The 57,190-nt window shown below is 49.6% G+C and overlaps 1 protein-coding gene across 1 annotated transcript; it reads right to left on the reverse strand.

The window, feature by feature from the left end:
• Positions 1-10,153: 10,153 nt before the first annotated feature.
• On the reverse strand, positions 10,154-30,524 carry LIMK1 (LIM domain kinase 1). Its single transcript, XM_049789585.1, has 16 exons — positions 30,406-30,524; positions 28,955-29,051; positions 23,661-23,799; positions 23,436-23,545; positions 22,563-22,769; positions 20,313-20,418; positions 20,067-20,233; positions 19,374-19,548; positions 18,894-18,980; positions 18,589-18,720; positions 15,598-15,657; positions 15,371-15,436; positions 13,985-14,141; positions 11,503-11,558; positions 11,235-11,392; positions 10,154-11,111 (listed from the first exon to the last, which is right to left on the reverse strand). The coding sequence occupies exons 1-16, from the start codon at positions 30,458-30,460 to the stop codon at positions 10,949-10,951; spliced, it is 1,935 nt and encodes a 644-aa protein (XP_049645542.1). The 5' UTR covers positions 30,461-30,524; the 3' UTR covers positions 10,154-10,948.
• Positions 30,525-57,190: the final 26,666 nt, after the last annotated feature.

Raw genomic sequence — 57,190 nt, forward strand, 5'->3', positions numbered from 1 at the left:
AGCTGGGTGTGGCCTCAAAAATCAAACACAAAAGGTTTCAGTTTTGCGATCCTGTTTATTGTGAGAATGAGCAAAGGTGAATCCTTGTGGCCGGAGAGATAGGATGGAGATAAGGCATTTGCCTTGCATGCAGAAGGTCGGTGGTTTGAATCCCGGCATCCTGTATGGTCCCCCAGCCTGCCAGGAGAGATTTCTGAGCTTAGAGCCAGGAGTAGTAACCTCTGAGTGCTGCTGAGTGTGACCCAAAACAGGTGAATCCTTTATTTCAAGTTCAAAGGGTATTTTGTATTTTATTTTATGGTAATTTGGTTGTTTTAGAACCACACTGGGTGGATCTTGGGGGACCAGGCCTGCTGGGAAATAAACCCTGGCTTCTGCCATGCCAAGCACAAGCTATAGCCCATGGAGTCCGCGCCTGGCCCCTCAAAAGTCTTTTAAGGGGGATGGAGTGATTGTACAGCAGGCCAGGCTCTTGCCTTGCATGGGTCTGACCTGGTCTCCATCCTGGCATCTCAAAATGGTTCTCTGAGCATATCCAGGTGCACTGATTTCTGAGTGCAGAGCCAAGAGTAATCCCTAAATGCTGCTGGATTTGGCCCCAAAACAAAAAGTTTTTTCCTAATATATATTTCTTTCTTTTTGGGGTCACATCTGGAGGTATTCAGGGATAGTTCTTTTTTGTTTTGTTTTTATTTTTGTATTATACCCAGCATTATTATACCCAGTATTATACCCAGTATTATTCCTGGCTTTGTGCTCAGGAATCACTCCTGGTGGTGGTCAGAAGACCATATGGGAAACCAGGGATCGAACCTGGGCTGGCTGCATGCAAGGCAAATACCCTATCCATTGGACTATCACTCCATTGCCTCAGGGGTAGTTCTTGTAGGTACGGGGCCCAAAGCTGGACCTCTTGGTGCTGGAGCGATAGCAGAGCAGGTAAAGCATTTGCATGTGCCCTGCCTGTGGCAGATCCATGGGATATTTGATCCCTGGCATTCCATAGAATTCCTCTAGTTCTGCCAGGAGTAATTCCTGAGTGCAGAGTAAGCCCTGAGCATTGCTGGGTGTGGCCCCCAAACAAAACAAAACAACAAAATTCTGGACCTCTTGCATTCAAAACATGCTCTCCAGCCTGTTGTGCTATCTCCTCAGACCTTTGGGACTATTTTTGGGGGGAGAGGCGGCATAGGGAGCATACACAGGTTTACTCCTCCTTGCCTCTGAGCCAGGAATTAATATCTCTTGGGGATGCCAGGTTAGCGTGTTGCAAGGTAAGAGCCCTGCCCGCTGTGCTGTCTCTTCAGCGCCCCCTTCAGGCTTTCAAAAACCAGACTGTAAACAATCACCTCTAACCCCTCAAACTCTGCATTCTGCTCTCCCACCCAGTCATTTGCTGCCCTTGCTTGAATTGAGTTCTTGCTCAATAGAATTTCCAAAGCTAGACAATGTTTGTTAAACCAGGAAAGGGCCACTGACATTTCCTTCTGCACCCTCCAATCTTCTTTCCTGCAAAAATGTGGCCACACAAATGTATGGGAGCAATAGCACAGCAAGGAGGGTATTTGCTTTGCATGTGGCTGACCTGGATATGGGAGTCCCAGCATCCCACATAGTCCTCCAAGCACCACCAGGAATGATTCTTGAGCACAGAGCCAGGAGTAACCCCTAAGTGTCACCGGGTGTGGCTCAAAACCAAAACAAACAGACAAACAGTAGCCACGATCCAAAATAGATTAGATTTGTTGCCATTCAGAAGATTCTAAAGCTGGAGTTTGCAATAAACTCCCCAAGATGATGGGCCAGAGCCACACCACAGCAGGTAGGGCAGCCGACCCAGGTTTGATCTCCAGCATCCCAGATAGTCCCCTGAGCCTGACAGGAGTGATTTCTGAGTGCAGAGCCAGGAGTAAACGCTGAGCACTGCTGGGTGTGGCCCAAAAATCAAACCAAAACAAAACAAATAACCCTCCCTGGCTGAGAAGCACAAGCAGAGGGGAGCCTTGGATAGGTTCGATGAACCGACCGCATAGACAGAGCTCCAAGGCTTTTAATTATTCCACGAATGGTGGACCTGTTTATTAACAGATGGCAAGAATAAGTTCAATACTCCAGCAACAACAACAACAATAATAATAAAACAGTGATAACAGAGCAAGAATGTGTTCGTTTGCCTTGGACAGGGATTTGATCGACATCCAAATGGTCTCCCCAGCACCACCAGGAGTAATTCCAGAGTGCAGAGCTGGAGTAACCCCCTGAGCACCGCCAGGTCTGCACCCTCAAAAACAAAACAAAACAAATGAAAACAACATCAGTATCAATCAAGGGCCATCAAGGCAGATTTGGTCATTTCCTGGCACTAAGCCAATCGCTCTTTACTGTATCTACCACACAGATGGTGGTCAGAACCCTGAGCAAGCCAGAAAACTGGGTGCCCTTCGGGGTTCCAGGGCAGCCTGGACTTTGTTTGTTACCTATACAGCGGGTTTGTTACCTATACAGTTTTTTTTTGTTTTGTTTTTGTTTTTGATCTTTGGGTCACACCTCGCAGCGCCTAGGGATTACTCCTGGCTCTACGCTCAGAAATTGCTCCTGGCAGGCTCGGGGGACCATATGGGATGCCAGGATTCGAACCACCGTCTTTCTGCATGGTAGGCAAACGCCCTACCTCCATGCTATCTCTCCGGCCCCTATAGCAGATGTTTGCTGTGGCTCGAACACTGCCCAGGAGACTGGAAAGCCATGAATTTCCTGGGCTCATCTGGGAAGCCAGTAGGCTAGGGGATCTGAGCTTCTGAAAGCAGGGGGATGAGAGGGGCTAGGTGTTTGCCTGGTAGGCAGCTGCACATTTCTGGCATGATGTATCCTTGGTTAGTGGATAATTTTATCATCATGCAGTTGCCCTGGAGCCTAATTATCTTCCCAGTTCTGTAGTCGAGAGAGTAACCCAGATCAATGAAATCCTAATAAGACCCGCTGAGTTTTATTAGTTTTTTGTTGTTGTTGTTGTTGTTGTTGTTGTTGGGGACACACCCAGCGGTGCTCAATGATTACTCCAGAAATCGCTCCCATGGCAGGCGTAGAGAACCATATGGGGGCACAGAGAGATAGCACAGCGGTGTTTGCCTTGCAAGCAGCCGATCCAGGACCAAAGGTGGTTGGTTCGAATCCCGATGTCCCATATGGTCCCCCGTGCCTGCCAGGAGCTATTTCTGAGCACACAGCCAGGAGTAACCCCTGAACACCGCCGTGTGTGACCCAAAAACAAAAAACAAAACAAAACAAAAAAAAACAAAACAAACCAAAAAAGAGAACCATATGGGATACCGGAAATTGAACCCGGATCTGCCTTGGGTTGGCAGCATGCAAGGCAAATGCCCTACAGCCATGCTATCTCACCAGCCCCTCCCACCAGCTGAGTTTTAAAGAAAAGTTAGTGGACCAGGATGCAGCTCAGTGGTAGGGCACTTGCTTTACATGTATGAGGCCCTGAGTTCTATATCAGTAACACACACATACCATACATAATTTTAAAATTATTATTTTTATAATTTTTGTTTGTTTTTGGACCACATCAGCGATGCTTAGGGGTTGTTCCTGGTCCTATACTTAGGAATCACTCCTGGCAGTGCTTAGGGTACCATCTGGGACACAGGGGATTGAACCCGGATTGGCCACATGCAAGGCAAACACTCTACTTGCTGTATTATTGCTTCAGCTTCACATAAATACATTTGGGGGGGGGGGTGCATACCCTGTGGAGCTCAGGGATTACTCCCGGCAGGATTTGGGCTGCTGAAGATGGAACCTGGTTTGGCTGTGTGCAAGGCAAGTACCCTACACTATCTCTCCAGCCCCCACTCCCATAAATTAATTTTTTTTAAATTTTGGGACCATACCCAGCTGTTATCAGGGGTTACTCCTGGCTTTGCGCTCAGAAATCACTCCTGGAAGGTTTGGGGACCATATGAGACGCTGTGGATCAAACCTGGTCAGCAGCGTGCAAGGCTAATGCTGTGCTATCACTCTGGCCCCGATAAATTTTTTTTTTTTTTGGTTTTTGGGTCACACCTGACAGATAAGGGGTTACTCCTGGCTCTACGCTCAGAAATTGCTCCTGGCTAGCTCAGGGGACCATATGGGATGCCGGGATTCGAACCACCTTCCTTCTGCATGCAAGGCAAATGCCTTACCTCCATGCTATCTCTTTGGCCCCTGGCCCACATAAATTAAAAAAAATTTTTTTTTGCTTTAGTGCTTTTCTATGATTTTTTTTTTTTGTTTGTTTTTTGGGCCACACCCGGTGGTGCTCAGGGGTTACTCCTGGCTGCCTGCTCAGAAATAGCTCCTGGCAGGCACGGGGGACCATATGGGACACCGGGATTCGAACCAACCACCTTTGGTCCTGGATCGGCTGCTTGCAAGGCAAACGCCGCTGTGCTATCTCTCCGGGCCCATTTTCTATGATTTTTGGAAACTATGTTTTTTTGTTTTGGTTTTGGCTTTGGTTTTTGGGTCATACCCGGCAGTGTTAAGGGATTACTCCTAGCTCTATGCTCAGAAATCTTTCCTGTCAGTTTCAAGGGATGCTTGATTGGGATATGGGATACTGGGATTCGAACCACCGACCTTCTGCATGCAAGGCAAACGCCTTACCTCCATGCTATCTCTCAGGCCCCGAAACTATGCTGTTAGTTTGTTTGTGGGCCACACCTGGCAATACTCAGGATCTATTCCTGGTTTAGTGCTTTGTGTGCTCCAGCTATTTATTTGTTATCTCTCTCGCCCTCTATCCATTTGTGTGTTGCGCGTGTGCGTGTGTGTGCATGCGCGCGCCTGTGTGTAGGGTTGGGGTTATATTTGATGGTGCTCAGGGATTGTCTGGGTGCTGGGAATCAGCCACATGTAAGGCCTTAGTGCCTTAATCTTTGTACTGCTGTCTTCTGCCTCTCTTCTTTGGTTCGTTTTATTTTTGTTTTAGGGCCACACCCAGCTGTGCTCAGAGGTTATTCTTAGCTCTGTACTCAGGGATCACTCCTAGTAGGCTCAGGGGACCTATGGGATACCCGCTTCATGCAAGGCAAGCACCACTACTCACCCATCCCAATCCCCTCCACTCCCCACCACCCCCATCTGATCTCGCAGGGGTCTCAAACTCAATTTACCTGGGGGCCGCAGGAGGCAAAGTCGGGGTGATCCTTGAGTGCAAAGTCAGTAGTAAGCCTTGAACATTGGGTGGTATGACCCAAACAACTAAAACAAAACAAAACAAAAAAAGATTCCTCTAGGGCAGGGCCACAAAATGTACGAAGGGCCACAAACGGCCCGCGGGCCGCGAGTTTGAAACCCCTGGTAGGCCCCAATTATATTTTGCGATTGGGATTTTATTTACATATTTAGGCTGCATGGTTCCCATGCCATTGGGAATAGAAACAAGTTTGCTGAAATTGCCTCTGTATTTTTGTTATTTTTTATTTTGGGGTCATTTCTATCCTTTTAGATGGTTAAAAATTAACAAGAGAAGACAAAGTAACAAGAAGTGTTAAAACCCTTGGAGTCTGAGCGGTGGCGGCACAGCAGCAGGGCATTTGTCTTGCATGCATCTGACCTAGGATGGACCGAGGTTCAATCCCCTGGCGTCCCATATGGTCCCCCAAGCCAGGAGCCATTTCTGAGTGTAAAGCCAGGAGTAACCCCTGAGTGTCACTGGGTATGGTCCAAAAACAAAACAAACAACAACAACAAAATAAATATTAAAGTCCAGTGGTGATGGAGGTTACTTGCAGCTCAGTGCTGGGGGCATTTTTGGTTCCTTGGGGGAACCATTCAATGCCAGATCAAACCAGCCCATCTCCAGTCCTAATGAACAGCCTCTCCGTTGTTTACTTTCATTTCAGGTGTTGCTGGCTTGAGTCCACAGGGACATCACTAAGGCTGATGTCATGGAATGCCTCCCTTGTTTTCTTCCACACACCTACACGTGTGAATGTCACATCTGATTCATTTTGGGGGGATGGAGGGAACAATAAGCAGAGCTCAGGGGCTATTCCTGGCTCTATGCTCAGGAGTGATCCCTGGCAGTGTTCAGGAGAGCAAGTGAATGAAAAAGGTCAAACCTGGCCTCCTTAGGGGCAGTAGCGATAGCATAGCAGGTAGGGTGTACACAACCAACCTGGGATCTTATATGATCCCGAGTCTGCCAGGAGTGATTTCTGACATAGAGCCCGGAGTAGGAAGTAATACTTGAATGCCTCCAGGTGTGACCCCAACCCCCCCAAAAACAAACAAACAATAAAAAAACACCAAAAAACAATAAAAGACTTGGGGGAGGGGGCAGAGCAATAGCACAGTGGTAAGGTGTTTACCTTGCAAACAGAGGACTCTGGTTCTAATCCCGACATCCCATATGGTCCCCCAAGCCTGCCAGGAGTGACTTCTGAGCACAGAGCCAGGAGTAACCCCTGAGTGCCTCTGGGTGTGACTCAAAAACAAAAACATGAAACAAAACAAAACAAAACAAAACATGGCAGTGGGGGCTGGTGAGGTGTCTGCCTTGCAAGCACTAGCCAAGGAAGGACCACGGTTCGATCCCCTGGCATCCCACATGGTCTCCCCAAGCCAGGGGCAATTTCTGAGCGCTTAGCCAGGAGTAACTCCTGACCATCAAACGGGTGTAGCCGGAAAAAAAAAAAAAAACCCAAAAATAAACATGGCAGTGGTAGGGCATTTGCCTCCCATGTAGCCAACCAGGGACAGAACCTGGTTCGATTCCCGGCATCCCATGTGGTCCCAAGCCTCCCAGGAGTGGTTTCTAAGTAAGAGTCAGGAGCCCTGAGCACCTCCAGGTGTGGCCTAAACAAACAAACAAACAAACAAACAAAATAAATGAAAGATTTGGACCTTTTACTTACAGAGCTCATGCCTCTCTCTCATGAACTCATGAATCTCTCATGGTTCAATTTTTTATTATTTATTTATATATATTTCTATATATTTTTGGTTCCATATTTGTTTGGTTGGTTTTGAGACCACATCCGGTATCATTCAGACATTACTCTTGGCTATATGCTCAGAAATTGGTCCTAGCAGGCTCTGGAGACTATCTGGGATACCAGGGATCGACCCCGGGTCGGCTGCATGCAAGGCAAATACCCTACCTGCTGTGCTATTACTCCGGCCCTTGTGCCGTGTTTTTCAAATGTCAAGATGCTATTTCGGGCCCGGAGAGATAGCACAGCGGTGTTTGCCTTGCAAGCAGCTGATCCAGGACCAAAGGTGGTTGGTTCGAATCCCGGTGTCCCATATGGTCCCCCGTGCCTGCCAGGAGCTATTTCTGAGCAGACAGCCAGGAGTAATCCCTGAGCACCGCCGGGTGTGACCCAAAAAACCAAAAAAAAAAAAAAAAAAAAAAAAAAAAGAGTATTCCTTATCTTTGGGGCCGGGCGGTGGCGCTAAAGGTAAGGTGCCTGCCTTACCTGCGCTAGCCTAGGACGGACCGCGGTTCGATCCCCCGGCGTCCCATATGGTCCCCCAAGCCAGGAGCAACTTCTGAGCGCATAGCCAGGAGTAACCCCTGAGCGTCACCGGGTGTGGCCCAAAAACCAAAAAAAAAAAAAAAAAAAAAAAAAAAAAGATGCTATTTCATGCTCTTGTATATGTCAAAAAATTTTTTGGGAAAAAAATTTTGAGGGGGGAGAGGGACCACACACTGCAGTGCTCAGGACTTTCTCCTGGTAGGGCTCAAGGGACCCTATGGGATACTGGTGATCAAAACTGGGTCAGCCATGTGCAAGGCAAGTGCCCTCCTTGCTGAACTCTTTAACCCCATACGTGAATCATTTTGCAAAAGAAAATAAATATTCAGTGGAGCGGAACTATTTTTTTTTTTTTTTTTTTTGGTTTTTGGGTCACACCTGGCAGTGCTCAGGGGTTATTCCTGGCTCCAGGCTCAGAAATTGCTCCTGGCAGGCACAGGGGACCATATGGGGCGCCGGGATTCGAACCGATGACCTCCTGCATGAAAGGCAAACGCCTTACCTCCATGCTATCTCTCCGGCCCCGGAGCGGAACTATTGTAAAATTCAATGTCCATGAATGGGAAAAGGGAACAGTGAACCGCTGATACAAATGCCTTTCAGCAGTTCCTCAAAACAGTCAAGTTACAGTATGAACACAAACACCCAGGAGAGGGACAGAGGAGACCCAGGCCCTGCACCCTGAAAATCACACATGAACGGATGTTCCCATGATACCAGCCTTGCTGCTGGACACTTCAGTGAGCCTGACGAGGGTGGGTAGGTGCCCTTCAAGGTCTGTTGTTCAGTCATAGAAAGGAACAGTGTCTGGGCCCTGAACAAACCTGAAACAGGATGTGAAAGAGCAAGGAGCCCCATAGAAGATCCCAGAATGAATAGCATCAGCATGGGGCTGTGGGGGAAGGCAGTAGGAATGACAGGCCCTGGGGCCCTTGCTTTCCTGTGCGGGTCACCCATCTGTGGACACCAGCAATGAGGGGCCCAAGATGCCGCCATATGGGATTCGATGTCTGTCAACTCATCTACCCCCTTTTTTTGGGGGGGGGGTCACACACAGCAGCACTCGGGTTACTCCTGGCTCTATGCTCAGAAATCGCTCCTGGCAGGCTCAGGGGACCATATGGGTTGCCGGACTCAAACCACTGACCTTCTGCATGGGAGGCAAATGCTTTACCTCCATGCTATCTCTCCGGCCCCATCCATCCCTCTTTGATGTCCGTCTTAAGGTTGGAGCTGAATGTTTGGATATAAGCCGGCTCTGCAAGGGAGTTCACACTGGGGGAGGAATGTGTGATCGTGGTGCCTGTGGCTGCTATGAGGGCGAGATGTATCATCCATCACAAGGAGGAGGAAAATCATGTCCATGTTACCTGCATGCATCAGGGCCAGCGCAGTGCCAATAGGATTCTTTTTTTTTTTTGGTTTTTGGGCCACACCCAGCGGTGCTCAGGGGTTACTCCTGGCTGTCTGCTCAGAAATAGCTCCTGGCAGGCACGGGGGACCATATGGGACACCGGGATTCGAACCAACCACCTTTGGTCCTGGATCGGCTGCTTGCAAGGCAAACTCCGCTGTGCTATCTCTCCGGGCCCGCCAATAGGATTCTTGACTCTTCCCCCAGGCTGGTTGGGGCAGGCGGGGGCCCTGCTCAGGGAAAGGGCTCCTTTCTGCTGGCTGAGCACCCTGGCACTTATTTCTTCAGAGATGGCTGCAACAGCTGCTTCAAATCTGACACCTGGGGCCGGGCGGTGGCGCTGGAGGTAAGGTGCCTGCCTTGCCTGCGCTAGCCTAGGACGGACCGCGGTTCGATCCCCCGGCGTCCCATATGGTCCCCCAAGAAGCCAGGAGCAACTTCTGAGTGCATAGCCAGGAGTAACCCCTGAGCGTCACAGGGTGTGGCCCAAAAACCAAAAAAAAAAAAAAAAAAAATCTGACACCCATGACACCCCCTCTCCCCACAGATACAGACCTTCTACCTTCCCTGAGGATCTCCAGGGGTCCTGCCTAATGTGTTCTGCAGCTGTGTGAACAAACCCCCTTGGTTCTTAGTCCTCAGTTGAGGTCATGTGTGTGGTTCCCCCCTGTTAAGCTTTAGAAAACATTTACTAAAAAGCAACATGGGGGGCAGAGCGGCTGTGCAAGGGGTAAGGTATCTGCCTTGCCCATGCTAGACCGTGGTTCGATCCCTGGCATCCCATATGATCTCCCAAGCCAGGAGTGATTTCTGAGCGCATAGCCAGGAATAACCCTTGAGTGTCACTGGGTGTGGCCCCAAAACAAAACAAAGCAACAGAGGGGGTCAGAGCGACAATACAGCAGGTTGCGTTTTTGCTTTGCCTGTGACTGACTTGGGTTCAATCCCCAATATTCCGTATGGTCCTTTAAGTACCGTCAGGAGATATTCCTGAGGGCAGAGACAGGACTAAGACCTGAATACTGCTGGGAATGACCCAAATATCAAAAAAAAAGGGGGGGGGGGAAAGCTCAACTCAGACCGCAGTACCCAAACTGCCCCCCCACTCGGAAGATGTGGACAAACCTTCACATGGTCTACTGCTCACTACCCCCAACATTGGGCACCCTCCACCCCTACTGCAGACACAAGCTACACTGTGGGGAGGACGGAATCTTTATTGAACCGCATGGGGGGCGGTGCATAGGCACGGGGGTCCTGGTGGGGTGCCCAGCAGCCACGGCTGCCCGGGTGGGCCTGTCTGGTCATGTTCCAGGTCCAAGGGCACCGAGAGGCTTCACAGTTTTAACACTTCCGAGATGCTTGAGTGAGGCAAAGTGACAGAATGGCCCCCCACCCGCCCCCGAGAGAAGACCCCCCCAAGCCCCCGGCTGCTGCAGCCGTATGAAAAAATAATACAAACTCTTCTTAAAAAATAGATTACACAGAAAGAACCCAGAGGCAGGGGGTGGGAGGCCCGGGTGGGCACTGAGATGAACGTGTGGGGGGGTCTACAATGCTGGTGGACCCTCACAGCCTGCTTCCTGGACACCCCCAGAACCCGTCCTTCCCTGAGGCCTGGTACCTGCTTCTCTCTGAAGTGGCTTCAATAAAGAAACTAAATGACCCAGAGCAAGAGGGGGGGGACCCCCACGATGTGGGGGGCTGCTATCTAAGTACCCGGAGTTCCCTGCCACGTGCCCTGTCCTGCAGCCCCCCCCCCAGGGGAATGCAGAGCAGTGGGGGAGGAGGGGGCATGGGGTGTGGCTCACAGGGGCCCCCCAGCTCATGCAAGGAGAAGAGGGAAGGGCAGTTCACCCAGCCCTCAAGGTGAGGCCAGGGATGTGGGGGGACGAGCTGGGGTCTGGCCAGGTAGGGTGGGGACCGTGGCTCCAGGCTTGCCGCACGCTGCAGAGGAATCACGGGGTGGAGGGGTGGCGGTGGGGGGGCATCAGGCTCAGTCGGGGACCTCGGGGTGGGCAGGCAGCGTGCTCTCGCCGCGCCGGTGCGTCTCCCAGAAGGCCCGGTCTAGCTGCTCCAGCTGTGAGCCCAGTGGCAGGCGGGTCGCTAGGTGCAACCGGAGGTTCTCCAGCCACTGTTCCAGCTTCACGAAGGAGGGCCTGGGGGTGCGGGGTGAGGGGAAGCGGTAATGGGTCCCCACCAGCCCCCCACCATACACCTGCATGGAGACCCATGTTGCCCCATGCAAGCACAGCGTGTGCCCAACTGCCACCCCACCTCACCTCTTCTCGGGGTCCAGGTCGCAGCAGCGTACGGTGATGGGGAAGAAGCTTGGGGGGCAGCTGGGGGGGCAGTAGCGGTCCAGGAAGCCCCGCACATTGAGGCCAAAGTCCATGGTGCGGGGCAGGTAGTCGGGGTCAGCGCTCACACGCCCGATGATCTGTCCAGCACCAGAGACAGTGGTCACTAGGGAGTGGGGACCCCTGGAGCTGGGCATGTGGGGCAATGCCAGCAGCCCTCCCCACCGCCCCCCACCTCCATTTCACCTACCTCACATAGGACGATTCCGAAGGAGAAGACGTCCACCTTCTCATCATAGCTCCGGCCTGTGGGGAGAGGACAGAAGGGTCTGTGCAGGGTATGTGCACAAGGGAGGCTGTGGGGGCGTTGGACATGGGGGCTCCGGAACTCTCCAAGCCCAATTTCAGCATCTGAATGCAAGCCCTAATTGGGCCATCACAAGGGTCCATAGGGCACAAAGGGGGAGTGGGGTCCAGCAGGCCAGGAGGTCCCTGAACATGGGCAGTGAGGGCCAGACTTCCCCAGATCAACTTCCAGCATGAGCACAGATGTCAGTGCATTTGGGCGACAGGTCAGGCTTCCTGTTGCTGCATCTGTGCAAGTCACCTCAACACAGACGCTCTGAGCTTGCAGGAGTGGCCTGATGGGGGCACCAAGAGTTTGGAGGCTACAGGCTGTTGGTTCCTCGCCTTGGTGACTCTGCCTGACTGCCAGGGCCTCCCTTCCTCTCCCTTTCCTTCTCCACAACAGAGGACTACTAGCCCCTCCCCGAGGCCACAACTCCCATAATAAGGGATGTCCTAGGCTGGGATGGGGCTTGGGGATGAGTGTGCCAGGAGTGCGTGAGGTGGATCAAAGCCCTGGCACCCCCTTAGGGAGTACCAGGAGGCACCTGGAGCCCAAAAAGACAGAAACATCTGTCTGTGATCACAGGACAGAAAAAATAAGTGCACACATATACTTACATATGTACGCACATGAACACACGTACACAAACACACCTGCAGGCAGGAGGGGTGAAGAAAGGGGGATTGGGCCCGGAGAGATAGCACAGCGGCGTTTGCCTTGCAAGCAGCCGATCCAGGACCAAAGGTGGTTGGTTCGAATCCCGGTGTCCCATATGGTCCCCCGTGCCTGCCAGGAGCTATTTCTGAGCAGACAGCCAGGAGTAACCCCTGAGCAACGCTGGGTGTGGCCCAAAAACGGGGAAAAAAAAAAAAGAAAGGGGGATTGAAACACAAAGCCATGGGCCAGAGTAATAGCACGTGGCCCAACCGAGTGTAATCCCTGGTGTCTCATATGATGCCCCAAGCCTGCCAGGAATAATTTCTTAGCGCATAGCCAGGAGTAATCCCTGAATGCCTGCCAAGTGTGGCCCAAAACCCCAAAAAATAAAATTAAATAAATAAAAGCGAAGCACAAAGCCATGGTAAGGCTCCCCATCACTTGGGCTGGTCTTGCAGCCCAGAATGCATCATGTTCTGATCTGGGGGTCACTGAGAGTGGCCCGGATCCCATGTGCCTGTGTGGGAGGGACCAGTGGTTTTCTGCGCCATAGCTAGCCTCCTCCAAATCAATGCTTTCCCTGCCTCTGGGTCTGCGATCCTGCCCCATGAACAGATGAACAGATGGGCATATTCAGAGGCGTTAGTGTCCATGGGGATGTTTCTAAAACCAGCCCCCTAAGATGCTCACTGCAGTCAGACTTGGGGGAAGTCCAACAGTACAGTGGGATGGATGCCTGTCTTGTACGTGGCTGACCTGGGTTTGATCCCTGGCATCCCATATGGTTCCCAGAGTCCTTCCAGGAATGATCCCTGAGCACAGAGTCAGGAGTTAGCCCTGAGTACCACTGGGTGTGGCCCCAAAACAAACAAACAAAAAGGTATACATGGTTTCCCCTCAAGGGGGGCCCTAATGCTCACTGTATTTGGAGTCCATTGTCTATAAATATTGAATCATCATACCTTGAAGTACCTGGGACAGGACATGTGCTGGGCCAGTCCCACAGTCCCTCAGAAAAAGGGCGGAATAGGTTCTGCCCATGGGCTGGAGTCATGATGCCAGCTGGTCAGGGCAGGGCTAAGGGGAGCCCTGTGTGGCCATCGCCTGACTTGGGGACAAACTTGGGGACAGGCTGACAGAAAAATGGAGCAGGAAAGGGACTGGCACAATAGTATAGTGGGCTGGGAGCTGGTCTTGCATGTAGTAGACCCAGGTTCGATCCCTGGCATCCCATAGGGTCCCTGAGCTTACCAGGAGTGATTCCTTAGTATTACTCAGGAGCAATCCCTGAGAAACTGCTGGGTGTGGCCTCCAAAACTAAAACCAAAGTAGAGCAGGAGAGGCACTAGAATGATCAGCCTAGGCATCCATGCCTTCATGCCAGGACCCAGAAAAAGTATCTCTTGGTGGAAAGAGGCTAGCTTGGTGGGGGCAGAGCCTCCCATATTTCCTGCTTAGGGATCCCAATTTGAACTCGACCTCCAGCACCTCAGGAGGCTCTTTGGCTTGTTGTTTTTGTTTCCCTTGAGATTTTTTTAATCATGCCATATGGAGATCAGGGGCTACTCCAGGCTCAGTGCTCATATTCCCAGCAATGTGGGGGACTAGAAATAGTCCTGTACACAGTCGGGCGAACTTTCTGCCACCCAGTGTGCGTGCTTGAAGCTCAGAGCGAGAAAGCCGTGGCAGGCAGCAGATAGGACCTGAGCAAAGATGCCTCACTCACCATTGATCATCTCGGGGGCCATCCAGTAGGGGTTACCCACCACCGTGTAGCGCTTTTTCCTGTCTGGCTTCTTGAGGCTGCGCAGGTCTTCAGACTGTGTCTTCTCATCTACCATAAGGCGAGCCAGCCCGAAGTCGGCTACTACCACGTTCTTGTTCTGGGTGGGGTGAGTGGGGGGGAGTCCCAGGTCCTGTCAATCAGGCCCTGGCTGGCCTTGTCCTGAAAGTGTCCCCACCCACTCTGGACTAGCCCCGCCCATGAGACACGCCCTCTAGCTCCTGGCTGGCCCCATCCAGACTCCACTCATACCCCACCCAGGAGACCAGCCCCACTCACTCCTGGTATGGCCCTGCCCACCATCCACACCCCCAAACTCCAGGTTGGCCCCGCCCTCCCACAGGTCCACCCCCTCCCTGGACTGCCAACTTCATCCAAGGAGTAGGGAAGGTAGTGAAGCTGCCCGATCCCCATCCCTTGGGTTCATATTTCCCAAGTCCCATTAGGGGCCTACGTGGAACCTGTGTGCAGCTGCTTCCTTCTGGGGGACCCTGGTGAAGCCTCCATGACTCAAGTGTGAGGACAATGTTACCCCATTCCCCCAAACCGGACTAGCCCCTCTCTTCCTTAGAAGGGGGGTGTCTCCAATGCAGTGGGGGAGGTTTTGGCTGTTCTGTTTTTTTTTGTTTTTTGTTTTTTTTTGGTTTTTGGGTCACACCCGGCAGTGCTCAGGGGTTACTCCCGCTCCAAGCTTAGAAATCGCTCCTGGCGGGCCCGGGGGACAATATGGGATGCCAGGATTCCAACCACCATCTTGCATGCAAGGCAAAACGCTTTACCTCCATGCTATCTCTCCGATCCCTGCTCTGCTGTACAGCTGGTGTCCAGACCAGAGAGGAAGGGGGATCCCGAGGACCCAGATAGTGGAACCCTGACTAAGAGTAATACCTGCCATACACGGGGCTTAGGTGGGGTTTAGGATACCTGGGATAGAACCAGGGTTGGCCATGTATCTGCCCACTCTATCAATCTAGCCCCAGAGATCCACTCCTGCCAATACTTTGATTTTGGATTTTGCTTCCTGAAACTGGAGACTAATTTATCTGGCCAACTGGTGTGTGAGCTGCTAGAAGCCTTAAGGAAGCAGCTTGGTGGGCACTTTGGGTCCCCTGTCACTGTCCCTAAGCCTCCCAAGGATGCCTACCACATCCACCCATGTGGCCAGGTGCTCAGGGGCCACACCATGGTGTGTTGGGATGGGGTCTCAGATACCTCCCAGCATGGTAGTGGGCTCTTGGTTTTGGGAAGCTTCCCACCCTCCCACGGGCTGAGACCAGGGGGTGGCAGTGTGGTTCCCACGCCCCTATCCACACCCTGGATGCTGCTCACCTCTCGGACCAGGCAGTTGTGGGAGTTGAGGTCTCTGTGAATGATGTTCATGGAGTGGAGGTAGGCCTGTGGGTGGGGAGTACAAGGGGTCAGAGTCAGCTATAGGGGGGATCCCTGCCCCCAATGGGCATATAGCTATTCTGCATGCACCCTCACTTTCCCTGCTGCGGGGTTAGTGGAGGGTGGGCTTGCAAGTGGGGTTACCTGGGAAAGCAGGGACCACTCACCATTCCGGAAGCGATGTCCTTGGCAAAGCCCACTCTCTGGGTCCAAGGGTATTGACTGTCCTGGGGAATGCAGAGGAACACGGGGTGAATGGGTAGGAGGGGGCGGCCAGTGTCTGGGTCAAAGTGCACCAACCCCTCCGCATACACAACCACATGCGTTCTAAGGGGCGGGAGTGGGTAACCCTAGTTCTTCAATAGAACTTGCCAGCCACCACCTCCTAGGGAAAACCGCTATATTTAGCTTCAACAGAATCCTACACTTTCATGCTTAAACCCTGGTTTCAAAATCAGAACCTGCTTCCGGGCAAGGGTTGGGAGGTCATGTGATGAGTGAAGGGGGCCCCTCCCGAGGAGAGCTATGTCATCCTTGTTTCTATATCCTACTCCCCCAGGATCCTCCTGAAGAGTCACACTGGAGGAGCCTGTGGGGAACACTTCTCTCCTGGGAGGACCCCAGGCAGCAAGTGCTGGAGGAGCCTTGGATCAGGCTCAGGGTGATGTCCAGGAGGGTAAGCACTGGGTCCCCCGTGTGTACTGGCCAGTGGCTCTAGGGACCTAGAGGCACCCTGACAACACTCTTTTTTTGTTTGTTTGGGTTTTTTGGACACACTCAGCGGCACTCAGGGGTTACTTCTGGCTTTGCACAAAGAAATTGCTCCTGGCAGGCTTGGGGGACCATATGGGATGCTGGGAATCGAACCTGGGTCCGTCCCAGGTTGGCCGCATGCAAGGCAAATGCCCTACTATGTTGTCTCTCTGGCCCTGTGACAACACACTCCTATTTATTTGAGCATTGCACCTGGCAGTGCTCAGAGGTTATTCCTGGCTCTATGCTCAGGAAGTACTCCTGGTGGGCTCAAGGGGCCATATGTGATGTTGGGGATTGAACCCAGGTGGGCCATGTGCAAGGCAAGCACCTTCCCTGCTGTACTCTCTCTCTCTGGCTCCAACTATTTATAAAACATTTTTCTGGGGACACAGCTGGTGGTGCTTATTATTCCTGGCTCTGTGCTCAGGGGTCACTTGTGCCTGTGCTTAGGAGACCACAGGCAGTGCTGGGAATAGAACTCGGGTCAGCTGAGTGCAAGGCAAGTGCTTTCTCTGCTGCACTCTTTCTTCAAGCTCTGCCAGCACTTTTGAAATTTCATTTTGGGTTTCAAGCCACACACTGTGGTGGTCAGGGGCTGCTCCGGTCAGTGCTGTCAGGACCCTGAGAGGGGGACCACTCATGGTGCTCCTGAGAAACAGTCTGTGCTGAGCCCCCTGAGTTCTCCCTCTGTATCCTCTACCCGTGTTCCCTCCCTCCCTCCCTCCCTCCCTCCCTCTCTCCCTCATTTCCCTCCCTCCCTCCCTCCCTCCTTTTCCCTCCCTCCCTCCCTTTCCCTCTCTCTCTCTCTCTCTTCTCTCTCTCTCTCTCTCTCTCTCTCTCTCTCTCTCTCTCTCTCTCTCTCTCTCTCTCTTTCTTTCTTTTTTTGTTTTTGGGTCACACCCGGCAGTGCTCAGGGGTTACTCCTGGCTTTATGCTCAGAAGTCGCTCCTGGCAGGTTTGGGAGACCATATGGGATGCCGGGATTCGAACCTCCATCCTTCTGCATGAAAGGCAAACGCCTTACCTCCATGCTATCTCTCCGGCCCCCATATTTTATTTCTAAAGATGAATTTGAATTCAGGTCTTTCTGGATATTCTGAATCTGTCTGAATCTGACTTTGTGTTGGGGCTGAGTTCCAGACCAAGCTCCAATCCACAACCTAAAAAGCTGCGTTTCATTTCCTAGCTCCTCCCAAGGGAAACTTCCCAGGGGTCCAGTGGGTGCCTGACATGCGTGGTAGAATCCAGCTGGGACAGGCAGTGTCAGATGTGAACTATGGTGGCTTTTCTCTGGAGTCCACTGTCTGGAGTATTCTAGAACTGCAGGGACTTGGAGCCCCAGGAAGTGTACCCAGGAATGGCACTCCTGAATTTATAGAAGAAACAGGATACTTTTGTGCCAAGCAAATCAAGAAATTGACCACAGGGGAAATGCCAAGTGTCACCCCTGAACGTAGCCAGGAGGAGACCCAGAGCACTGCCAGGTAGCCCCCCCCCCCAAAAAAAAAACAAAAACAACCAAAGAGACCCATGAAGGAGGAGACAGAAGGAGACCAGTTTCAGGGATCCCACCTGGGGCACTGGAGTGGGTACCCATCTCACTGGGCCCCAATATTGCTTTCTCCCTAAGTGGATTCAGATATCAAATGGGGGAGTGAAGCAATAGTACAGAGGGGAGGACTCTAGCTCTGCACTTTATATGGTCCCTTAAGCCGTTTCAGGAGTGAGCCCTGAGAACTACCAGGTGTGGCCCCAAGCAAGACAAAGAAACCAAAACCACTGCTAGGGGCTGGAGCAATAACACAGTGGTGAGGGTGTGTGCCTTGAATGCAGCTAACCTGGGTTTGATCCCCAGTATCCCATATGGTTCCCTGAGCCTGCTAGGAGCAATTTCTTTTTTTTGGGGGGCGGTTTGGGTCACACCCGGCAGTGCTCAGGGGTTACTCCTGGCTGTCTGCTCAGAAATAGCTCCTGGCAGGCACGGGGGACCATATGGGACACCGGGATTCGAACCAACCACCTTTGGTCCTGGATCGGCTGCTTGCAAGGCAAACGCCGCTGTGCTATCTCTCCGGGCCCGCTAGGAGCAATTTCTGAGCACAGTACCAGGATGAACCCGACACCACTAACCAAAACCAAAAAAACCACTGCTGGTGAGCCAGAGTGGGGGCGCAAGCGGTAAGGTGTTTTGCCTTGCACATGCTAACCTAGGATGGACCACGGTTTGATCCCCCAGTCTCCCATATGGTCCCCCAAGCCAGGAGTGATTTCTGAGCGAATAGCCAGGAGTAACCCCTGAGCATCACAGGGTGTGGCCCCAAAAGAAAAATAAAACAAAACACCACTGCTGGATGAGGATGAAAGCCCCATGGGGACCCCTGTCTGGGCTGCTGGGCACTCACCATGCTCTTGATGATGCCCCGGAGAGTGCCCCCCTTGATGTACTCTGTGATGAAGTTGAGCCTCTTGTCCTTGTAGAGCACCCCGATGAACTTGAGCACATTGGGGTGTTCCAGGCACCGCATGACCTTCACCTGGGGGACACAGGCAGACTGGGTCTTATGTTCACTGCATTTGCCTCATGCCCTGCACCCCATTTCATCTCCCCCAACTCTGCCCATGTCCCTCCCACCATCCCCTCACTCATGCAGTCTCCCAGGGGAAGAGTCAGGCCAGGAGAATGTTCTAGAAGCCAGCCCCAGAGGACCTCCTTGAGGAATGTTCTCTGTGTCTCCTCATCAAAGCGGATCAACTCCTTCATCACCATCACCTCGCCCGTCTCCCGGTGTGTCACCTGTGGGTACAGGAGACAAGGGGGGCCTTTAAGCTTCCCATGATGCTCCTTGCCAGTCCTGGGACTGTACATCTACTTCTAGCTAAGAAAATGGGCTTAGTGCAGGCTCTAAAGGGGCTGTACAGGGGAGGGCAACGGGGCTATACCCGGGGCTCTACCCTGCTGTGGGAACAGTGCCCAGTCTGTGTCTGTTGGACCCTGGGCACAGCCAGTGGTGGCAGAGCTGGACCTTCTCTGGGAAAGAGGACAAGGACAAAGAGGACACTGGGGAGGAGGTTGGCATTCTCAGACCACCCCAATAGTGTTCTCTGCACTAAGTTCGGGGTCTTTCTGTGGCTGCTCACACAGGGAACCCTGGACTGTGCCCTGAGCCCTATGTCCTGTGCCCCGTACCTTGATAGCCTGGCCGAAGCAACCTTTGCCCAGCACTTCTCCGTGGATGAGGTCAGACGGGCGAAAGATGCGATGTGGCCGGCAGACAGAGCGGAGAGATTCGGAGCGGCCTATGTCCTTGCGTGGGGAACCCAGTGGGGCGGCCCCTGGGGATGTGTCAATGCTACAGCTCCTCCTGGAGAGCGGAGGGGAGAGTGAGGGGGCCAGGCATGCCCTCTCTGCCTCTTGGGGTCCACAGGGCCTAGGATGCCTGAATTCTCCCAAATGAAGGAGGACACCCTCATGGGCGTCCACAGGAGGGAAAGGCTGTGCTCCACATGTGACTCTCTCCGTTCCCCTCTCAAAGGGCAGAGTCCTGACCCCACATGTGGGGACCCCTCAACAGTTCACTGGTGTCTCTAGTCTCAGGGACTGTCCCATACAGGGAAAATGTTCCTGCAGCCCCTGGACCCCATCATGGTCTCACAGAAGCTATGCCAGTTTTTTCTGGCTTCAAGCCATGGTACCCCCACCACCCAGAGCCCCAACAGGCCAGGTACATCCATAAGTGTCCCCTAGTCCAGGTCTGGTGGAAGCTGATTGTTTCTGGCTTCTCATGCCCTCTCCCCCTAACCCCGTAGTGGGCTGCCTGTCTGTAGGGGGACTCCCCTCTCATGCCAAGAGCCAGCTCCAAGGAACCTGTGGCCAACTCACAAGACAGACTTCTGCCGGGTGGTACTGCCCGCCTCACTGCCGGACATGGGGGCCGGGGACCCCAGGGGACTGTGCTGGGGGCCTGGGCCGTGGGCCAAAGTATCATGGGGGTCATGCTCGAGTGTCAGCTGCAGCAAGCGACTGGTCTCCTGGATCAGCAAGTCGATCTGGGAAGGCAGGTGAAAGGCTGGGTAAGCCATAGGACGGGGTAGGACAGGAGCGCAGTGGGTGAAGGGGGTCCTGTACCTCATCCAGGGGCACATTGCGAATGGGTGTGCCATTGATCTCCAGCACCCGGTCTCCTACGTGAATGGCATTCTTCACATCTGGGCTCATGCAGCCTGGGTCCACACTGTGGGCAGAGAGCAAACTCAGACCCTATCCAGCTGTGCCTTGCCCCTGCCCTGAGCCCTGGCAGGAAATCAGGGTTGCAAGGACCAGGGCAGGGGGCCTGTCTGTACTTGGGAAATCTAAGGGGGACAAGGTGCTGTCCAGAAACCCACAGCCTCACTTCGGGGGATTCCTACAGCACAATTGATGTTGTCCCTCCTCCCCCATAGAGGCCAGAACATCCCCATCACTGTCAGGATGGGACATCTGGGCTATACCCACATGAGGGGTTCCAGGGGCCTCAGACTCTCTCTCCAAGGAGGAGGCTGGGGCACTCTCTCCAGGGGCACCCACTTTTCCATCCGCTTATCCCAGGGCACTCCAGCACCAGTCTCTGGCTTTCTGTCTCTGTGCTGAGTGTGATGAGCTTTTAGGTGAAAGCTTTTTTTTTTTTGGTTCACACCCGGCGGTGCTCAGGGGTTACTCCTGGCTGTCTGCTCAGAAATCGCTCCTGGCAGGCACGGGGGACCATATGGGACACCGGGATTCGAACCAACCATCTTTGGTCCTGGATCGGCTGCTTGCAAGGCAAACGCTGCTGAGCTATCTCTCTGGGCCCTAGGTGAAAGCTTTTAGTGTTTGTTGAGTTTTGAGCCACACCTAGCAGTGCGTAGGCCCTTATGAGGTGCAGATCAAAACAGGGGTCAGTGGCACACAGACCAGTGCCCTGCCAGCCACACTTTCTCTCCAGCCACTTTTATTTATTTTTATTTTAATTAATTTATTTTTGGTTTTTGGGTAACACCCGGCAGCGCTCAGGGGTTACTCCTGGCTCTATGCTCAGAAATCGCTCCTGGGAGGCTCAGGGGACCATATGGGATGCTGGGATTCGAACCACTGTCCTCTGCATGCAATGCAAACGCCCTAACTCCATGCTATCTCTCTGACCCCTCTCTCCAGCCACTTTTGAGTAAAACCAGGCAGCTGGAGAGCTAGCCCAGCAGGGAGGGTGCTAGACTTGCATGTGGCTGACCTGTTTTTTTTTTTTTTTTTTTTTTTGGTTTTTGGGTCACACCCAGCAATGCTCAGGGGTTACTCCTGGCTCTTCGCTCAGAAATCGCTCCTGGCAGGCTCGGAGGACCATATGGGATGCTGGGATTTGAACCACCGTCCTTCAGCGTCTAAGGCAAACGCCCTGCCGCTTCACTATCTCTCCGGCCCCGCATGTGACTGACCTGGATTTAATCCACAGCACCCTGTAAGATTCCCTAAGCACCTCCAGGAATAAGCCTGGAGAGCTACTCGGTGTGGGCAAAAATCCAAATAAAAACAGTAACAGGGGCAGCCAGAGCAATAGAGCAGTGGGGTGGGCGACTCGGGTTCAATCCCCAGCATCCCATATGGTCCCCTGAATTTGCCAGAAGTAACTTCTGAGTGCAGAGCCAGGAGTAACCCCCTAAGCACTGCCAGGTGTGCCCCCCAAATAAAATCAAATAAACAACAACAACAAAAAAATACCAGGCCAAGCCTAGGAGATGGCAGGGATCAGCTGCACTATGGATCTTGGCCTTGTATCCAACCACTTGAGCCCCATAGGACCCCTCTGTGGCTACGTGTGGGGACCACACGTAGGGGTGCTCAGAACTCGAATTTGACAGTGCTGCAAAACATGTGGTGCTGGGTCCCTAAGTATTTTTTCTTGGGGTCCTGGGACCCCTCCTGGCCAAGTGGCTGAGAGCCCAATGCTTGGGCCCTACAGTGTGGGACACCCCAGAGCTTAAGTGGTGATGCTTGGGGGCATCCTGGCCCACAGCCCAGGCTGCCTGGTGCTACCCGCTGTGCTATTTTCCCTCAGGGGCTGGCAGCCCAGACCCAAAACACTTCAAACTCCCACAAAATTGCCTGCGGGGCCTTTAAAGCCCCTGGTACAACTGGTTTTTCCTCATGCTCAGCCTGGTTGGTGGCACAGCTCTGGAACTTGGGGGTAGTGGTAATGGCAGGTGGGCTTCCAGGTGCCGGTAGTAAGCAGACCTGGTTGGTGCCAAGTTAGCAGAGTTCTGGAGACTTCACCTCTGCCCTCAGGCTGCAGGCACCCTTTCTGGAGGTTCTCCTGTGTCCTTCCTCCCAGTTGGGCTCCCAACTCCAGGGCCCTCTGGCCCCACTCACCCCTGCACTCGGACTGTGTGGGTGTGCTCTGAGCCGCAGCCGGGGGTGCCGTGCGGGGGGTCAATCGACACAGACAGGCCTCGCTTGCCATGCGCCGAGGCGGGGATGGAGACGAGGGTGACGGTATGGGGCAGGTGGGTTCCTGGGGAGGCGGGCAGCACGTGCTCGATGACAGGTGTCACGACGGTCTGGTAGTAGCAGTGCCCGCTGTGCGCCAAGGGGAGAGAGTGGGTTAAGGAGACCCTGCATTCCTCCCTGCTTCCCTCCTGAGCCCCAGGATAGGAGTTGGTGAGGCTCAGAGTTCTGGGTCTATTGCCTTTGAGAGGGCATGTGCCGGGCAGGATCAGACTAGGGTCAGGCTAGTTCTCAGACCTGTAGGACAATACCGGTAGAGGGGGAATATGGAGAGGAGGGAGAGGTGGAAGTGATCTGGCTCTGCATTTTGTACTCCCCCCTTGTACCCCCTTACCCCTGGAGGGGCCTGTGCACAGATATCCTCGGAATGAGGTTGATGCTGACACCTCTGAAAGGGGGATGAATGCAGCCTGAGGGGAGCATAGAGGTCAGCTAGGTCAGCAGAGAAGGGGCCTGGGTCAATGGACAACTGGAATGGAGTTGAGTGATTGTGTGTGTGCGTGTGCGCGTGTGTGTGTATGTGGATGTGTGGATACGCATTGGGGCACCTTAGCCCTGTGGCCCTGTGATCAGCGAGAGGCCTGAGGACCTGAACATGTGGGACATCTGGAGGATGGGCTGACTGGTGTCGAGGAAACCTGCTGGCAAGGCCAAAGCCTAGATCTACTGTAAGAAGCGGCTGTAGGGTGTGCCCAGCCTGATGCCCACTGCCCCATCCCTGCCCAGCTGGGCTCGCACCAGTACAGCTTGGAGTGCTCCACCAGCGTGTATGTGTCCCCGTCTCCGATGAAGGTGCCGCACGTGAGGCAGACGAAGCACTCGGGGTGGTACTTCAGCTCCCCGGCCACCTGCAGGGGACAGAGCTCAGCAAGGTCCCTCACCTTGCAGTCCTCCCTGCCCGGGCATCCCTCCAACAGATCAGGGTGAGAGGCAGGGGTAGGGGAGGGGTGCGGGGAGGCTCACCATGACCAGCCCCTTGGTGATGTGCTCGGAGCAACCGTGGCATGACTCGCCGTGGCGTGCCCAGTAGTCCTTCTTGCAGAAGAGCTGCCCATCCTTCTCGTAGTATTGCTGGGCCAGTGCCACACCACACTCACAGCACCTGCCGGTGGCAAAGGCTCATACCTGGATGGTCCTGCGCCCCAACTGCACACCCAACCTGGCTCCTCAGTCCCACACTCCCAAGTCCCTCACTGCATCCATGTCCAGCATCCGTTTCCACTGTAGGGGAGGAACAACACCCCCCCCATGCCTAGCTGGATGACCTGTACCCCTAGTCCAGCCCCATAGGTCCTGCTGCCCACTGTGTCCAGCCCACAGGCTCTCCTCGCCCAGCTCTGTGCCCTTTGCCTAGACCCAACAGCGCAGGTGCCTCCATCTAGCCCTGGGCTTGGCAGAAGAAGCAGAGGCAGCCCCAATGGCAGCCCCAACGCCCTTCCTCTAGAATGCTATGCCCACAGTCTGGCTGCCTGACTACCTGGACAGGATGCACCCCTTGCCCCACTCTTGCCCCCCAAGACCCTTGCTCTGCATGTCCAGTCAGGGGAGGGAGGGGCCTGTTCTTGGAGTCTGGCTTCCTGTGTCCCCATTGATATGGGGTGGGAGGCACACCCCAGCTGAGAGCTAGACAGGTACACTTCCCATTTCTGGGGTACACGATTCTCCTCACTCTATAGGGTAGCAGATGAGCTGGGGGGGCAGTTACTATACTGTCAAGGCCTGGGCTGGCGAGAGAGCACAGTGGAGAGGGCTCTAGCCTTGCATCTGGATAACACGGTGGTTCTATCTCCAGCACCCCACATGGTTCCCAGAGCACCACCAGGAGTAGTCTTTGAGTGCAGAGCCAGGAGTCAGTCCTGAGCACAGTTGGGTATGGACCAAAAAAAAACAAAACAAAAAAAAAGGAGTAAGGGGGAGCTAGAGTGATAACACAGTGGGGAGAGCACTTACCTTTCATGTGGCCAACAAGATTTGACCCCCAGCACCCCATATGGTCCCCCAAGCACTACTGGGAGTGATCCCTGAGCACAGAAGTCCTGAGCACTGCCTGGTGTGGTTATCTCCAAACAAAAATACACTGAGCCCAGCTATCTGCCCCCACTTGGTTAGTTACAGGGATCAATAAGGGACCAGAGAGGGGCGGGGGGGAGATTTTGTTCCCTAGATCCAGGGCAGGTGCTGCCCTTACAGGAAGCCACCCTTGGGACAAAGCCCTGCTGTTCCTCAACTCTGTGGCCTGGTCCCTTCCTTTTGCTGAGAAAAGCGATGGCGGTAGGGCTGAGAGGGGCTCTGTGGGCTTGGGAGGCACATCCTGTAGATTGGGGTTCAAGCCCGTCAGCACAAAACAGAAACTAGTTTTCCTGTGTGGAGAATATTGACATGTTGGGAGAGATAACCCACAGCTGCTGAGCTGGGGGTAAGACCAGACCTCTAGGCTTGGTGTGTGTGTGTGTGTGTGTGTGTGTGTGTGTGTGTGTGTGTGTGTGTGTGTGTGTGTTGTAGGGTGCTGGGTGTGTGTGTGTGTGTGTGTGTTGTGGGGTGCCGGGATGTGTGAAGCAGAAATGTGGGGCTCAGAGGCACAGTTGCACCCCCCAGGCAGTGACCAGGGGCTGGGTATGTGGCAGAACACAGCCAGAACAGACCCTGCAAGGCTTAGCAGAAAAATCATGGAAGGCTGATTTCACCCCCAGGTCAGCAGGGGAGCCCCTTCTGAGGGACAGCCAGGACAACCAGGGGCAGTAAGCAACCCCTAACTGCTACAGGACACTGTCCCTTTAAGAGAGTCCCCATTGTCCGGGGACTCTGAGCAGGCAGCCCAGTGTGCCCTGAGTGAAAGCCAGCAAGCAAGCACGTGTTTGTACCCCAGAAGGGTTCAGAGGCACCAAAGTGGGGGCTCCTCTAGGCTGGGGGTGGCGGGCTCCCCCGTGAGAGATGGGGTGTGAAGAATGTTCGGAAATCACCCCAGGACGGAGGCAGCGGAAGTGGAGTCTGGACTGGCTGTGGAGAATGATGTCACCTCCCCGTGTCACCTCCCCCGCTGCCCCCACTGACATCATGTAGCAGGAGCCTCAGGGGTGGGTGTCAGCCCTTCACAAACCTTGCGGAGCCCCCCACGCCCTGGCTGATGGTGACTCACATGGTGCCTTCCCAAGGACCAGATATGTGCCAGAATGTCACAAGAGTGTCACAGCCTGATCTTAGGCAGCCTCCAGAGGGAAGTGTACCTGGGGGGGGGGGTCTCTCCTCCTGGCCACTCCAGCTGGGAAACCCACAGGCTCCCTGGTATCCTAGAAGCCCTTTCCTAGTCCTCACATTGGGTTCAGAGGCCATCAGGTCTCCCCACTGTCCCCCAGATCTGCCTCTCCTCTTGCTGAGTTCCCTCTCTGCAGTTAGCTTGAGGTTCCTTGGGGTCCAGGGAACCTAGAGCCTCCCTACTCCCCTCAGACCTGCTTGGCCTCCGCTCAGAGTGGGGTCTGGGAATGTTCCTTGGTGTCTTTACTGATGGCAGCTCAGAGCCCCAATTCTGACCACCCCCATGGCACCTGACCGGGGAGAGGAGACAAATAGGGATGAACCTGGTCTGGCCCTTTGGGATACCCCCACCCTGTCCTTATGGAGAAAGTGTGTGTGTGGGCGTTCTAAAAACTTAGAGGAGCTCTAACAGGAGGGGTTCAGGGGCCAGTAGACCTGGTGGGGGGGGTGAGAAGACCCAATGAGGGGTCCACTTGTGGGGGCTGCCGTTGGCCAGTTGGAGCCAACCAAGAAGGGAGTTTCAGTTCCACCCGGCAGCTGGCAGGTGGGCCCGGCCCCTCATCCCCCCTCCTGGCCTTCACTGGGGACATGGGGTGGGGGTCCCCACTCACTTGGCCCGTCTGAGGAGGCGGGCTCTTCTCTGGGCCATCGCCAGTGTCCTGGGCTGATATCCGGGGCAGGGGCCTGGGGGGCCTGCGGGGAGCTCAGGGGGCCCCAGCCACTGCTTCTTGTCCTTCTGAATCCAGACTTGGGGCACAGGCTGCAGAGGGCGGGGCCTTGAGGACGTGGTCAGAGCTCTGGCAGGAAGCCGCTGCTGGGTGACGGGGGCCCTGCACACCCCCAGACGGGCACTCCACGTCCCTTCCCCTAGCTCAGCTCTCGATGAGCACAAGGGGGCTCAGGCCTCTCTGGGACAGGGGGTGATGCTGTCCCCCCTGGGCCCTTGGGTTGCACTTCGGGATCCTGGGGGACTTCCTAGATACAGCAGCAGGGGGAGGCCCCAGCCATCCCCACATGGTAGAAAGGAGAGGCCCCATGGACAGGCCTGGGGTCACCCTATTTTCAGACCTCCAGAGAACAGAGAGCCATGTGGTTCCCAGGCCCTGTCACTCACCAGTAAGTGAACATGTGGTTAAACTCCCCTAGATTTGGGAGGCTGCTGGGAGAAGCTCTCCCCACTGATTCGGAAGCTCCATGGGGACCCAGACAAAGGGGGGTACCTCTTACCCTGTCACACCATCCTGTGTGTGCTCCCTTCCCCTTGCTGCCAGTACTGGGGGGCAGGGGTCCTCCAGAGCTCAGTAAGCCCATCTTCCAGGCCAGGTCCTTCCTACCTCTCCCACCCTGGGCCCAGAGCCCCACACTCTCTATGGATTTCTTCCTCTTTCTTTTTCAAGGGAAATACCTGGCAATGCTCAGGGCCTGTGCTCTGTGTTTCAGTCTGGCTCTGTGCTCAGAGATCATTCCTGGTGGTGCTCAGGGGACCATGTGATATTCCGGGTCAAACCGGGTCAGCCAAGTGCAAGGGAAACATCCTCCCCACAGTGCTCTTACTCTGTGCCCTCCTTCTTTTCATTCCCCCCACCCCAAAGGATGGGGGCCAGGCAGACTGGACTTGTTGTGGGAACTGGTGGGGGGGGGGATCCTGTCTGGTTTCTTGGGGTTTCCCTTTTTTCCAAGCAAACTAGGCGATGACAGGGCACCCCTAGGGTGTGCAGAGAAGCTAATGTGACAAGATCAGTACTGCATCTGAGATCTCCCACCAGGGCCATTGACCTGGGCCACCTTCCTGGCAGACCCACTGATCTCTTGTGACCTTATTTTTCCCCTGCCCAGCATACCCCACTCTGCATTTCCCCTCTTCTGGCTCCCCACAGCCCTTCCAAGCTCCCACTCTGCCTCCTCAAAACATTTGCTGCTCTAAGTAAGCAAGTTGCCCCTCTAATCTCAAGGGTCCATGCCTCCCTTACTCTGTCTAGGGGAGAGCTCCTCCCCGCTTTAATAAAGCTCATTCTGACACCCACAACAGGACTGTGACTTCCTACCCAGCACTACCCTCTCTGGGCTCCAGCAGGTGGGAGAACACACAGTGGTTCCAAGTCACGCACAGGGAGGTGCTATGACAGCAAACCCTAGGCAGGCTACGCATATAGACAGAAACCACCATGTCTTTATAAACTTTAAAATTTACAAACTAAGCTTTGCCACGGTTTGATCTCTCTGAGGTACGGCACTCCTGAAGTCTCAGATACCTCAGGGTGAGGAGGCGATGGGACAGTCTCTCTAGATAAGTGAACGTAGCTGTAGCTAGACACAGTCCTCAGAGCGCAGCCTGGCTCTGAGCAAACTCCAAGATGTGAGATGAGACATTAGCCATAGGAAGGGGGGAAAATGCTGACACGGCGCCTTCAGCCCCGCTTGATGCCTCCAGCTTCTCGCTCCCCATTACTCCAGAGACCAAGACCAGCTCAGTTCCAACCCATGTCTGCAGATGGTCCATCATATGCTCCCCCCTGAAACTGCCCATCTTCAGGGAGCCTGCTTCCAGTTTCGGCTGGGCCCTGAGCCGGCCTCTCTCCATGCTCTGTTGTGCCCATGTGCCCCAGTCTCCCTCAGCTAACTTAAAGCCCAGTTTGTTTCTTACCATCCAGCATGAGCTCCAGGGTAGGGTATAGGGAGGGGAGCTGGCCATCTCCTGCCCTGTCCATCCTGGCTGAGGCAGGGCCTTGGCACGCAAGCTGGAGAGGGCGAGGACCGCCCCTCACACCCTCCTCTAGAACACGAGCAAAGAGGCCTGAAGGATCTCCAAGTGCAAATGCCTTTGCTGTTTTGTGGCTTCCAGAGGCCGCACCCCACCCTGCTCAGTGCCCAGTATCGAGCCCCAACCCAGGCCTTCCGCACGCCAAGCCTCTGAGCTCTCTTCCCAACCCCTGCAGGGCCTTGTACAGATGGGCAAACCAAGGCGGCAGACATAGCAGACATAGCCTCCCCGCCAGTCCCCACACCTGAAGCAGTCGGCGTGCCAGTCAGCGTCCAGGGCCTGGAGGTACTGGCCGTCGTAGATCCTCTGACTGCAGCTTGCACACACGGGCAGCTCACTTCCTGCAGGGGTGGAGAAGCAGCAGGTTCTGTAAGGGGTGTTCCAAGGAGCTCCCCTGCTCCCTTGCCAAGCCTGATGCCCACCCCGCTGGGCTGCCATGGTGCAGAGCAAGGGACAAGACATGGATGTGAGTCCAAGGGAGACTCTGAGGCGCCTCAGTTTCCCTTGCTGTGAGTAGAAGGAAAGGATCGTTTGGCCACAGCCTTCTTTGGGGTCAGGCGAGGTGAATGGGAAGAAGGGGAACAGTAGGATTTGTAAGTGAGGTGAGGGATACTCCAGCCTCTGCCCTCCACTCCCCTGCTCAGAAGGAAGATCTGCCTTTCGAGGGCACTGGTTAGGGGTGCCCCGAAGTCTAGCAGGGCTGGGCCCCCTACACATGGCAGAACTGGGCCTGGCCCTGTGGCCTGGCGGCCAGCAAGCTTAGTCATCCTGGACTCTGCCAGCCCTGGAGGGTCCCCCTGCCTGTCTGTCCCCACTGAAAGAGGGGGACTGAGCCCAGGAGGAGGGGAGGGGTCCAGGCCAACCCCTCTGTGAGGACACGGGGACCAGAGGTGGGGTGATGGGAAGGTGGCTTTGGGTGAGGAAAGGGCTGGCCAAAGGGCACCTGCCTCAAATTGGGACCCCCCTGGAGGTTCAAAGTGGACCAGACTGCCTTGTCCCTGCCTTAGGTTGTAACCCTCTGCCTGCACCACCAGGAATCGGCCCAGTAGGGGTGAAGACAAGGCCAGGAGGGGAGTCAAATTTCCAGCGCAAAGCACCAGATTTGGTGCAGAGAGAAGGGGTGGGGTGGGGGGCCCCCTTTCACACCCTCTAGATTTCCTGGAGGTGAATCTGTGCTCTGTCCAACAGAACCCTAAGATCCTAGTATGAGGAGGGCCTCAATTCCAGGACCCTCAACTATCCAGAGCCAGGGAAACTGAGGCCTGGCCGGTAGGTAGCGCCTGGCTCAAGGTCACAGACCCGCGGTGGCGGCGCCTCATTCTTCCCAGGCTGGGTTAGAGAGCCAGAAGCTAGATAACGGGTGTCTGCGGGGTGCCGGTGTCTGGGGGTGGCGCCGGGGGTCGTTGATGGGGGAAGAGAAGAGAGGAGGGGGCCCTGGGTCTGCGGTAGGTCAGACCCCCGACAGGGTCAGGGGTGGGGGGACCGATGCAAGGAGGGGCCTGCAGGCTGGGTCGGACGAGCTCATCCCCCGCGGAGCAGACAGGGGCGCGGCCTGGCTGCAGACAGCAGCCCCGGGGCACCGCTGCGGCCCGGCCCGGCCCGACCCCAGCCCGTGCCCGCTCCCCACTCCCGGGCGCAGCTGCAGCTGCAGCCCAGCCGCCCGCCAGCCCTGCCCAGGCCCCGCATTCCGCGCACCTTCCTCTCCCATACGTTCTTCCCTCCAGGTGCAACAAAGTAGCGTCAACCTCATGCACTCGGCGGGGGGCGGGGCCCGGCGGGCTGGGCGGGGGGCGGCCGGGCCCCGGGAGGCGCGGGCGGAGCCGGCTCAGCCGGGGGAGCTCCCGGGGGCGCCACCGCCGCCGCCGCCGCCGCCGCCTCTCGGACACAGGCTGCGGCCCGGGCTCGGCGCGGCGGCCTGGAGAGCTCGGCTCCGGAGCGGGCCCGCGGGGGCGGGGCGTCGGGCTGCGGCACGGGGGCGGGTCGTCGGGGACTGCCCATGCGCGGGCACGCCCACGTGAATCAAAGCCCCGCCCTTAGCCCGCCTATAATCCCGCCCCCACGCATCTCTCCGCCCAATCTCCGCCTAGAGTCTCCGTGACGGGTAGCCCCGCCCACGTAGGCCCCGCCCCGCACATAGCCCCACCCAATCCCCGCCCTGCACCTCGGGGAAGCCACGCCCTCTCTCCTCCCCGACTTCGCTCCGCCTCGCCAACTCCTTTCATTCATCTTTCTCAGCCTGGACTCGCCGGGCCTGGGCACCGCCCATGCAGAACGTCTTCGAGGAGGTCCGCAGGGGTGTCGATGCCCGGAGAAGTGGGGGACTCAGTTTTCTCCACGAGAACCTGGCCCAGATCTCAGTTCTGAGCTGGATCCAGGAGACATGCTCCCTTTTGAGGACCTCTGCAGGGCCGATTGCTTCCAGCTTGAGGCTGCAGCTGGGGGCCCGGCTCGGGTGGAGGGCGGGGACGAGGGGTCTTCTTGGCTCTAATCCCGGGAGGGGAGTTTGGGATGGGCTCCGCCAGCTGCGCCCTGATGCTTGCTTGCTTGCTTGCTTTTGTCTGCGCTGGCCACCTGGAGCACCTCTGAACAGGGTGAAGTGGCCGCTGGAAATGGGCAGGGTTTGGAACGACGCCTAACCCTCTCCCCTGTCCCACCCTCACTTGTTTCCTGGGAGGGGGCAGATTGCTGTGAGATGGACGCAGGGGCTCCTGTACACCCAGCGGCCGTGTAGACAACTCATCATCTAGTGTAGACATCCCATTATCTATAGATCTCGAGCCGGGGCTCGTAGACTGAGCAAACTGGGTGCCAATCTCCCTTTCATGTTAAACAGTTTTCCCCAGAGGGAAGAGAAGGTGATTCTTTTTTGGAGGGGCTATCACATGCAGAAGTGCTCAAGGGCTGCTCCTGGTGGTGCTAGGGGTCCATGGGTGCTGAGTCTCACATCTTGGGCTGGCTCCCAAGTGACAGCAGGCACCCTCGCTTGAGCTGTCTCTGGGCCCCAAGATTAGAACTTTTATTTTTGGTTTGGGCCCCCATGTAGCAGTGCCCAGGGCTTACCCATGGCTCTGTTTAGGGGTCACTCCCAGTGGGGATTGGTGGACCATATGGGGTGCCGGACATTGAACCCCTGTTGGTTATGTACAAGGTAGGGGCTCTCCCCGCTGTGCTAGGGTGCTGGTCCCAGGAGCTAGAAACAGTGTTGTAAGGTCACAAGTGACCTGGCGGGATCCTTCTGAGGATGTTGATAGTAGGTGACCATCATTTCTTAGGAGCTAACTACAGTGGTGGTCAAGGGACCAATGTAGTGTTGGGGATTGAGCCTGGATCTCCTGCAAGCAAAGTTTTTGCTGGACTATTGAACTATTTCCAGGGACCCTGAGGACTCATCTTAAAATCTTTTTTGTTTTGGGGGCTGGAGAGATAGCAGGGAGATAGGGCATTTGCCTTGCATGTAGATGGATGGTGGTTCAAATCCTGGCATCCCATATGGTCCCCTGAGCGCGGCCGGGTGTGACCCCAAAAAAACCAACCTAACAAACAAAAACCAAAAAAACCCTCAAACTTTTTTGTTTGGGGTGTGGGTAAGTGGAGTCACATCCAGCAGTGCTCAGGGCTTACTCCTGGTTTTATGCTCAAGGATTATTCCTAGTGGTGCTCAGGGCTTGAATCCAGGTAAGTTACATTCACAGCAAATGTCTGACATGCTGTCCTACCTCAACTGCCTCTTAAACTTTGCTTTTGCATATCTGTGAGGAACATTTCTGCGTATGTGTACAAAATAAATGTGACCGCAGATCAAGTGTGTGGGCCAAGTGATAGCACAGCGATAGGGTGTTTGCCTTGCACACAGCAGATGTGGGACAGACCAGGTTTAATTCCTGGCATCCCATATGGTCCCCTGAGCCTGCTAGAAGCGATTTCTGAACACAGAGCCAGGAATAACCCCTGAGTACCGCTGGGTGTGGCCCAAAAACCAAAACCAAAACCAAACAAAAAAGATAAATCGTGTGTATGTGGAACAGGAATGGAAGTTGGGTCCTCACACACTCAAGGCAAGCATATCCCTGGCCCTATCACATTTTATTCAGGGTGGAAACGCCCCCACGGTTCTCTGGTGGGGGTCAGGCCAAAATTTGCAAGGCTCCTTGAGGGTCTCTCTCCTGCTCATCCCATCAGATCCCACAAACTCTGGCTTTCTGTGGCCAAGAGATCTGAGAGCTGCCACCAATGTTCCCTTGTTCCCAGATTGACTGAAGGCCCAGGTGAGTTAGACATCAGAAAAGACACTGGCTTTGATGCAGCTGGCCCAGGTTTGATTCCCGTCACCCAATATGGTTCCCTGAGCCCCACCAGGAGTGATCCCTGAACACAGAACCAGGAGTCAGTCCTGAGTACTGTGGGTGTGACCTCCAAGCTGTTGATATAACGGTAATTGGACTTGGACACACCCCTTGGACATCCCATATATAATGGCGGTTGGACTGGACACACCCTTGGAACTGGACCTGGATATGCCCTGGACATACCCTCTGTCACACCCAGTATAAAAATAAAAATTTTGGGTCTGGAGAGATAGCACAGTTGTAGGGCTATTACCTTGCAAGCTGCCGACCCAGGACCATATGGTCCTCCATGCCTGCCAGGAGCAATTTCTGAGCAGAGAGTCAGGAGTAACCTCTGAGTGCTGCTGGGTGTGGCCCCCCTCAAAAAAATTTTTTTGACAGTTGGAAGGGGGCCCAGAGTAGTGACCAGAGCAGTGTGGGCTGGTCTATGGGGTGCTGAAAATAAAGCATCGGCAAGATGCTGTGTATCCTTCATTTTCTATTCTCTCTCAAATCTGGATCTATAGGCCTCCCTCAGCCCTCTCTGGCCAGTGAATATCCCCCATCCATAATCCCCAACAGAAGGCTTCAGACTTCATTGGGAATAAAAAGATACTTGATTTCTAGTCTCTTCTCTTCTCTCCCTCCAGGGCCCCCTGGGCATGGTGGGGTGGGGGGTGGGTGGCTACAAATTGGCATCTCTGGATGGGCATGTGGCCCCAACCACAGCTGTGCCTCATGACGGGCCCTTGCAGCCTTGGCAAGAGATTGCCAATTTGCCTACGTAAACAGGATAGCCACAGACCTCTCAAATATGGGGTTGATGTTTTTTTTTTTTTTTTTTTTGGTTTTGGTTTTTGGGCCACACCCGTTTGACGCTCAGGGGTTACTCCTGGCTATGCGCTCAAAAATCGCCCCTGGCTTGGGGGGACCATATGGGACACCGGGGGATCGAACCGTGGTCCTTCCTTGGCTAGCGCTTGCAAGGCAGACACCTTACCTCCAGCGCCACCTACCCGGCCCCGGGGTTGATGTTTTAATTGTGGCAAGTTTGGTCACTACAGGAGGGAATGCAGGGCCCTCCCTACTCCCACCCTCTGGAGACTGCCACCCAGACCATGCCCAGAATGCACTGGAGGAAATCTTTGGGCAAGACATTGCCCTCCTAATGTTCAGCAACTGCTGGAGAACTGGGCAGGGGACCTACCTCAGGCTCTTCGAAATCTGGGGCAACAAGTCATATGGTCCTATGACCTGTAAAACTCATTACAGCCCACCAACCTGGAAGTGCTGCCCTAGATATACCTTGTTCAAATGGCTCCAGCACAATGCCCATACAAACTATGCTCAGGCATAAAGAGACCAATACCACCAGGTACAGTAGTAGGTCTGTTGTTGGGTAGAGGCAGCTTAACAATAGAGGACATTGGTTTTCACATGGGGATTATAAACCTAGATCATGAGAAGAATTTTTTTTTCTTTTTGGGTCATACCCAGCAGCACTCAGGGGTTACTCCTGGCTCTGTGCTCAAAAATCTCCCCTCGCAGGCATGGGGGACCATATGGGATGCCGGGATTTGAACCACTATCCTTCTGCATGGAAGGCAAATGCCTTACCTCCATGCTATCTCTCTGGCCCCAAAGGAAGAATTTTTTTTTGGGGGGGCCACACCTGGCAATGCTCAGGGGTTACTCCTGGCTGTGTGCTCAGAAATAGCTCCTGGCAGGCACGGAGGACCATGTGGGACCAAAGGAAGAATTTATAATTGTAATAACAGTGCCTACAATATGGACTTTTTTGTTTGGGGGGGCACACCCAGTGACACTCAGGTGTTACCCCTGGCTATGTGCAGAAATCGCTCCTGGCTTGGGGACCATCTGGGATGCCAGGGATCAAACCCAGGTCCATCCTGGGTCAGTCACGTGCAAGGTAAACACTGTGCTATTGCTCCAGCCCCAACATGGACTTTTGTTTGTTTGTTTGTTTGTTTTGTTTTTGGCAGCGCTCAGGGGTTACTACTGGCTCTATGCTCAGAAATCGCTCCTGGCAGGCCCGGGAATCATATGACATGCCGGGATTCGAACCACTGACCTTCTACAAGCAAGGCAAATGCTCTACCTCCACAACATTGACTTTTAAAAGAAGTGAGAAATGCCATCTAGTCTAGCCTTTATGGAAAACAATATGAAGATTCCTCAAAAAACTGGAAATTGAGCTCCCATATGATCCAGCTGTATCATAGGGATATACTCTAGGAACACAAAAATAATACAAAAATGCCTTTCTCACACCTATATTCATTGCAGCACTATTTACAATTGCCAGAATCCGGAAATAACCAATATGCCCTTCAACAGATTAATGGCTAAAAAAACTGTGGTACAAATACACAATAGGATATTATGCAGCCATCAGGAAAGACGAAGTCATGAAATTTTCCTATACATGGATGGACATGGAAACTATATGCTGAGTGAAATAAGTCAGAGGGAGAGAGATAGACACAGAACAGTTTTACTCATTTGTGAGATTTAAGAAAAATAAAAGACATTATTGTAATAATGCCCAGAGACAGTAGAGATGAGGGCTGGAAGGACTGGCTCATGATATGAAGCTCTCCACAAAGAATGGTGAGTACAATTAGAGAAATAACTACACTAACAACTATCATGGTGTCGGAGAGGTGGCGCTAGAGGTAAGGCGTTTTGCCTTGCAAACGCTAGCCTAGGACGAACCGCAGTTGGATCGCTGGTGTCCCATATGGCCCCCCCAAGCCAGGGGCGATTTCTGAGCACATAGCCAGGAGTAACCCCTGAGCGTCAAATGGTGTGGTCCCCCCCGAAAAAAAACTATCTTAGCAATGTTAATGAGTGAGAGGTGTAGAATGCCTATCTCGAATACAGGTAGGGGCAGGGAGGAGGGAGATAGTGGGCATTGGTGGTGGGAATGTTGCACTGGTGTAGGGAGGTGTTCTTGTTATGACTGAAACCCAACTACAAACATGTTTGTAATCATGGTGCTTAAATAAAGATTTATTATTATTATAATAATTATTATTATTATATATTTTTTGGTTTTTGGTTTTTGGGTCACACCTGGCAGCGCTCAGGGGTTACTCCTGGCTCTATGCTCAGAAATTGCTTCTGGCAGGCTCGGGGGACCATATGGGATGCCGGGATTTGAACCACCATCCTTCTGCATGCAAGGCAAACATCTTACCTTCCTGCTATCTCTCCAGCCCAAGATATTTTTTTTTAAAGTGAGAGAATAGCACAATTTCTATTCCTCCCATTTGTAATGCTGGGCCACTGTGATGAGAACAAAATAATAATAAAGTACATATTGGGGGAAGCCCCTAAACATTACTCCCAAACTCCAACATATAACGAAAACTTAACATCTTAACTCTTTCAAGCATGTGCTTCTACAGTGTTAAATATATTCATTCTGTTATGAAATGTTTTCAAAACTTTTCTGACGAATCTGACTCTATGCTTAGATATGACCCCTGGAGGTTATTATTTAGTTATTTGGGGATTGGGGGATCCACACACATTGTGCTCAGAGTTGAACCCGAGCCTCTATATACAAAGCCTGTGCTTGGTCCTCTTAGGCTTCCCAATTAGCTTGTCCCCCCCCCCCCTTCCTTTATTCTTTTGGTTTTTGAGTCATACCTGGTGGCGCTCAGGGTCACTTCTGTTTTCGTTTTGTTTTGTTTTAGGTTTTGTGTCACATCCGGCAGCACTCAGGGATTACTCCTGGCTCTATGCTCAGAAATTGTTCCTGGTAGACTCGGGGTACCATATGGGATGACAGGATTTGAACCATCCTTCTGCATGCAAGGCAAACACCCTACCTTCATGCTATTTCTCTGACTCCTCAGGGTTACTTCTGGCTCTGTGCTCAGAATTTACTCTTGGCAGGCTGGTGGGGACTATATGGGATGGCAGGGATAGAACCTGGGTTAGCCTTGTGCAAGGCAAATGCCCTACCCGCTGTGCTATCATTCTGACCCCTCTTTCTCCCTCCCTCCCTCCCTCCCTCCCTCCCTCCCTCCCTCCCTCCCTCCCTTTGTCTCTTTTTCTTCTCATTCTCTATGTCTCACCCAACAGTGCTCAGAGCTTACTTTTGGTTTTGCGCTCAGAAATTACCCCTAGCAGGCTGGTGAAGCCTATGGGGATGCTGAGGATTGAACCAGGGTCATCCCTGTACAAAGCAAGCATTCTCTCCACCTCCTGTACTATCACTCCAGCCCTCCCTTTCCACCCTTCCTTTCTGAAGCTGGCTAGTACACACCAGGCAGCTCCTTTATATTCCTATGGGCTTCATTCCCTTATTGGATCCTAAGAATAAACCACATTTTGGTCCTTAGTGCTCACACTCTGTGGTTGTGCTCCTTACTCACACTTGGTTGTGGTGCTCTGGAGATTGCCAGCTTTGTTGTGGTACTAAGGATGCCAAATGGTAATGCTACTCCTTAGGGATCTTATTTAGGCACGTGGGGAGGTGCCAGGGATCGAACTCTTGGCCTCGATTGTAAGGCAGTGCCACTGAGCTGTCCCCAGACCTCCTTAGAAAATGTCAAGTGGGGGCCGGAGAGATAGCATGGAGGTAAGGCGTTTGCCTTTCATGCAGGAGGTCATCGGTTCGAATCCCGGCGCCCCATATGGTCCCCTGTGCCTGCCAGGAGCAATTTCTGAGCCTGGAGCCAGGAATAACCCCTGAGCACTGCCAGGTGTGACCCAAAAACCAAAAAAAAAAAAAAAAAAAAAAAAAAAAAAAAAAAAGAAAATGTCAAGTGGGGCCCGGAGAGATAGCACAGCGGCGTTTGCCTTGCAAGCAGCCGATCCAGAACCTAAGGTGGTTGGTTCAAATCCCGGTGTCCCATATGGTCCCCCGTGCCTGCCAGGAGCTATTTCTGAGCTGACAGCCAGGAGTAACCCCTGAGCATCGCCGGGTGTGGCCCAAAAACCAAAAAAAAAAAAACCAATAAACTTTTTTTTTTTTTTTTTTTGAGATGGTTCTGGGTCATGCCTGTCAGTGCTCAAGGGTTATTCCTGGCTTTTTTTTTTTTTTTTTTTTTGGTTTTTGGGCCACACCCGGTAACGCTCAGGAGTTGCTCCTGGCTATGTGCTCAGAAGTTGCTCCTGGCTTGGGGGACCATATGGGACACCGGGGGATCGAACCGCGGTCCGTCCAAGGCTAGTGCAGGCAAGGCAGGCACCTTACCTTTAGCGCCACCGCCCGGCCCCTATTCCTGGCTTTTTCAACTTGAGAATCATTACTCCTGGAAGTGCTTAAGGGACCATATGGGAAGCTGGGGATTGAACCCAGTTCCCCGTGTGTAAGGCAACTATCCTCTTCACTGTACCATCTTTCTTTTTTTTTTTTTTTTGTTTTTGGGCCACACCCTGTGACGCTCAGGGGTTACTCCTGGCTATGCGCTCAGAAGTCGCTCCTGGCTTGGGGGACCATATGGGACGCCGGGGGATCGAACCGCGGTCCGTCTCCTAGGCTAGCGCAGGTAAGGCAGGCACCTTACCTCCAGCGCCACCGCCCGGCCCCATTGTACCATCTTTCAGGCTCCAACATAGGCTCTTATGTTTTGGGGTTTGTTTTTTTTTTTGTTGTTGTTATTTGTTTGTTAATAATTGTTTGTTAATAACTAGCGTTATTCCTTGATCTGTGCTTTGAAATTGCCCCTGGCAGGCATGGGGAACCATATGGGGTGCTGGGAATCAAACCTGTCCCAGGTCGCTCGTGCAAGGTAAATGCCCTACTGTTGTGTATGTAAATATTTTAGGGGATTATTATGTTACTGACCCTACCCTGATCGGTGATTGTGCCCTACCCTAGGGTGTGACCTGGCATTCTGCCCCCACCCTAGGGTAGTACCTGATTCTGCTTCCACCATTGGTTGGTATCTGATCCCACCATTGGGTGGTACCTGATTCTGGGGGATAAAAACAAGGGTCTGTGGAAGGTGAGAGCCTTTTGGATGGAACTTATGCTGAGTCTTTGGACTTCAGTCTTGTCCACCGAATAAAGCTAATATTTCCACAAGCCTGACTGTCTGTGAGCTGTTTACCTGCTGTTTCACCTCAGAACCGTCAGCTGGACAGGGTGGCAGATGCGTGCTCCGAGCTGGAGCGGAAAGACCTCATCCTCCATCCCTCCATCAGTCAACCCCATCAAGTGCTGACTTGCAACACCCTACCACTGTGCTATCCTTCCAGCCTTGTTTTTGGTTTTGAATCATATCTGGCAGTGCTCAAGGATTATTCCTGGTCCTGCTCTCATAAACCCCCCTTGGCAGGCTCTAGGGATGATAGAGGATGCTGGGGATCCAACCTGGGTCAGTCACCTGCAAGGCAAATACCCTCCCCACTGTGCTATTTCTCCAGCCCCGCTCTTAATCATGGTCCCAGATGCATTTTGTCCACAGGACTAAATCTGTACAGTTGAGCTTTTGTCTCCTTCGCCAACATCCCCTTGTCCTCGTGCCCAGCCTCTGATACCCTCCAACTGGAGCTCTTTCTTGGACTCCCACTATTTCAGGTTCCATGCTTGAGTGCAGCCCTGGCTCTCTGTCTGGCATATCCCTGTCCTGCACGATGCCCTGAGAGTCCCCGCCAGTGTACCCAGCCAGTGGCCTCCTCTGTTTTCAGATCCAGTCCTATTGTCCACGTTCCCCAGCCTTGCACTACATGACGGTCCTGAGATTGTTTCTGGGAGAAAGACGCAGCACACCCAGCTGCAGCATCTCTGCTAGATACTGATTTCATTTCCGTTGGCTTCCTGCCCGGAAGTGGGACTGCTGGATCGTATGTATAGTCGTTCTATTTTTAAACTTTGGGAATAACCTCCAGACTGTTTTCCATCATGCTCGTAGTGCGTTACAATCCCACCAACAGTGTCCCGGCTGCCTTTTTATTCATATTCTTGACAATGCTTGTTTGGTCTTTGTTCAAAAAAGAAAATTATTAAGACTATTAGGCTTTCTGACAGGTCTGAGGTGACAGTCTGTTGTTTTTGGACTTGTGCATTCCCTGATGATGGGTGAGGCCTTTTCATAAACCTGGAGCCCATCTGCATGTCTAGTTTGGAAGAATGAACATTCAGCACCTCTCTCCACTCTTAAATCAGAATTTGACTTGTTTGTTTTACTCACATTGCACTTTTTTTTTTTGTTATTTTGGGGCCAAATCTGGCAGTGTTCAGGGGTTACTCCTGGCTCTGCACCCAGAAATTACTCCTAGCAGGCTCAGGGGACCATACAGGATGCCGGGGATCTAACCTGGATTAGCTGCGTGCAAGGCAAATGCCCTCTCTGCTGTGTTATTGCTCCGGCTCCATTTAACCTTTTTGGCTATGAACTTTTTACTAGATATATATTTTGCACCTCCCTGTGCCTTTCCATTTCATAGGTTGTCTTTTCACTTTGTCCATTGTTTCTTTTTCCTATTTGTGCAGGGTTTTGGGGGGTGTCCCACACTGGCAGTGCTCAGAAATCACTCCTGGAAGTGATCTGGGTACCATATGAGATAATGGGGATCAAACCAGGTCAGCCATGTTGCAAGGCAAACACCCTACCAGCTGCATTATCACTCCAGTCTAGATTTATCTGTTTGTTTGTTTTGGGGTCACACCTGGTGGTGCTCAAGGCTAACTCCTGGCTCTGCACTTAGGAATCACTCCTGGCAGTGCTTGAGGGACCATTTGAAATTTGGGGGATTGAACCCAGGTTGGCCACGTCCAAGGCAAAACCTTCCATGCTGTACTCTCTTCTCTGGCCCAGATGATTATTTTGTTGTTGTTGTTGTTTTGTTTTGTTTTGTTTTGTTTTGGTCACACCCAGCAGCGCTCAGGGGTTACTCCTTGCTCTACGCTCAGAAATTGCTCCTGGCAGGCTCGGGGGATCATATGGGATGCCGGGATTAGAACCACTGTCCTTCTGCATGCAAGGTAAACACCCTACCTCCATGCAATCCTCTGGCCCCTAGAAGATTATTTTTTTTTATATTAAGCTAACCCACTTGTTTGTACCTTATGTTCATATCCCCCAAATTCATTGCACAGATAACTGACAATTTTTTTTGTTTGTTTTTTGTTTTGTTTTTGGGCCACACCCGGCGATGGTCAGGGGTTATTCCTGGCTATCTGCTCAGAAATAGCTCCTGGCAGGCACGGGGGACCATATGGGACACCAGATTCTAACCAATCACCTTAGGTCCTGGATCCACTGCTTGTAAGGCCAAACACCACTGTTCTATCTCTCTGGCCCCCACTGACAAGTTCTTTACTTACATTTTTCTGAAGGTTTTGTTGTTTCAGATTTCATGTTCAATAATCAAGGTTTTAAAGCACCTTTGAATAGATTTTTGGTCTGCTGGGAGGTAAAGATTCAGTGTTATTCTTCTGCATTTCAATACCAGTTTTCCCACACTACTTACTGGAGAGATTTTCCTTCAGTCATTGTGTGTTTGCGGCTGAATTGCCAGAGATCAGCCCACTGCAAATCCCTGAATTCATTTTGGCACCGTCTTTTTTGTGCCTGAAGCTTATATCTCTGTCTTCATATCAGAGCATTTTTGATGACTGCAGCTTTGTGATTTATTTTGAAATCTGAAACTGGTGCCTCCAGTTTGGTTCTTCCTCTAGGACTCTTTGAACTATTGGGGGATCTTTTGATTCAATGGGAATTTTAGTTTTTTGGTTTTGGGGCCACACCTGGTAATACACAGGGATTACTCCTGGCTCTGTGCTCAGGGATCATTCCTGGTGACCATATGGGATGCCGGGGATTGAACTTGGCTCAGCTGTATGCAAGGAAAACACCCTACTCACTGTGCTATTGCTTCAGCCCTCAATGGGAATTTTTGAATTTTTTTTGTTGTTCTATTTCTGGGGAAAATGTACTGGAGTAGATGGTAAGAAATAATTGAAGCAATAACTGTTTTGGGTAGACTGGACATTTTCATAAGTTAGTTCTTAGAATTTTTGAATATTTTTTGATTCTATCTCCGGGGAAAATTTCAGTGGAGTATATGGTGAGGAATACATTGAAGTGATAACTGCTTTGGGCAGACTGGACATTTTCTTAAGTTTGTTCTTCCAATTCACTCATACTGCCTTTCCATTTATTTCATCTTAAATTTATTTCATCCATTTTTTTTTTTTTTTTGGTTTTTGGGCCACACCCGGCGGTGCTCAAGGGTTACTCCTGGCTGTCTGCTCAGAAATAGCTCCTGGCAGGCACAGGGGACCATATGGGACACCGGGATTCGAACCAACCACCTTTGGTCCTAGACGGGCTGCTTGCAAGGCAAACGCCGCTGTGCTATCTCTCTGGGCCCTCATCCATATTTTAATTAAGTTAATTTATTATTGGTGTGTGTGTGTGTGTGTGTGTGTGTGTGTGTGTGTGTGTGCCATACCCAGTAATAGTCCCGGCTCGGTATTCAGAAATTACTCCTGGCAGTGCTTAGGGAATCCATATGGGATGCTGGAGATCAAATCCAGGTTGGCTACATGCAAGGCAAACATATTCCCCACTTCAGTTCCTCATCCATATTTTAGTGTACAGAGATATTTTATTTTAGCTCCTTGGTTGAGTTTATTCCTAAATTCTTTCTTATTTTTTGGGCGACCACACCCCACAATGCTCAAGGGTTCCTACTAGTTCTGGCTACTCCTGGGCTTCTTCTACAAGACAGCCAAGAAGATGCCACCGAACACAATCTCAAACCTGCTGTGAGCCAAATTTTGTTTGCAGTTTTCAGCACCTGCAAACAAATCCTTCGTGGAGTTCGGGAAAAATTCCACGGAGGAGAAGGTGAGCACGCGGAATGGCGAATGACGGAAAATATATTGTAAAAATGAATGAAACCACACAGATTGCATGGGGACTTGCGTTTACAAGGAACGAAACGGAGACAAATTTATTTTTTAAGCTGGCAGCTTTTAAAAGGTAGAGGCAGGAAGGCAGATGCAAATTCTAGGCATCAAAGAGGCTGGGAGAAGAATGAAAGGACTTTGGCTTAAATTAGCATTTTAAAGAGCTGATGCTGAAGGTGAAAAGGCAGCTTGTAATTATCAGGGAAGTTGGAAGAGTGAGGAATGTTTCAGAGTTTGGGGGGGGGGAAAGTGAAAATTACTTTGTTTTGAGCTAAGTTATGGAAAAACCTGAATTTAGGCGCCAAAGTAGCAAAAATTACAGGGAGCTATTAAGTGGGAGATTTTTGGCGGGATTAGTACTGTCCTAGAAAGAATTTACTAAGGCCTGATTTCTAATAAAGGTTTAAAATAAAGAGAGAGATAGTTATAGCCACTATTTAGAATTATTGCCAAACCCTCCACGCAAAGGGTCAAGTGATTTTGACTGCTCTAAGCGGGCCTTTTTGGCAAATAATTCCTTTTCAGGAGAACACTACACTATTTGGTGTGTGTCCTTCCTGAGTGGGGTGTGGCATTTCACCCTTTTTTTTTTTTTTTTTTTTTTTGTATGGGCACCTGGTGGCAATATTAGGCTTTTATGGCTGTGAGCTTAGAATAGCCTTTTGCACACTAGGGACCAAATAGGAGTTCGAATTACTGTTTGCATGCGAGGCAAAACGCCTTACATATGCTATTTTTTGTAATAAGTTCAATTAGAAGGAATAGGGACAGTACCAAAAGAGCCAAAAGTTATAAGTATTTTTGCAAGGTGGGATTAGGAGTATGATACACTTAGCTAAATAGGGTATAAAGTATATACTATTTTATGAAAATTAAAATATAGGCAGGTTACTATAACAAATAAAAAATTGAGAATGTGCACTGGCACTGAGGAATAAAAAACAAATAAGTAAGATACTATAAGTGAGAGAATTGTAAGGAGATGGAAGATTAAGTAATACTACATTATTAAGAAAAGTTAGAAATAAAGAAGAAGCATAGAAAGGTTGGAAATTAGAGGACAATTTAAGCAATAGTAATAACATGACATATATGAAACAATTTTTGCTGGGAAATATTTGGAAGGGGAATTGCTGGTTTGCAAATTATAAACACATATACAAAAATTTTTTTTGTTACAAATTACAATGATAATAAAAGTTTTGTTGCTGCTTTTAAGAAGGTAGGCTAAACAGGAAACATATACTTGAAGAATAAAAGATGGTATTTTGTTGAAGAGTTTATAAGTTCAGTTTTTAAATTTTTAAGAGTTCATAAATTCAGCTGCGGGTGTGACATTATTTGTTTCCAGGCAGCCTTCAGGGGTTAGTAGTGATGGCGTTTTTTGCAGAAGTTACAGGACTGGGGGTTGAAAATGCAGCTGGAGTTAGCAGGTGAAGTTAGCAGGGGTGCTGAGTTTGTGAACTTGTTAGCTTCTGTGGAGGGACTAATTCCTCAGGCAGACAGCGTTTTAGCGTCAGCAGTTTCTGTGAATTTTATTTTGAAGAAAACTGGAAAACTTAAGTGAAAAAATTAGTGGGGGCATGGTAATTGTTTTACTTTGACTGGGTTCCAGAGAAACTTTTGAGACCTGTAGGGAAATTAAATAGCTTTTAATTATGCTTTGGGGGAGCTATATGCTTCTCTTTTGGATTTATGTTGTAGAGGTTCTATAAAACAAAGGTTGTTATGAGAAGAAGGTGAGGGTAGAGAATTTGCATTATTTGTTTTTAGGATGTTAAAGGAGCTGTATTTTTCGCCTATAAGAAAGGAAGAAAAGGGGCCGGGAAGGTGGCGCTAGAGATAAGGTGTCTGCCTTGTAAGCGCTACCAAGGAACGGACCGCGGTTCGATCCCCCGGCGTCCCATATGGTCCCCCCAAGCCAGGGGCGATTTCTGAGCACATAGCCAGGAGTAACCCCTGAGCGTCAAACGGGTGTGGCCCAAAAACCAAAAAAAAAAAAAAAAAAAAAAAGAAAGGAAGAAAGATTTTTGTTACTTTGATTGCAAGGGAATGCAATTGACTGGTATAATTTTGCAGTTTCAATTCCTGGAAAGGATTAAATTGATTAGTGGGGTTTGAGCAGATTAGATTTAAAAACTCAAGATGTTTTAGAGGTGCACGTGTTTTTGTTTTTGTGGAAGGATAAAAGTTAATTTGCAATGAAATACAAAAATTAAGTAAAAGCAATTACAATTATTAATTAGTGCAGATTGGTTATAAAGCAAGGTAAATTATGTAAGGTTATAATATTTAAATGCATTTTGGGGCCGGAGAGATAGCATGGAGGTAAGGCGTTTGCCTTTCATGCAGGAGGTCATCGGTTCGAATCCCGGCGCCCCATTTGGTCCCCTGTGCCTGCCAGGAGCAATTTCTGAGCCTGGAGCCAGGAATAACCCCTGAGCACTGCCAGGTGTGACCCAAAAACCAAAAAAAAAAAAAAATGCATTTTATAAGCAAGTAGATAAGGTAGTGGTGGTAGGTATATTTAGAGGCTAGAAATATAAGGAAAAAATAAAAGAAGCAAAACTTTTAACATAGTAGCAATAAGATTATAAAGTAATGATTTTACACTTAAAAAGAGAAAATGTTTATTAAGAAAACTGCAATAATTGACCTGATTATACTGTATACATATTGAAAGAAAAGAAAACAAATTTATAGAAAAATTATAGAAAGAATAGAGGGAAAATATTTTTGAGTTATGTAAATAAAAAGTTATGCACCAAACAAGACGTAAAAATTGATGTAACTTATTCGTTATTGGCATTTGTGTGAAGGCATACCTTCTGTTTTTAGGAAGAAAACTTTAATGATTTTTTGGGAGAAAAACACAGCTGAATATTACTGTTAATTTGTTTACTATAAATTTTTGGGTAAGAGTTACCGTGATAAGGCAGAGTAATTAGTACATGAATAAATTTTGTTACTAATGACCTGTTTGTTGTAGTTGTTAAGTAACTTTTACTTAAGTATTTTTTAAATGCATATAAAACAAATACAGAAAGTAGTTACCAAATACAAGTTAACTAAAAATTTTTATTTTAGATAGTTGAAAATTAAAATTATATTTTTAGACATATATATTTTTAAGATTGGAGAAAATTTTTATTTTTGGGGCAGCCACTGAAGGCTGTCTGCAAATGTGGTTTGCAGAGAAGGCATTCTTGTTTATACATATGCAAATTAAGGTAGCCATTGAGTATGACAAAAGATGAATTTAAAGATTTTAAGAGGCTGAAAGCACAGAGCAACAAGTAATTTTTTTTTTAAATTGCAATAAGTTATGTAGCTCTGATTTCATGAGCATTGTAACATGAGGTTAAAAACATGCTTTATTACTAGAATTTTACCATATAAAGCATTAGATTTGTGTTTTGAAAATAATTTTGGCACTAATAGACTGACAAATGAAATGGCCTGATTAATTAATTGTTAAAGTTGTAGACTTTTGGAGATAAGTTCCCTTTTACCAATTAAAGGTACTAAAATTTGTTGAAAATTTGAGGGCATTCTTTGTAGATGAATTACACCTTAACTAAATTAAAACCAGTGCTGACAGGTGGTATATGCCAGCTATTTGTTAACATTAGAAAACTTTTATTAAGGCTTAAAGATGGAAATGATGAAAATTACCCTTAATTAAAATATAAGTAAATAAAATGCTAGATGTTATTAAAGACGATTGAAAATTAGTTTTTAGATGTATTATTATTTTAGATAACAATAAAGAATTAACACAATTTGATACCAGTTTTAATATAATTATGACCAATGATAATATCACACAGTAATAAATTTATGTGACCAAGAGAAAAAAATTTTTTTTCTTAAAATTAAGTTGTAAAAATATTATGCATACACAAAATTAATATTATGGTTAAATATTAATTAACTGCAATATTATTAGACAATTTTGATTTATTAAAAACCTTTTAGAAAGAGAAATTTGGAAACCTTGAGAAATTCAGACCTCATTCTGATGACCACAATGAGCTCTGTGGGGGGAGGGCTTCTTCCCCCTCAGGGCCTAGAAGCCGCTTGAATTCAAAGCGCAAACACACCTTTTTTTATCTTTGCTTTTCTCTGAGTCGAGGTTTGACCTAGGAAAAAGCTGTTTTTTCAAAATTGCACATTTGTAATATGCTCAGTTATATTAAAAAAAACACACATTGTTTTTAGACACACAATTTTCAGACATACAATTTAAATGCACACTCAGACAAACTTTTAGATTCACACAGCACATAAATTGACAAACTTAAAGGTGAATTGCAGGTAAAAGATGAGATGAGAAAAATTGTGGGAAATTTTTGGACGTCTCCAAAAAAATCCCGCCAGATTTTTGCTGGCTATTAATAAAAAATTGTTTTAGGAAAAGATAAGGTAAGGCCTTTTTAGAAGAAAATAGAAGAGTCGACTCTTAGTTAAAAAAGTTAAAAAAGGGAGGTTTTTGAAGAGAAATAGAAGAAATTAAGTGCATTTGTTTAGCTCTATAAATTTTTAGTTGGCAAATTTCTACTTTTGTTGCATTAGATATGACCTGCAACTTTTACGGATACACACATATTTATTATTGTTTAAAGAAAACAGTTGAGCAGAGACTTATGAAAAAAATTTATGCATTAGATATGCAAAAATGTTATTAATTATGATTATTAGACAGTTTTAAGTACATCTCTTCCCCATATAGTATACGATGAATGAGGTAGAATATAGGGCTGGAAATTTCCTTTGCTTACACCATTTTTCCAAGGTAGGACAACAGCACTTTTTAGAACACTTTTAGGCAATTCTAGACCCCTCAAAGGGAATGGAACGTGTTCCACCGCCCAAGAGTGGGGCCAGTCTTTTCCAGCGATGCAGGAAAAGTTTGCTCCGGTATCCACGTGGCCTAAAATATCTTTGCCCTGAATTCTTATAGATGTTACAAAAGGATAGAGTACCCCTCTTAATAAACCAGAGGCTATAAGTTTCTAAGAATAGAATAAATTGCTGTATCTGCTGTGGAGATATGGCATAACTCTTAGCTCTTAGAATATACTTTATAGTATCAGAAAGAATTTGTTGCTTAGAATAATTTTGACCCATGTTCCCGTATACCTTCTCGCCTTACAACCTGGTACTTTTCCAGGGGTTCCTAGGCAACCGGCGAGGTCCAATTCCGTGGCCTGAAATATGAAAAAGAGAAGGGAAAAAAAAAGGATAGAAGAAAAGACAGAGAGATAGCTTACCTTCTCCGAATGGCCCCTCCTTGAAGCGCCAATTGCTGTGAGCCAAATTTTGTTTGCAGTTTTCAGCACCTGCAAACAAATCCTTCGTGGAGTTCGGGAAAAATTCCACGGAGGAGAAGGTGAGCACGCGGAATGGCGAATGACGGAAAATATATTGTAAAAATGAATGAAACCACACAGATTGCATGGGGACTTGCGTTTACAAGGAACGAAACGGAGACAAATTTATTTTTTAAGCTGGCAGCTTTTAAAAGGTAGAGGCAGGAAGGCAGATGCAAATTCTAGGCATCAAAGAGGCTGGGAGAAGAATGAAAGGACTTTGGCTTAAATTAGCATTTTAAAGAGCTGATGCTGAAGGTGAAAAGGCAGCTTGTAATTATCAGGGAAGTTGAAAAAGTGAGGAATGTTTAAGAGTTTTGGGGAAAAAGTGAAAATTACTTTGTTTTGAGCTAAGTTATGAAAAAACCTGAATTTAGTTGCCAAAGTAGCAAAAATTACAGGGAGCTATTAAGTGAAAGATTTTTGGCGGGATTAGTACTGTCCTAAAAAGAATTTACTAAGGTCTGATTTCTAATAAAGGTTTAAAATAAAGAGAGAGATAGTTATAGCCACTATTTAGAATTATTGCCAAACCCTCCACACAAAGGGTCAAGTGATTTTAACTGCTCTAAGCGGGCCTTTTTGGCAAATAATTCCTTTTCAGGAGAACACTACACTATTTGGTGTGTGTCCTTCCTGAGTGGGGTGTGGCACAAACCCAGTGAAGGCTCAAACCCAATAAGGTGGGTGCTGATCCCTGCTGTGTGTTTGGGCACAAGAGAGCCATTATAAAAGACTGCTGCCTTGCTTCCTGTCCACTTTTCTGCACAAGACAGCCAAGAAGAAGCTATCAAACACAATCTCCAGGGCCCAAACCCGGTAAGGGCCCCACCCAATAAGGTGGAGCCAGAGGAGCGGGGCCTTCTTCTAACCCACACACATCTTCTAACCCACGCACCGCAGCACAGCACATAGTAAAAGCCACTATACAAGTGTTGCAATGGGGAAACAATGCATGACAACACCCCACATAGAGAATGAAGATGACTTGAAAAGTAACAACCACCTAGTTAACTTCTCAGATAAGGAATTTAGAGTATCAATGTGGAGGATGCTCAAAGAACTCAAAGCAAGCATAGATCAAGCTGAACAGACCATAATAATAGAACTCGAAACTGAAATAATAGGTCTAAAAAACTTAGTAGGTGAAATGAAAACCTCAGTGAGAAGCCTCTTTAATGGAGTAACAGTAGCTGAAGACCGGGTCAGTGAGCTAGAGGATGAGATGCAGAACAACTCCATACAGCAGAAAAGATTGGAAAAGAACCTTAAAGCAAATGATCAGACAATTAAAAAACTACTCAAAAAATGTGAATAGGGTCCAGAGAGATAGCATGGAGGTAAGGCATTTGCCTTACATGCAGAAGGTCAGTGGTTTGAATCCTGGCGTTCCATATGGTCCCCTGAGCCTGCCAGGAGCGATTTCTGAGCATAGAGCCAGAGCCAGGAATAACCCCTGAGCGCTGCCGGGTGTGACCTAAAAACAAACAAACAAACAAACAAACAAAAAAATGTGAACAGATGAAAATAGAAGTCTTTGATAAACTCAACAGAAACAACATAGGAACCATTGGACTCCCAGAGACCCAGAAGAAGAGTTTGAGGAAGTGTGAGAAGAGGAAAAGGGGGCCCGGAGAGATAGCACAGCGGCGTTTGCCTTGCAAGCAGCCGATCCAGGACCAAAGGTGGTTGGTTCAAATCCCGGTGTCCCATATGGTCCCCCGTGCCCACCAGGAGCTATTTCTGAGCAGACAGCCAGGGGAAACCTCTGAGCACCGCCGGGTGTGGCCCAAAAACCAAAAAAAAAAAAAAAAAAAAGAAGAGGAAAAGGAAGAAGAAGAAGAAGAAGAAGAAGGAAGAAGAAGAAGAAGAAGAAGAAGAAGAAGAAGAAGAAGAAGAAGAAGAAGAAGAAGAAGAAGAAGAAAGAAAGAAAGAAAAAGTAAGAAGCGGAAGAAGAAAAAGAAGTGGAGGAGGAGTAGGAAGAAGAGGGGATAGGAAGAAAAAAAGGAAGAAGAGAAGGATGAAGAAGTAAAAGAAGAGGAAGAAGAGAAAGAGGAAGTAGGAAAAGAAGAGAAGAAAAAGAAGACAAGGAAAAAGAAGACAAGAAGAAGAGGAAGAAGAAAATGAAAAGAGAAGGAGAAAGAAAAAGAAGAGGGGGCTGGAGCGTTGGCACAAGTGGTAAGGCATTTGACTTGCATGCGCTAACCTAGGACAGACCTCAATTTGATCCTCCAGCATCCCATATGGTCCCCCAAGCCAGGAGCAGACCCTGAGCATCACTGGGTGTGGCCCAAAAACCAACAAAAAAAAATAAAGGAAGAAGTAGAAGAGGAGGAGGAAGAAGAATAAGAGAAAGAAGAGGAGAGAGGAAGAAGAAAAAGAAGAAAAAAGAAAATGAACTTAAGATTTATTTTAATTTCTTTTCTTATAATTATGACTTTGTTTAAGCATTTATACTGTGGTTATAAACATGTTTGCAGTTGGGTTTCAGTTAAAAAAAAAAAAAGAAATCACTACTGGTGGGCTCTGGGGACTATCTGAAATGCCAAAGATCAAATCTGGGTCTTTCTGACCTTCGTTTTAGAGCAGGGATCTCAAACTCAATTTACCTGGGAGCCGCAGGAGGCAAAGTCAGGGTGAGAGAGGGCCACATAAGGGATTTCACAAGAAAAAGTCCTCAAACGTCATTATTAACAGTTTTTTTGTTTTGTTTTGTTTTGTTTTGTTTTGTTTTTTTTTGGCCACACCGGCGTTGCTCAGGGATTACTCTTGGCTGTCTGCTCAGAAATAGCTCTTGGCAGGCACGGGGGACCATATGGGACACCGGGATTCGAACCAACCACCTTTGGTCCTGGATTGGCTGCTTGCAAGGCAAACACCGCTGTGCTATCTCTCCGGGCCCCATTATTAACAGTTTTAATTATTTCTTCTGAACATGAATAGAACATTGAGTGAAGATCATGAACAGTTCTTCTGAACACGGCATCTTTTGCCTATTCCTTGCTGCCAGAGACTTGACAGCGCTTCTTCTCACAAATCTGAACCACATTTGGCTTTAGAGAGGAAGCAGTTGAGACCCTCAGTATGGCTTGAAGATGCTCATCATTAAGTCTAGACCTGTACTTTGACTTATTGAAGTTCAATGTGGAGAATAACTTTTCACATAAATATGTGCTCCCAAAAAAGGCACATGGTGCGCTTGAACATTTGGGAAAGCTCAGGGAAGCCGGGGGGGGGGGGGCAATTCTCTCAAAAATTGCCCATGCATGTCTGCTTTTCCACTAATCTCCCTCAACTTGGCTTTGATTTCAGAGTTCAATTGCAGGTCAATAAGCTCCACTTGAAGCATAGGAGGGGCATCTTGCACATCAAAGGAAAAGGGGTCCACAAAAATTTGGAAAGTGGCTCTGTGCTTTTTGAAGTCTGCAAATCTGTGATCAAATTCATTCTCTAGCTTAAAAATAGCATCAACATATTTCTCACCACTGAATGGTATGCCTGCATCCACAAGTTCCTTGCATGCTAGGAAATGGCAAAGGTTTGTCTGAGAGAGCTGGGATTTCCATCACACAAGTTTTGTGGAGAATGCTCTCACGTTGTCATAGGCAGCACTGATAAGCTGCCCCGGGCCTTGTAACATCCTGTTTAGTACATTCAGCTTATGTGTGATGTCAACAAGAAAAGCTAAGTCCATGAACCATTTGTGATCACTCAACTCAGAAACAGCATTCCCATCCTCCATGAAGGCTTTCACTTCTTCTCTCAACTCAAAAAATCATTTCAGGACATTTCCCCTGCTGAGCCAACGTACCTCAGTGAAATAGAGCACATCTCCATATTCTGACTCCATTTCCTCTAAAAAAGCACGGAACCTCCTGTGCTTTAAGCCCTTGGATCTGATTTGGTTGATGCATTTCACAACAAAAGACATCACATTGTCACACGACAGGCATTTACTGAAAAGGGCCTGCTGATGGATAATGCAGTGAAGAGCAATGGCCTTCTCTACACTCTCCTCTTCAAGATTTTTTTGAACAAGTGCCACCAGTCCATTTTTCCTCCCTGTCATCGGTGGCGCTCCATCGGTTATTATTCCAACGAACCTCTTCCATGTCAAACCTACATTCTCAATGGCATCACACAGATGCCGAAATATCTCATTAGCGGTGGTCTGGCCATGCAATGGAATTATTGTGAGCAACTCCTCTGTCAATTCAAAATTGCAATCAACACCACGGACATAAATTGTGAGCTATGCAGTGTCTGTTATATCTGTGCCCTCGTCAAGAGCAACTGAGTATGCATCAAAACATTTGGCTTTCTCGGGCCCAGAGAGATAGCACAGCGGCGTTTGCCTTGCAAGCAGCTGATCCAGGGCCAAAAGTGGTTGGTTCGAATCCTGGTGTCCCATGCCTGCCAGGAGCTATATCTGAGCAGACAGCCAGGAGTAACCCCTGAGCACTGCTGGGTGTGGCCCAAAAACAAAAAAAAACCAAACCAAAACAAAACAAAAAACATTTGGCTTTCTCACACAGTTGATGATAAATGTCTAAATGTCACTTGACATGTCAGAAATGTGCTCTGCCACAGTGTTGGCAGAAAGGCTGATTTTGCTAAACTAACCTTTCTTTTCCAGACAGTTTTTTTTTTTTTTTTTTTTTTTTTTTTAACAAACTCTCCTTCCGTGAATGGTTCCCCTGCCTTAGCAATCATCTCACTAACCATGTAACTAGCTTCGACTGATGCAACATTCTCTTTGGTTGCTTTCTTGAAGAAATCTTGTTGCCTCATTAGACATGCTTTAAGACTGGCAACCCGCTTGGCTCTCTCATTTCCTTGATATTTTGCACATTCCTCAGCATGTTTAATTGAATAATGGCGATTCAAGTTGTATTCCTTTTGCACTGCAACTTTCTCTGAGCAAATAAGACATGTGGGGATGCCCCTGTGCTCAACAAAGAAATACTGCGTCTCCCACTTTTCCTGAAATTGTCTGTGCTTGTCATCAATCTTTCTCTTCACTGCAGGCTTTGATGAAGTCATGATGAAGGTATGACAAATCTAATTCTGTAATAAACTTCTCTCCCTTCTCTCCCTTAGGCCTCCGATAATGCAAGGGACAGCGGGCAGGAGCAGCGGAAATGACATCTGCGCTAGGCGCAAAGTATTCACAATTATTCGCTTACCAAATATTCGCAATAAGAAATCGCATTAGTAAAATCGCAAAAAATCGCATTAAACATTTGCATACCCCGAACGGAACTGCTCGGGGTATGCGAATGTTTAATGTGATTTTTTTCTTACTAATGTGATTTTTATTGCGATTATTTGGTAAGCGAATAATCGTGAATACTGCGATATTTGAAGGCCGGCCACAGGCCACAGAATGTTGTACGGAGGGCCGAGAGTTTGAGACCCCTGTTTTAGAGAGATATTTTAGTGTCCTCTCCATGAATTTTTTTTGTTTGTTTTTGTTTTTGGGCCACACCCGGCAGTGGACCATATGGGACACCGGGATTCGAACCAACCACCTTTGGTCCTGGATCGGCTGCTTGCAAGGCAAACGCCGCTGTGCTATCTCTCCGGGCCCATGAATTTTATTCTCTGTTATATATGTTTACTTTCTTCCCTTCTCACAGGCCTGTGGTTAATCACAGGTGCTAACGCTCCTTTTCCAATAGTAGGTAATGGTGAAGAGCTGAATTAAGGTGAGACAGTGGGGAGGGCACTTGCTTTGCCCTTAGCAGCCTCAGTTCCATCCCGACACCACACATGGTCCCCTGAACACCATCAGGAGTGCACCCTGAGTGCACAGTCAGGAGTGAGCTGCAAGCACCTACATTGTGGCAAAATCAAAACCAAACCCAAAACACCTTGGCTGAATTGTGTGACTAGCCAAATCCTGATCTAAGTTTGCTAATGAATGGGGCATATCATAAACATTCCTACATGCATATAAAAATTAATTTAAATCAGGTTTTTCCTGCAACGGAGCCAATAACAATTTGCAAGCCGAATTCGCATTATAAGCCAAACATTTTTCTAGAAATTTCCTCACCTCATCATTTCTTTTTTTTTTTTTTTTTTTGGCGACACCCGACATTGCTCATGGGTTACTCCTGGCTGTCTGCTCAGAAATAGCTCCTGGCAGGCACGGGGGACCATATGGGACACCGGGATTCGAACCAACCACCTTTGGTCCTGGATCGGCTGCTTGCAAGGCAAATGCTGCTGTGCTATCTCTCTGGGCCCACATCATCATTTTTTTTTTTTTTTTTTTGGTTTTTTTTGGCCACACCCAGCGGTGCTCAGGGGTTACTCCTGGCTGTCTGCTCAGAAATAGCTCCTGGCAGGCTCGGGGGACCATATGGGACACCGGGATTCGAACCAACCACCTTTGGTCCTGAATCGGCTGCTTGCAAGGCAAATGCCGCTGTGCTATCTCTCCGGGCCCACCTCATCATTTTTAATTTGCATTTTTAAAGCATCTTTGAACTTAGCCACAAATTCTACATAAGGCTCATGGAGACCTTGGATGATTCTTAAAAAGGTTCCCTCACCAGTACTGTTAGCATCAATTCTTTCCCATGAAGACAGTGCAATGTCTTTTTTTTTTTTTTTTTTTTTTTTGGTTTTTGGGCCACACCCGGTAACGCTCAGGGGTTACTCCTGGCTATGTGCTCAGAAGTTGCTCCTGGCTTGGGGGACCATATGGGACACCGGGGGATCGAACTGCGGTCCATCCAAGGCTAGCGCAGGCAAGGCAGACACCTTACCTTTAGCGCCACCGCCCGGCCCCCAGTGCAATGTCTTTAATAATTTTTGAGATTTCCTTAGGTAAAGCTGCTTGTGTATGTACATCTGAATATTGATTTTTCTCCCATTAATAATTCATACGAGAGATTAACCCCTGCCACTCGTTTTTTTGTTTCATCCAAACTATATAGTTTGGATTTCACACCCTCTGCATATAACATTTCCCATTCGGTTCACTGTTTAGATGGCAGGCATATTTCAGCAAGTTTTTTAATGTCATACAGAGTCCAAATTGTTTTTTGACACCAAATTCTTAGTATCTCCAGACAATATGGAGAGGTTGCCCCAAACTCTTTACATGCTTTTTTAAACTGTTTCACATCCTCCATTTTGAGAGGTTGATAAGTTGAAACGTATACTGTCTGCAATGGAGTTGAGGTCGGATTAGCAGAAGTACCCTGCACAGGGCTCTGAGGCCTGAAGTGTGAAGTACTAGAATGTGGTTCATTGTCTTAATTGGCACTAACATGTGAGTCCATACTGTGAACAGAATCAGGACTTCCTTGTGAACTTAGCACTGGAGGTTGGTCATCAGTGTCAAGATTTTTTTTTTGTTTGCTTTTTTTGTTTTTGTTTTATTTTTGGGCCACACCCGGCAGTGCTTAGGGGTTAATCCTGGCTGTCTGCTCAGAAATAGCTCCTGGCAGGTATGGGGGACCATATGGGACACCGGGATTCGAACCAACCACCTTTGGTCCTGGATCGGCTGCTTGCAAGGCAAACGCCACTGTGCTATCTCTCCAAGCCCCAGTGTCAAGATTTTGATTTGGCTCATGAGTATCTAAATTACATGTCCGGGTTGATTTTATTTTTAATTTTTATTGTGAGTGAAGTTCATTACACAGAATTATTTACGGTACATAGTGACAATGAATGAAGGGCATTCCTACCACTAATGTTGTCCTCCCTCCACTCCTGTTTCCAGCATGTCTCCCATATCTCCCTCCTTTACCGCCCCGCCCCCCCAGAATACTAGTGTAACTGGTCTCCACTTTACAGCTTGTTGTAGGTTGGATATCTATTCTGTTTGGTGTTCCAATCTGGTCATTTTTTATTTACACTACATGTTTATATGACTGGTCCTGGTATCATCCTTTTCCCCCTCAATTTATGAGGCTGAATGATTAAAGTTATGCTATTTCCGGGTTGATTTTTTACCGGCAAAAATGCCTATACTCTTGATGCCAGTGCTAGATTTATCAGCCTGTACCTTAGTCTGAATTTTCGTAGAATAATTTTTTTTATCGTCCATACTGGTCATCACTTTACAATTCCCACACTGTCTATTTCCTAACCACCAGCCAATGCCTATGCATATGATAGCCATATTAGCCAACACAGAAATTCCACAAACTATAACTAATGGACAAGCTATGCAAATATTGGAGTAGAAATTTTCGATTGGAATGTAAACAGCAACCATCCAATGACAATGATATTTGCTAGTGCCAAACCAAGTGGCTTACATCCAAACAGAATAATGCACTTGAATAATGCCGAACCAATGTATTTAATAACAGATGGCATAGTAAGCATGAGTATCCATAGAAACCAGCCAAGGACCGCTAGAGGCAATTTCTAAAAAGACATGTCACTTACAGTTACAGAGGGTCCAGGTTCACCTGTTCCGGGTGCCATTTGTTGGTGGAATTTGAACTCCTTATTGATTGTTTCTGAGTCCACAAATAACTCCCAGAAAGATAACTTAAATCCCATTCTTCTGTCCCCCCTTTTGGGGGAGACCTTGGTAATAATATCCGGAGCAAATAATCAACACAGACAAAAGATTAGGGGACCAAAGGTTCAGCAAAGAGAGTCTTTTGTCAGCCTGTAGCCAGCTCCAAAAAGCAAACCGAACCAGCCGTCAGCTCTGGCAAAAAAGCTCCTTACGCTTCCCCAACAAGCTATTTTATTCTTTCCTTAATCGCCCCCACCTGGAAGATCAGGTGGAACTACAGGCAAAAACAATATTACAAAAAATACACAACAACAACAAATAATAACAACAACAACAACAACAACAATAAAAAAAGATTAGCCTTTGGCTGGAGACAGTTTAGGTGGAAGGC

The sequence above is a fragment of the Suncus etruscus genome, chromosome 15 (genome assembly GCF_024139225.1).
Source record: "Suncus etruscus isolate mSunEtr1 chromosome 15, mSunEtr1.pri.cur, whole genome shotgun sequence".
NCBI lineage: Eukaryota > Metazoa > Chordata > Mammalia > Eulipotyphla > Soricidae > Suncus > Suncus etruscus.

Excerpts from the sequence above, each read along its gene's own strand:
- LIMK1 (XM_049789585.1), bottom strand. The coding sequence starts at position 30,460 with ATGAGGTTGACGCTACTTTGTTGCACCTGGAGGGAAGAACGTATGGGA. Across the intron at positions 18,981-19,373 it reads GCTTCGGCCAGGCTATCAAG|GTGACACACCGGGAGACGGG; the intron begins GTACGGGGCACA and ends CTGTACCCACAG. Across the intron at positions 15,658-18,588 it reads GGGGCATCATCAAGAGCATG|GACAGTCAATACCCTTGGAC; the intron begins GTGAGTGCCCAG and ends TGCATTCCCCAG.